The 62884-nt window shown below is 42.8% G+C and overlaps 4 protein-coding genes across 4 annotated transcripts in view; 2 read left to right on the top strand and 2 right to left on the bottom strand.

Annotated features, from left to right (window-relative positions):
• Nucleotides 1–2149: 2149 nt before the first annotated feature.
• neurod2 (neuronal differentiation 2) lies at nt 2150–3277 on the bottom strand (the record flags this gene model as incomplete). The annotated part of the gene is made up of 1 exon (XM_083787141.1): nt 2150–3277. The coding sequence occupies one exon, from the start codon at nt 3275–3277 to the stop codon at nt 2150–2152; it is 1128 nt and encodes a 375-aa protein (XP_083643267.1).
• Nucleotides 3278–14687: 11410 nt separating this feature from the next.
• On the top strand, nt 14688–45635 carry LOC310874393 (protein phosphatase 1 regulatory subunit 1B-like). The gene is made up of 5 exons (XM_083787173.1): nt 14688–15135; nt 37884–37958; nt 41642–41717; nt 44204–44341; nt 44510–45635. Exons 1-5 carry the CDS (start codon nt 14995–14997, stop codon nt 44650–44652), a joined length of 573 nt encoding a protein of 190 aa, XP_083643299.1. The 5' UTR covers nt 14688–14994; the 3' UTR covers nt 44653–45635.
• Nucleotides 45636–46803: 1168 nt separating this feature from the next.
• LOC310874688 (RNA polymerase-associated protein RTF1 homolog) lies at nt 46804–48660 on the top strand (the record flags this gene model as incomplete). Its single annotated transcript, XM_083787549.1, has 1 exon — nt 46804–48660. The coding sequence occupies one exon, from the start codon at nt 46804–46806 to the stop codon at nt 48658–48660; it is 1857 nt and encodes a 618-aa protein (XP_083643675.1).
• A 7667-nt stretch (nt 48661–56327) lies between these two features.
• The window catches only part of zdhhc6 (zDHHC palmitoyltransferase 6), an 8747-nt gene continuing 2190 nt past the window's right edge, over nt 56328–62884 (bottom strand). The window contains 9 exon segments of the mRNA XM_083788326.1: nt 56328–57341; nt 57703–57749; nt 58100–58248; nt 58860–58901; nt 59600–59632; nt 59634–59759; nt 60676–60729; nt 61037–61195; nt 62488–62647. Of these exon segments, the coding sequence (XP_083644452.1) occupies nt 57235–57341; nt 57703–57749; nt 58100–58248; nt 58860–58901; nt 59600–59632; nt 59634–59759; nt 60676–60729; nt 61037–61195; nt 62488–62647 (877 nt within the window). The 3' untranslated portion in view covers nt 56328–57234.

The following is a 62884-nucleotide window of genomic DNA, read 5'->3' as shown; positions in this document are numbered from 1 at the left end:
AATTCAAACGGTAAAAGGTCTCCCATTTGTTTGGGGAATTATATATTCTGAAAGATTTGTGAAAACTTGAACCACAGCACTGCTGCAGGTGTTATGATTTAATTATTCCGTTTTCTAGAATTAAATAATTTAATTGAACAATGAATCCTAAATTAATATCAAATTGCTCAATCAACGAGTGTGCAGGCTAAACGCAGGTTGATATAACACATTTTGACTAATAAAAGCCGTCAGTGAAAGGTTCGTTAGGCAACACCTATTGCAAACCCTTGCATGCATGGTCATCTCCAGTCTCCACTAAATACACGGAATAATTCCTCCGTTCGCTAATTTTGTTTTTATATAATGTTTTGATGTGCATCATTGTAGTTTTGTAGATCTATTGGTATTCATTTCAACCAAATCGCTGTAAGCTATAAGTTGAAAGGATTCGACTAGCACATAACAGGACAGGTTATAGACTGCACTGCAGGCCTAGAACACGGGAGGCCACAGTGAAGGTCAAATAAAGACCTTGCTCACTCGGACAGTGTGACAATGCAACGCTTTCTCATCCTTTCATGGACTTTGGTCATTTTGTCATCGCTGTATTTTACGTGTGTGGATTTAATAGACATATAACTTTTACCTTCACTGATAGCATTTCGAATAGGCCTTATTTGTTCTTTTAATAACGTATAGGCCTATATCGTGTGCATAGGCTATCGGGACGAATTATTTATTTCTAACTATTTTTCATATGTATAGCCTATATATATTTTTTTTTAATTCAATGTAAACAGTCTTCCCCCTATTTGAGATCTCTTCTGGTCATATAATCATTGTTCATTTATGTAGAGTAAGGCACATCAACAGACCAGCTGCAACCTGTAGTTTGACTCAGTCAGTGTATTCCATTTAATGTTTCAGTGAGCAATGTCTTTTGTATGTCATTCATAAATAATGCGGGTCTGTTCTCCTGGGGCAAGATGTGTTTTTTCTTATAGCCACACAGCAGGCCTATATGCATGGAATATATTGCCTAATATACGGCCTACTATACACTTTCCTCATGCAGCTAATGTTAACAAAGGAGTTATACTCGTAATGGTTTGTTGTTCATCCAGTCCCTTTTCATTTCAATATTTTTTAGGGCGAAAATAAGTGTAATAAAATAAATGTAGCATATAAGCTATAGCCCATATGTTCGTGTTTGAGAGCTGTAGGCCTACAAAATATTAATTTAAATTGCTACAGGCGGCCTTAATCGAGGATTAAACTGAGCCCATGCATGTGCATGCATGTTGTTGCGGCCCTCATAGATGGATTGCTAATGTTTTCATTAAAGCTCATAATGACGTGAATTAGTCTATTTGCGCGCCGAATGTTTTTAAGCGACAATCCTATTATAGCAACTACAGTGAATGAACGCCTTATATAGTAATAGAATATAATGCCTTAAATTCAACAGATGATGTCCTCTATACAGCATGTCACCCTGACCCAATATCAGACAATTGTTTTTATTTTTGTCGTTTGTTTCATAACATGTTAACTTCCATGTATGCCTATATATACACCGTCAATTGCACACATTCTGCATACAGGGGGACATGAATGATGGTTGTAAATAAGTAGATCAGGACACGTCTTGAGAAAACGTATGGGCTATTAGGATGACATCAATAATTAATACAGAGGGATCAGCTCTTCAGCTCAGCCTAAAAAACCCTTCCATATCCTGATCAACAGGTGAATATTAACAGTATTCAGTATTGTCATATAGGGTCCGTTATTTCATTGGTTCTCAAAGTGCATGGGGTTCTGAAGTTGAGACCCCCAGGGGTCCTTGGGGAAGAAGGGGTGCAAAATTAATGTAGCGTCAAATCAGTTTGAAAACTTTAACCATATTGGCTATTTGAAAATAGTTGGTCTGCAAGCTCACAATATGTCACATGCGCGTTGTGAGCTTGTAGATCTATTTAAAGAAAGTATACATAAATGTGAAAAGATTTTAATATAAAAAAATAATCAAAACACAAATCTTGTATGGGGGTCCGCGATCAAATAGGTCTACATATGGGGGGGGGGGGGGTCCTTGATATGGAAAGAAGTTTGAGAACCACTGCGTTATATTTGACCCGCGTTTGATGATGGGTGGTGAGTGGGTTCAATTGTGGAAAAAGGCGTTCAGTTCGTCATACGCGGGCGCCCGTTCGTGGTGCAAGTGCACGTCGTGAAACGGCGGAATGTTTTCAGAGTGCGCGCCGCCGCCGCGGGCCCCCGAGGGGCCAAAGGGCAGGCCGTGGGCCGCCGGGGGCCGCGAGGTGCTTAGTCCGGAGTAGTGCATAGAGTAATGGTAGTTCCTGTCCGTCTCCGGGGACTCCTGCTGCCTCAGGCCGCCGTTCATGCAGCCGGGCGGCGGGCTGTGCTGGCCCTCGTAGTCGGGGCTGTTGTATTCGGGCGACGCTCCGCCCGCTGGGCCGTACACCGCCTCGTAGCCGGCGCCGTAGGACGAGTGGCTCCGCAGGCTGAGCGCCGCCGCGGCGCCGGAGCCCGCCTGGTAGTGCGGCGAGGCGAGGCGCGAGCACTGGTAGCCGTACGGGTGCACGGAGAACGGGGAGCTGGGCATGTGGAAGCGCGCGCCTTCCGCGCACTGCTCCGTCAGGAAGTTCCTGGTGTTGAGCTGCAGGCAGCCGGCCACCAGGTTGGTGGTGGGCTGAGACAGGCCTTTGCACAGCGTCTGCACGTACGACACCACGTCCGGACGCTTCCCGTTGCGCAAAATCTCCCCGAGCGCCCAGATGTAGTTCTTGGCGAGCCGCAGGGTCTCGATCTTGGACAGCTTCTGGGTCTTGGAGTAGCACGGCACGACCTTGCGCAGGTTGTCCAGCGCGGAGTTCAGGTCGTGCATGCGCGTGCGCTCCCGGGCGTTGGCCTTCTGCCGGCGCACCTTGGAGCGCTCCATGCGCGCCGCTGTCATCTGCCGCTTCTTCGGCCCGCGCTTCTTGGGCTTATCTTGGCCGCCGTCGCCCCCGCAGCCCTCCTCCTCCTCCTCTTCCTCCTCCTCGAGGTCCTCCTCGTCGTCGTCGTCCTCCCCCATGCCCATCTCGGACTCGGCGCGGCTGCTCGTCCCGCGCGTCTCCGTGTCGTCCAGCTCGTCGTCTCCGAGGTGACAGCCGCCGCCTGGCTCGTCCTCCTTGGCGGCCTTGCAGTCCTCGCCCTCGCTGTCTTCCACCCAGCCCGCCGCGAGCCGCTGGACGTCCGGCAGCACCTCGCTGAACAACCGGCTCAACATGGCGGCTGGCTGGAATACTGCATGCGAGAAGAAACAAACATATACAACTGTTCAGCTGCTTGTTTTTAGACAGTGCCACCATGGTGATGATGGGCTGTCAAAACCTGGCGATATGCTCTGGTCTCGATGATTTTTACTGTAGGCCCCCGCCACACAAGACTGTCTCATTGCTTCTCTTTGTCTTTGATAAAGTCAAACTAAAGGCCTGCAAGGCCATGCATAATAAAAAACAAATTGCAGTATAGGCCTATAGGCCTAATTCACCTTTCCCCCTTTCCTTTATAGTCCATTTATTATTATTTTTAAACCAGAACATAAGCTTTATACTGAATGTATGGGTTACATTGAGCTGGATATCTTTTGTCCTTGTGTTGACTGATGAGTATAGAATATTGTCCAGTTCCTATATCTTATTCTTGCGATCAAGGGACATTGCTTTGCCTTATGTCTAAAATGAAAATGAGTTGACTTGTCTCCTGAGCCATCGCAGCAGGTCGCTCCACAGACCGCGTCATGCGGGCCCCATGGGGCGCATTAGGTTGCGGGTAGCCTCTCCGCCCCTCCTCTCTCTGGCCCCCGAACTAATAATCTGGCTGCATTCCAACACAGCCAGTACACGTCCTGAATGCAATATACACCTACACGATCTCCATCGAAACCATGTGCCATGCATGCATTATTATGCATTATTATGCAGGACAAAAATGAAGATGATATAGGTCTACACTGACTTGTATTCTTTTTGGACTTTATATTTTCTTCTTCTAAAACAAACAAACCTTGGAGATAGTGGGTTCCTTATAAAGGTGACGCATGGCTGCTCCTCTCCATTTTGGAAAAAATAGGCCGATTGTATATGCTAATTAATAGGCTACACACCATATATGTATATATATTTAAAAAATGCTCATGGCCAAATGTGGGTAATTTATTTGCTGTTTAGATTAATTGTACAAAATATGAAATTGGCCGACATATCATTATATGTTTATGATAGCCCAAATCAATTAATTATTAGGCTATATAAGCTACATTAGCCATATAATGACCCGATGTAAATTATAAAGCCTTTTTTTAAAACAACAAAAGCTTTGGTGGCACAGACCTCAGCTGTTCATGTGGAGTGCGAGGGTGTATTTTTTTCTAATCTTATAAGCAGAATGTAATTAACGCCAACCAATACCTTGTCAATTAGCCTCTATGGAGAATTCTACCCCCACGGTTCGCAAATAGGCGCGCTCCCCCTTCTCTCTCTCTCTCTCTCTCTCTCTCTCTCTCACACACACACACGCACGCACGCACGCAACGCGCGTTACATGTACATGATTAACATGTATTAACATGCATATTCCACATGACAATTTTATGGGAATTCTTATATTTCGACATTCATCATAATATGATGAATGAACGAATAATTGCATACGTCGCCGTTCATGACTTCAGGTATATTATACCTGAAGTCATGAACGGCGACGTATGCAATTATTCGTTAAAACCTGAGATGTGGACAGACAGGATGCTCATAATCACATCAATCTCAGATCAATCTCAATTTTAAGATTTCTTTAAATCTGTCAAATCGAATATGTTGATAATGCTGATTGATATGGGTGACGTGCAGGGTCGATCTCGTCCGAGACGTCGGATTCGGAGTTCCGTGCAGGCTGGATTAAAAATCCATCATATTGATCACAGCCTGATCGGAGAAAAAGCAGCCTTATTCCAAAGAGGAGATCGGAGACCAAATTTTCGTCTGTAGTAGTCATGCTGGCTCTTTCCGTCACAATCAAATAGACTTCCAAATCAATGCACGTTTCATAAATAAACTACAATGAATGATAAATCCCATAACGCCGTCGGTAAATGAAAATGATCGGCTCTATAATCCAACCTACCTCCGTGGCGGTGTTCGGTGATGTTGTTTACACCATCGCGTCTCTCCGGGTGGCCATCTCAACCACCAGCTCTTCACAAGGACACACTATACTATTCTGTTCTGCGTGTGTGTGGTTCGCTGCTATCCCGAACCCAAACGCGTGGAGCCAGTGTGGCATCTCAGAGGCAGGATTGGGTGGGTTACATACCAGCTCTGATGCCAGGCCATATGGCTGGCACGTCATTGGCAAGAGCCATCACATGAGAGCGGCTGATTGACAGAGAGATTGGCTCCCCGGGGGAGAGAGACCCGCCATCTGTCACCGCGCAGCCACAAAGACAACATGGAATAGGAAGGAGAGAAGAACAGCAAAAAACGGAGAGGAGATAAGCGTTCTTGTTAAACGCCTCTATAAAAAGGTTAATCTCATATAGTAGGCAATTGATCATGCACCAATAGCCCATTCCCTGAGTTACATGCGAATAAGGTTCCACTCCACATGGAACACGTGGAGTCGGAATAGCCTACACATCCTGCATCATGCTGCACGAGATAAACATGATCTAATAGCTGTTCAGACCAGACACAAAGGGGAATAAATAAAGGGACCTGCCATGGGAACAGGGTGCAATTGCCTAAACGAGTCAATTGAACTGGGCCGAGCAGAGCACCGTGCTCTGAGACTTGGCGATGACCGCGCCTGCATGCAGGCTGCTGGCATTGGGGCGCGCGTGCCCGCCAGGGCCCGGTCACTGCCGTGCCAAAGGTGGCACGCAGACAGGACGCAGATAAAAGACAGATAAAAGATACGGAGAAGCGGGCAAGGCGGCGGTTGCAGGGAGGGGGGCACCTTTCTCCAGCAGCAGCAGTGGTGGTGGAAAATGCGGTCTGCGTGCTATACCAGCCAGGCCTACCACAGAATTTAACACTGCAGATTTGACTGTATCAAGTCCAATGGCAATCCTATTATTACATTGAACACAATCTCGAGGGATCACACCAGCATGGTGCCTCAGCAGAGGCACTGCCTCTCCTCTGTGTCACCAATTTAGAAAGCAACGGACTTATAGAATGACCTGCACTATGTGACATGTCATGACATATGTTACATTATCTCTATACTATTCATGTAACACAAAATGTAGGTGATATTAACTTAATTAAACACTTTTAATTTGTTTACCGCATGACGCAAGAGGACATATGAAACTGCATGCTGGGCTTAATTGGTTAAATATGTTAATGATGATCTTTGTTGGTCGCAACTTGTCATTCAGTGCCAGTATAGACCTATAGTTAAAATGACATCTCGACTCCTGTCCTGTCTGCTAGTACTGTTCCACTGGGGAGTAAAGTTGTTTAAAACGTAGTCTAATATTTGGCTAGATATGGCCTAGTGGTGTAGTTGAAGAATATTGAACATTACCACATGTGTATATAGGCTATAAGGCCGCCGCGCCGCCTAGAAAACAAATAGATGCATTTCGAACGATCATTCATGATAGATGCAGGGTGACATTTGAATATAGGGCTGGGCTAGCCTACAATAAGAAAAACATGTGAATACTGAAACATTGATTTTATATCTTAGTCTATTTTGGGGGGGAAATTAGTGCAGGTCGGTAGGCCTACTGTATGTGGTGAATCGTATATCATCCACATAACACAATTATTCCAATTTAGGAGTCTGTTATTTTGGGTCTGGGCCCGATAGTTGGTGCAGGGAATTGGAGAGTGATCAATGAAATCAATTCAAATCATGCATTATCAATTCGATATGTGAACAAGTTGAATACTAAGGCTACATTATTAACGTGACTATAGCTCCATAACCTCACATGTAGCCTATACACCCGTAGCATGTAGGCTCACAATCACATGCACATTCTTTTAAAGTGCATGTTAATTAAAATGTTACATGCATGCAGACTCAGAGTAAAAAGTTTTCTTGTGATATTGGCTATATGAACCTCCCTTTCTCGATTATTTCATGAAACCTTCCTCTCTCTAAACTTTATATAGGCCTGTATATTTACAAAAGTGATAGGCTAATTTTTACTGGTGTATTGTAGGGTAACTGGCATTTGATTTATGGCTGCTATCAAATTCACTGCAGGTTAAAAAGTCAAATGTTATGCAAGTCCAATTTATTAGCCTTTTTTGGGTATCATGAATTCATGATGAATTCATCATGATTCATCATTAGTTAACCACGATTTGTTGTTGTTCTTGTTGTAGTAACGACCCAGCACACTCAAACTCTCACTATAACTAGACACTTTACCTTCTCCCCCCCTCTCTCTCTCTCTCTGTTTAAAAGTACCGGAATAATCTCAAAGTAGGCCTACAGGTGAAAATATTACAGGTAGGAGAGAGACGGCTTTGGAAGCCGTGGATATACATGGCAATTCATCATGAATTCATGATGAATTCATCATTGATTCATGATGATGATGATTCATCATTCGTCATTAGTTAACCACGATTTGTAGATGATTTATATATTTATTTCATGAACCTTATCTGCAAGGGTTACCCTTTTTTGTGACCATATGGCGATGGATAGTATTTTATTTAGGCCAATATTTGAATTATAGGACTATAGGCTGTAGGGCGGCTATTGTGGGATTCGTGGAAGTGGACATTAGAATTTGCCTAGTTTCTTTGACTGTGGTTGTGGGGTCATTTGGTTCGGTAACAGGTCATCTCACCCCTTTGCCAACTCACCCCTGCGAAAAGTGAAGACTGCTCGCCCCAGAATTTCGAAAAGTGAAGTCGGCTCGCCCCAAGCCGCGGATAGCTCGCCCCCAAAGCGTGGATATCTCGCCCCACAGTGTGTGATATCTCGCCCCAAAGCACGGATATCTCACCCCATGTTTATTTCATGTTTATCTTACCTTATTTATCATATTAGAACATTTAGAATCAATGTTGTTTGTCAAAGGAGAACATTTAGAACCAGTTTGTTGTTGTTGTTGGTCAAATGAAAATGATGCATGGATAATGAATGGCTCACCCCCCTCCATTGTTCTGGAAATTCCATTCTGGAAAGGTGTTCCATTCCTCCATTACTGAAATTAGTTGTTGTTGTACTATTGTTGTACTATTCTATGTCTGCCTAAAAGTACAGTAGCTTGTTAGAGTTAAAGATTTAGCTGGGACCCTGGAGTCTGTGAAATCTTTCACAGACTTACAGCGCCACCAACAGGTGGATTTTTTAAAATTACTCAAATCATGAAGGCAGGTGCAATTTACGTGGAATCTTTCACAGACTTTCATACTAGGCTGAGGAATATATCCCACCCTTTTCACATTGGCCAGTTACAGTGCCACCAACAGGTGGATTTTTGAAAATGACTCAAATCATGAAGAATTTGGCTGAGGCATATATATATATATAAATATATAACATTTACGGGGCGACTTGTCCGGACTTTTGGGGGCGACATCTCCGGACTTTTGGGGGCGATTTCTCCGGGCTTTGGGGCGACCGATCTCCCCATTGGGGCGACCGATTTTCGCCGCTTGGGGCGAGGTGGAAAAGGGGCGAGCCGTCTCGTATTCTTCGGTTCTAAATAACTAAATGCCACTTCAGGAATTCTTAATGTCAGTCAATGAAATGTTTAGCGTTACTGAGGTAACCTATTCCCTTTTCAGTTCGATGATCAGATAGGATTCAGGAAGTCATTGAACTCCAGGCAAGTTAAATAAATACTTTAGCACCTGGTTTGGGGTTGGTCATATATGTTTTCAATTTCATGCATGTGCTCTATATCATTCAATTTCAGGCTGTAAATGTGTTTGAGTCAACATAAAGATGGTGTTTCTGAAAAACCATGTTTATCAAGCAGGACGAGGGGGACATCTGCTGGTGATTAAAAGGTAGTGCATGCATTCTTTATTCTATTTACGTAAACATATATGTTTAAAATGCCAATTTTGATTGATTGATTGATTGAAATCTTTATTAACAGTTTGTAGAATTTACAGTACATTTTAAGCACAAACTCAATACAAAGACTGTCAACTGTGAGTGGACGACCCAATTAAGCATTACACTTGTTTACAACAGGGTCCACATTGTTCAATTCATCAAAACATTTAAAGACATACAAACATTTAGAGACATACAAATAGACATTTCTCTGTAGGTAAAGAACAGAACAGGAATTCATCATATGGGAAGCAAAAAAGGGAAAAGATACTATATACAGTGAGGGAAAATGGGGTGGGGGGGTGGGGGGGATTCAGATTTTACAGAGGCCAGTTTCGAATTGCAGCCATCCGTAGGTGCCCTTTGAGAGCGGTTTTGAAGGAGTCAAGGGATTCACATGTCTTAATGACTGTTGGTAGGGCGTTCCACATTTTGGTGGCATAGGAGCGAAAAGAATTTAGTCCCTTGTTTGTGCCGAATCTGGGTTGTACATGGTTTGTTGCACTCCCTCTGGTGTTGTGGGTGTGGACTTCGTTTACATTAAGGAAGTATTTAGACAGGTACATGGGTATCTTGGTGGTGTATCGAATCTTGTGGACCAGACCCATTGCAAGATGCTGTACTCTGTCGTCGACCCTAAGCCATCCCAGCCTGTCAAAGTGGGCAGGGGTGAGGTGGGTTCGGGGGGTGAGGCCAAGTAGGAGCCTGACCAGTTTGTTTTGAGAGGTCTGGAGCCTTGTTTTAAGGGCCTTTGAGGTGCTGTGGTACCAAGAGGTGGATGCATAGTCAAAGAAACCTTGTACGAGGGCTCCTGTTAAGGTCTTCAAGGTGTTTTTGCTGACCAGTGAGGAGATCCTGTAAAGGAATCTTGTTCTTTGATTGACTTTTTTGATTACGTTGGTGGCCATTTTATCACCGGAAAGATTGGCCTCCAGGATGGAACCTAGGTAGGTAATTTCATCTTTTCGTGTGATAATATTGTCACCCACTCTAACCAAGAAGCCATCTGCCTTGCTGAGTTTACTATTTGATCCGAAGAGGATGGATTCAGTTTTTCCCAGGTGTAAGGATAGTTTGTTATCAGCGAGCCAGGTGCAGATTCTACCGAGTTCAGAGCTGAGGGTCTTTTCAACCTGCAGTTTGTTCCTGTCCGAGACCAGCAGTGCTGAGTCATCTGCGAACAGGAACAAGTTGCAGTCACAAGCTGAAGTCATGTCGTTAACATAAATTAGGAACAGTAAAGGCCCTAGTATGCTTCCTTGTGGGACGCCACAGCTCACTGGGAGGGGAGGGGACAGTGTTCCGTTCACCTCCACCATCTGTTCTCTCCCCTCCAGGTAGGATTGCATCCAGCTCACTGATGTGCTATCAAAACCAATAGCTTTAAGCTTGTTAACCAGTATGGTTAATAAATAAAATAAAACCCGTGTGAACTGAACTGAACTACGGAATATTGAATTGCATGCTCATACAGCTAGAAAGAAATGCATATAGTTCTAGGCTAGCTCTATCCAAAGCCACAGAAATGTTTTTTTTAAATTTAGGTATATATATTAGAAAAAATGTGAGACTGATTTGATTCATTTTTGCAAAGATTGAAACAGCGTTAAAGGTCCTCACTAATGTTCCTGATAATTCATTTCTACTCAATCTGTGTCTGCATATGAGGGCTGTGGGAAGTTCAGAAACCGTCCACCAGTGAGATCATCATTAGGCAGATTTTATTTAAACAAGATTTTAAAAATATATATATTTAGATTGTTATTATCATGAGAACGATGGCTTCTATTATCGTATTGCAACTTTTCAGAAATAGTAAGTCTGCAGTTTTTATTAGCTTGGATTCCCCTTCGACGATGTCACTGGTGGCTGGGTTTCTGAACTGCCCACAGACCTCCCATGAGAAAGAACAGAGTAGAATAAAATTGGGGCATTTTATCATGAACATTCGTGAGGACCAATTATATGAAGGTAAGTTGAAAACAATGAAAAGTGGTGAAGTGATACTTTAATGAAGCATTGCCCCACAAGATGAAACACATCTTTTTAACGCTAGATGGCGCTAAGTGCCAGACGATGCGTGCCAGACTGACTACTGTCTGCCTAGTGTGCCACTTGAGTTGATCTTAGATTCTAGATTAGAACCTGATAGGAATTTATTTTGCTTGTATATTCATTTCCTCCGAAGGGTGTTGAATTTGAGATTTGAGATTTTCTTTGATTGTTTTATTTAAAGGACCACTTCACCACTTTTCAACCTACCTTCATATAATTTGTCCTCACTAATGTTCATGATAAAATACCACAATTTTTTAAAATACTCAGCCTTGAGTAATGTGACATCATCATTAGGCAGATATTTTTTAAGCAAGATTGTTTTTGAAAGAATATTTAGATTTTTATTATCATGAGAACGATGGCTTCCATTATCGCATTGCAACTCTGGTCAGTTGAGGTTGGGAAAGGAGACAGAAGGGGTTACTCAGTGTGTGTGTGTGTGTGTGTGTGTGTGTGTGTGTGTGTGTGTGTGTGTGTGTGTGTGTGTGTGTGTGTGTGTGTGTGAGGGTGTGTGTGTGTGTGTGTGTGTGTGTGTGTGTGTGTGTGCGTGCGTGCATGCACATCTGTCTGTCTGTCTGTCTGTCTGTATGTCTGTGTAGCTAATTAGGCCGATAGGTGTTATATTTCTTGTGCAGGGTCAACAAACACGTTCTGCATATTGTTCAATGACAATTACCATTATGTCCTTACAGGGTAATAAATCCCTCCAGGCTATGGGATACGCATCCCATACGCATCCCCCCCGGAACAAGCCTACACAAATCATCACGCATAAGGACAATAACTAAAATGTGTCTACAGGAACAGCTATAGTTGGCACCCAGATCTATGGACACACATCACACACACATTTATTCTGGACTTTATTCAGCATACACTTTTTGGGACCTCTTCGTTTTGATGGAAGTGTGTGAGGAAAGAAGGCAGACAAGATGGTTTCTCAGGGGATTCAGACAATTGGCCTGTCGATCAGCTGCTTAATGGTCATCATGTGCTATGTGGAAGGTCACAACCTGTGGTGCCAACATTGTGACCATCCGGGATGGATGAATTGTGTTGTGCAAAACCTGTCAGTCATGCTAAAACCTGTCAGTCAGTCCGTCCATCACGCCTCGTGGCATGCTCCCTATATGGTCGTCAGTCCATCATGCCTCATGACACACTCCATATATGGCCGTCTCAATATATGAAGATCACGACACTGACCTCATCAAACCCTGAATAGCCATATATACATGGACCCCTGCAGCTACTGAAATCAATGGGACATTACGCTCATTCAACAGCACATGGTATCACAAATACCCATGGCTTGAATATAGCAAAACACGAGACTCTGCGTTTTGTAAAGCATGCCGACATTTCCCTGAGGACTCTAAATTTACAACAGAAGGGTTCAACAATTGGAAAAATCTGGGAAATGCCTGCCAAAAACACATTAAGAGCTACCCGCATGGAATCGCATTGCTGAAACTGGACGCCTACAAGGCCAGCCATAGGCCAAATGGCCGTGGAACTATACTGAACCAACTGCATGGAGACGCCACATATTTTGATCGACACAGAGAGCAAGTTAAATTTGTGTTGGACCATGTTATGCTTTGTGCAAAGTTGGAGATTCCACTTCGAGGACACAGAGAAACGAGTTACAGAGTTCAACACTGTGTGTGACAAAATGCATATCTTTGATTGAACAACTGAAAGCGACGTTTGAGAGTTTCCGTGATGATTCAAAGGGGGACTTTACCAGCGTGCTTAAACAGACAGATGAACTGATGGAAAAGCATGATGTGACGGATGTAACTCGCCGTCGTAAACGCAAGCTCCCTGCAAAGTTTGATGACTGCTATCACAACAACATTGGGGAAAACGACACGTATCCAGTCCAATGCTGATTTAATTAAGGGCACTGTGGAACTGTGTTCTAGACAGGCAGATAAACGAGTTAAACTAACGTTTTAAAGAGGACACATATGGCCTTATAGCGTCAGAATCTCTCCTGCCTGGATCTACCACTTTTGGCATGAAAGAACTTTTAAAGGGACCCTGTGATTTGTATGGGATCGCTGTCTCTGACATGGAACATGCTTGGTTCACCGAGAACATGAAGAGGAAAATGGAGGCGGAGAAGTTGAAACTCCCCACATTACTGGAGGTGCTTGATAACTGTTCTGCAAATTATTTTCCAAATGTTCACCGTCTGTTGCGGGCCATCATAACCCTCCCGCTAACATCCTGCAGTGTTGAGAGATTTTTCTCTGTGACAAATAGAATCCAGTCACGCCTAAGAGCGTCCATGTCAACCCAACTCCTGAACAATTTGACACTGTTGTCATTTGAAAGAGAAATAATCGGCATCCCAGATTATGATGCTATTATCGTTGTTTTCAACTCAAAGCCCAGACGACTCCGCCTTGTGTAGCATTTCTTTTGCATATTGCCAATGCTATAGCCGTGTTTGTACAAATGTGTTTGTACAAATCGTTTTCTCCTTCTCTGATGTATATCTGACTGGCGCAGACTGGCGCACATGCCTGTCGTTCAAGAAAGTACAAAATAAAAGTCTTAAAGTCGTTGTCATGGTTATCATTTACAATTGAATGCAATTGTTATTTGTTGCGTATCTAAGGATATTTATGGTTGTCAATCTGAGGGGGAGCGGGCGGGGCGGGGGGGGGGGGGGGGGGGGGTTTCTCGTCGGCTGCCTTACACGTAAATGCTATGCCTTACTCATAAAGAGATCCTGGCTCCGCGCCTGATACACACCATGGGAGGCGGGAGCCACCGGAGGCTAACGATGGATGCTAAAAACGGTAAATAAAATACTATAAATTCTGGATTAAATGACATTAAACAAACCCGAGATTTCTCGTGTTGCCAAAATGACAAAGGAGGTTGAATTACGAATGCCGAGAAATTGCGAGTCTGGCATGGATTCGGATAAGGCCCTACCTGGGCCCTATACCCGGTCCGAAAATATAAATAAATAAATAATAATAATAATTATTATTATATACTAGTCCTTACCCTTTGTGAGATATTTGCCCCCCCCCCCCCTTGTGGCCGTGAAGGGTACTGCGCCCGGGTGCGTTTGTAATTGACTAATAAATAAATGAATAATCATTAATGTGTCAAATCGAAAAAAGGGCTTCGTTACGCCCTCCATATTCATATGGTCAATGCCTGTGTGAAAAGGCGTGATTGGTGCAGGCAGTAAGGAGTTACGGCACTGTTTCTGACACACAGACACACAGACACACACTCAGACATTCGGTTAATTATAGTATGATATATATATTATATATATATATATATATATATATATATTATATATATATATATATATATATATATATATATATATATATATATATATATATATATATATATATATATATATATATACTGTATATATATGTAGCCTATATATGTAGCCTATGTCTTGCACACACTAGGATGAGAGAGAGAGAGAGAGAGAGAGAGGGAGAGAGAGAGGGAGGGAGAGAGGGAGGGAGAGAGAGAGGTAGAGATTTGAAGCGTGCAGAGTGGACCTGAAACTGTCAGGCAGCCACACAGAGTATAGGCTTAGGCAAGGGACGGTGCAGACCACGACACCAGGTGAACCAGAACCGAACCATCAACGGCTCCCAGCGGGACTTGCTGCTAAGCAAGGTATCCTGTTGCTCGCAACAAGGTTAACATTTACTGTACAGCGATATTACCTTTATTATTTGACTTCGATATTTTGGACTGAAAGAGAATAGTGTTCGTCCGCGGCATCTGAGGGGAACGTCCGGTAGCCATCTGTGCGTTTTGGCCGAAGAGAGGGAGAACCGGGCTGGAGCCATGGAGCCGCTGCTCCCTGCTGAGACGGAGGTGATGGAGAGAGAGGCGGTCAAGGAGGAAAGAGAGAGTACCAGGAGGATCCAGTTCACCGTTCCTTCCGCCATACCACCGACCCAGCTGGACCCGCGACAGGTGGCGATGGTGAGCGCAAAGTCGTTTGAGAAGAGTGTGTGTGTGTGTGTGTGTGTGTGTGTGTGTGTGTGTGTGTGTGTGTGTGTGTGTGTGTGTGTGTGTGTGTGTGTGTGTGTGTTGGAGAGAGAGAGAGAGAGAGAGAGAGAGAGCGTATTGTCATGCTATAGTAGTAGGCCTATAGTAAGACCAAATAATAATGCAAAGCGTGAGACGTGTAGGCTTTAGTGTATACTCTAAGGCTAAGCCTGTAGGCTGTAGTGTGTTGGCAAAGCAGGGATTCAGGTGTTGAACATAGCCAACAATGTTTTATGAAGCTACATTTAGGCCTATTGCAAAATCTTTATATAGCCTAAAAACATGTTTGCCACCAACACCAATTAGTAGGCTACAGGCTACATATGTTTCTACAGTTTAATTAAAATCACACCTGTGTGAACTGAGCGGTGCAACTACCGACTTTTCGCCAATCAGGATGGAATAAGAAAAACGAACGAAAAATCTGTCTTACTTGACTTGATAATGTGTGATATTTGTACAAAATCTGTAGGAGAAATATAATGGTGTGTTTTGCAAAAATATTTTGCCTCGGCTAGTGGTGCTATATAACAGGGCTAATTCGGAAAGCATTTGTGCCACAAACCATGTAGGCCTACAACCCAGATTCGACACAAACAAGGGACTAAATTATCTTCGCTCCTATGCCACCAAAATGTGGAACCTACCAACAGTCATTAAGACATGTGAATCTTTGTGAATCTTTTCCCTTTTTGCTTCCTATATGATGAATTCCTGTTCTGTTCTTTAACTACATAGAAGTGTCTATTTGTATGTCTCTAAATGTTTTGATGAATTGAACAATGTGGACCCTGTTGTAAACAAGTGTAATGCTTAATTGGGTCTTCCACTCACAGTTAACAGTCTTTGTATTGAGTTTGTGCTTGAAATGTACTGTAATTATACAAACTGTTAATAAATATTTCAATCAATCAATCAAAAACCACTCCTGCAACGTCAGATGCCAATCTTAGCCAATCAGGATGGAATATGAAAAATCCGACAGTCTTGATCATATGACTATAAAGATCATGTGTACCAATCTGCGTGATGTTTGGACAAAACATGTATAGGATATCAAAAAATGTGTTTTGCAAAAATCGGCCTCCTGGTAGCGCTATTGACATAGGCTATATATGTAGACCGCGGCCATCTTTCCATCAGAGTTTGGAAGCACTCGTTTTCAGTAAAGCAACACCCTGCTGCCTCCTGCATTATTTGCAAATTCAAAACAGGTGGTACGCAGGGCCGTTGACTTTGAGTGATATCCAACGAGCACTTCCAAACTCAAACACTCAATTTCTTGAGAGAAAGTAGCTCATAACATGGCTTCAGAGTGGATTATGAAACAAACACTTGCAGATAGAAAGAGGATAATTCAAGCTTTTCGTACTTCTGCAATTTTGGTGAGTTTGATGTTGTTTAATACAATCAGATAGGACTTTTCTGTTTAGATGTATGGGCTGTCAATGGCAAATTGCGGCTAGTTACCACCCTGCCATTAACTTAACTAGACCTGTGCCCGTCGGCTACCGACATACTTGGGAACGATCTGTCATCCATCATATTAGATCTCTATCTGTCTGTCTGAAGAGTGCAACCTGACTGTGAAAAGTGGACTGTTTAAGTAATCAAATGACAGGTGTGGGGTTGCCATGTCAATCAATTGGCTGAAGCAGAGGCTGGGAATTCTACAGGTGTTGGGACTTAGGCTCATTAGTTCCGCTAGCTGGCAGAGCCTGACCAGAGCCTTTTGTGGTGTTTCTGGACAACAGTGTATACCACCGACTCAAGGTCAGGCACTGCACTCCCTGTGATGGTGTGGAACGCGTGTGTCAAATTTGAAGTTGGTGGGGCGAACGGTTTTCGAGTTACTAATCTCTATAATCCCTGTAATCCCTATACATGGAATACAGACGTACCTACTGTACATACACAGTTACACACGTAGAGACTTGGTGCATTTATAGATTGATGGCAAGATGGCCGTGACTTGCATATGGTCAATAACGGGCCCATATGAAACATTTGGAGCAGAGACTTTGCTCTGGCATCCAGGGAGTGTGTGTGCACAGTTCCATCTTGATATGGTGCCAATTTAGAGCACATCTATCAGCCCAATCGGGGCCAAATTTGTCGTATGCCTATCATTTATCATCTCACAGGAATATGCAAAACCACAGCAGAACTGCAGAAGCACAAAAAGCAGGTCTGACTGAATCAATAGGGTTTCAGCCTTTGGGGTTTGTGGTATGTTTGTACGTGTCTGTGTGTGCTCGACTGCAACAGTTCCACAGTGCTTTTACTCCAATCTCTTTTCACCTGTGAGGCAAAGTGACCCAATGACTCAGTCTGCCCTGTTTATTTTGAAGCTATTCTTTGGCAGTGAGAAGAGTGTTCTTTTTTATGTGCTGCCCTCATTTCAGGATACCTAAAATGTGTCCAGCTAGGGAATTAAATTAATTCATTCGATGCGCTCTCCAAATAGACGTTTCAAAAGGAGCCGTAAGTGGCCTCTAAATGTCCTCATTCACAGGAAAATCCCCAGAAGAATGTGCACACGCAGTAACACTGAATATTGTACTGTGTTGGTTTGTTTTGTTGTTATTAGTTTGTGTATAAATTGTTGTTGTGTACCGTGAGATATACAGTATGACTGTGGCTACAGCATGGCATTTCATAGCCTTGCAGGGGTAGATGATGTCAGCAGGTCGGCAGGACTTTAGGACTAAGTATGGTCATGGTGAGTGTGTGTGACTCTCTGGACTGTCTGCCTAGCTCTGTCCAGAGACTGGGATTAAGCTGAGCTCGGCTTTAGTGGTGGTTTCTGTCAGACAAGGCATCTTCACTGTGTGTGTGTGTGTGCGTGTGTGCGTGTGTGCGTGCGTGCGTGCGTGCGTATGGAGGTTGGCCTCATTACTTTCATTAATAGCACCATTGTTTCATCAGATGGCTCACCTGGTAAGAGCGCATACCGGTAGTACTGTACAAAATCCTTCCTGCAGCTCTCTCCCGCCTCTCCTGTCTCTTGATTTGACTTGATTTAATTGACGTTAAAGGGGAATACCACTCATTTTCAACATTGAACTATGTCATTAATATACCTTAGAGTTGTTGTGTGGAAATAATAAAAAGTCCCCCCTTCTATGTAGCCTAGACACCATTCGTTGCCATGGTTACCATCATGCCATTGTGTTACCTGTTATTTTTGTACAGTTATATTGCATTGCATTGTGTATTATGTTTGTGTGACATGTGGATTTCATTAATATGGACATTTAAAAGGAATTACAGCGTGACTGTCAAAATAAATCTCATATATACATACAGTACATCAGATCCATGGTGTAAATCATTGTGTTAAAAGGTGTTTTGTTTGTGTGGTTTCATTTATAGTTTTTCACGGTGGGGTAAATAAAGAGCCCTTGTAAACATCAGTTGGAGCGTCTATTCTGCATCAGATAAAGATTGTTTAGGAGCAGTTTATTTATCATTTATTTGTGGTGGTACATTTGTAGGTCGCGGTTTCCATGCGGACAGAGAGCAGGGCTGCACAAGGCAATCGAGTTTAGATCGGCACAGACTCACCCTTGAGGGCTTTATAAGCCACTTCCACTCAAGGCTGCTTGGTTTCGGACGCCACTTAATATGAACGAGCATACCGAGTGCAAGTGTGTAGGGCGAGTGGCGAGGAGGTGGTTTAAAAAAGGGAGGGGGGGGGGGGTTATTATTTCAACTCTAAGGTAATGACATAGTTCAATGTTGAAAATGAGTGGTTTTCCCCTTTAAGTTTAAAGGAAACCACATGGCACAGACACATGCTCATTTCCATTGTGGTCCTTGGTCTCTGCTGCTCTCTCTGCTGCTGCTCTCTCAATGAAAAACACAAACAAATGGCATCATATCGGCTGTTGTTGTGTCTGTAGCTATAGGGAACTTTGCTTTGGCTCCAAGCCAAAGCAAGCTGTGCTATTGACCTTCACCAGAGTTTTGGGAACTTCATTGAATTATTATGCAGACCAGGTCCGCATACAGCATGGCATAGTTCAGCTGTTCTTCTATGAATAGAAGGCAGCTTTTGGACAAAATACCCCTTGAAATGACAGTCAGAGGATACACCTGGCATTCATGTCATTATGTCATTTTTGACAAAAGAATCCTAAAAGAATAGTGTAAAGGATCTACAAGCTTACTATGTATCGCACTGAGATCTGTGAGCTTGTCGTGTTGCTGCCTTATGAGCTCTGTAATATTTGATTGATTTCCTGTCATTGAACTCTCCAGTATGTAGGCAAAACATTCAGACCAGTCCGTGTGTGCAAGCATTATAGTCGTAGATATGATACTGATATAAGTGCCATTGGACGCAAGGACATTAAATCTCCTATTGTCAGATACATTATGGAAGTCACTCCAAAGCAGATCTATAATTTATAGTCGTATAGAACACTCCAGAAGAGGTATTACTCATAAACATATTTTCTCAGTCTCTGTCTAAGGATCATTCTTGGAGTGCGAGTCTGCCAGTTTCTCGTTATGTTTTGCAGACCACCACACCTGCAGTCAACTCTGAATAAAGGACAGAGAAGGGAGCAAGGACTTTAGTATTTAAAAAAGGAAAAACTGTTTTTTGTTACCATTTTAAGTCAACTACTACCTAACAGTGTCAACTAGTGGTTGTGGTAGTCAACTGGTTAACAAGCTGAGTAGTTGGTGAAAACCCCCTAGCAAGAACCAACACTCAGCAGTGAAAGTGCTCAGTGTGTCAGTGTGTTTTCAGGTGAAAAGAAGCAGCTGGTGACTCTATGTGCATCAGAGGAGTCATGTGGTTGTCTATCTACTCTAGGATGTGCCTGCAGTGACTAGTCAATAAATATCCTCACTCTCTGCATGGGAACCTTGTATGTCCAAAACTGTTACTTCATTCATCAATGAATATTTTCACAAATTTATAGCAGACCTACAAGCTCGTAGCGCGCCACTCGGTGGCGTGCTATGAGCTTGTAAAATGGGCTTGTAAAATGGGTTATAAAACTCAAAGACACACATTTAACGATTTCACAACAAAAAGCTAAAATATGCAACGCATTGTGAGCTATTTTTGCGTGACACTGTAGTATGATGAAGTCAGGCATTCAATTACAAAAAACAAACATGCGATATGAGGTTTGTGACCGACAGCAACAATATATTTTGCCTCTCCATACTGATGTGATGCCTGCATGTTTGCGTGATAGGATTTGCCGGTCCATATTAGTAGCACATTCTTTGCATACAGAGTACATACTATGTCCATTGTAGCTGTTTCATTTGAGCATATTCGTTCTCAACTCCATAAACAGTGCCCAGATACCTGTCAAACTACTTCTCTAGACTAGATAGTGGGTGATGCACATTGGCATAACAGCAGAAGGAGATCAACTGAACCCCCCAAATTTGGCAAAAAATGAGTAATGGGCATTCTACTATGCTGCCTCCTATGCATTACCTGCCTTGCCTTGTACCCTCCCCATGCAGCTTTATAGTGTCCTATACACATTGGAATGAGCAAAAGCAGAATGGGAGAGAAGATACATTATAATAAACAGTGCAATTAGGCCTACCCATAGACAAAAACAGGAGCCTGATTTCTTGAGCAAATGCCATCTTTTCAAAGGATGTTAATATTTGTTCTGAAATTCAACAGCTCAGCCATCTGCATTTTTATTAATAGGAAAGCTAGAAAATACATTTATTTTGTCCCTGTCAGAGATACATATTGATAGTCTAAATGGAAACTGCAGGGTAAAGAATTGGGACAAATGAGAAATTAGATGCATGATAATTCCAAGTGCAATGGGAACTGAAGATACCCCTCCCTGCCCCTAGGCACCCCAGATGTGTTCTTGGAAAATGACCTCCACATCATCTCCGGTACGGGCCAGCTGCTCTGAAGGGAGAATGTCTCCAGAGGAGCCAAAGTCCGAACAAGGTGCCCTGTCAGGCATTCTTATTTCTCCCCGTCTGCTTCGCCAGAATGCCTGGAATGTAAAAAAAAAAAAAAAAAATCTAGATGGGAAAATACTTTTTCACACATCTGTTGTTTACAGACGGACTTGCGCCAGCAGGGCTTTGGACCCCATTTGGCACCATGCTAGCCTGGAGCCAACGGCTCGTTTGCTTTTTTTAGGGATCCGAGGGTGAAATTCCAAACATTAGGAATCACCCATATGCCCTGAAAGTGGAACTCACCAAAAATAACAGATTAATAACGCAAAATGTTTTGGTTGTATAACTTGTATTTCATCATGGCTGAGAATCTGTTGTTTTAGGTGAGTGACATGGTTATACTCAGGGGAGGATTATCCAACAGGCCCCAGGGGCCCCTGAGCTAGGTGGGGCCCTGAGCTAGGGGGGGCCCCTGTGCTTGAGCGTCTGCGTGACCGCGAAGAGGCTCAAGCTCAGGGGGCCCCCAAAAAAGGGGTAACAGTGAATATCAGTGACGCACACGGTCCTTGTCACTGTTATTATCAATTGGTTTATTCATTTGTGTCAATAAAATAACCCCAAAAGTCCTAAACCATCATGATAAGGTACATTACTGCAAGTGTTTAAACCCTCAGTTTGCATTTATTTGGCTTAGTTTTTGTTTATTATTTTTAAGCAATCCCTTTCAGTAAATTCTGAATATCACAGGCCTATATGTCATAATTGTTATGCGTACACGTGTGCAGAGTGCAGACAGTATGCACCACGTCGGAAGAAATAAAAAAGCTCCAGGGGGGTGGGGGGGCCCTTTTGCATGACGGTGGCCCAGGGGCCCATCATTTCTAGATCAGCCTATATGGTCATACTGCAAAAAGTATTGGACTCCAAGGTCACTTTGAGCGCTGAAAGGGTGATTAGCACATGACTGGTCAAGGATGTCACATCAGAATCATCTTTATTGTCACATCATAGGTTTACAGATGTAAAACAGTGGATTAAATTAGCGTTTTGTGCAAGTTGACTCTAAATGAATTGCATTTTATAGTGCTTTTCCAAGTGCTCAAAGTGCTCACAATGGTTCATTCATTCATACATTGGGAGGTGAAGCAGCGAACAGTCGGACGCCAGCATCCTTACTTCCCACATTCACACACCAATGGTGGCAAGCTTACACCGACCTACTCATTGGAGGCAATGTAGGGTTTAGTGTCTTGCCCAAGGACACTTCGACATGTGGACAGGAGGAGCCGGGATTCGAATCGCCGACCCAGGGATCATTGGATGACCTGATCTACCTCCTGAGCCACAGCCGCCCTAAAGCCAGTATAGATGGCTGTCAGACAAGTTCTGGTTATGTATGTGCTGCACTTGTAGTATGCTATAATGCTATAATCCTGGTTACTTCTTTAGCCTATACGTTTGAAGAAGAGCTGTTGTTTTCTTATGGGGGCAGTGTTGGTCTTTTTCAACCCATTTAGGTAAAGGTAAAGGTAAAGGTAAACTTTATTGTCCACAAGGGAAATTTGTCTTGGGCTTTCACCCCAGCTACAGCCACACATAAAACATCAATGACAACAAAAATACATTACAGAGGAAGACACAACATTACACAATTGCACACATGATGTGGATAATCAGGCCTCACGTAGTTACCGCTGTTTCAGAGCCTCGTTCAGCATCTTAGTTGATGCAAACGATTTTTTAAATCTAATGTACTTCCACTTTGGTTCTTTGTATCTTCTCCCAGAGGGCAGAAGTACAAACTCGCCATGTAAAACATGGGTAACAAAACTGACAATCTTTTGAGCCTGTTTTAATGTAGCCTGCTCATAAATAGACTGAAGAGAGGGGAGTTGTCTTACCCCTATGATCTTCCCTGCAGTCTGCACCAATCTGAACAATTTGGACCTCAGTTGCACTGAGAGATTACCAAACCAAACTGTGATGCCAAACCTGACCAGGCTTTCCAAGACTGCTCGATAGAACACTAACATAAATCTTTGGTCAACACCATGAACCCTGAGACGCCGAAGGAAGTGCAGTCTTTGCTGTAGTTTACTACAGAGACTTTCAACATGTGTATTCCAAGTCATTGAGTTGTCAATACAGATCCCCAAGTATTTATATGAGGAGACCTGTGAGATGGTCGAGTCATGGATGACCACAGGCCTGTGGTCACCAATACTCTTGGGGTCAAACACCATCTCCTGTGTCTTCTTAACATTAAGAGTTAGGTGGTTGTCATCACACCACTTAACAAAGTTCTGTACCTCTGAAAAAAAGGACTGAGGCCAATTCTAAAAACACCTAGATTATGAAATATACTGTCAATGTCCTTCTTTCTCTGCTTCCACACAAGATAAATCTATTACCTCAAAATTATTGAGGGCCCTTTCACCTGCTATTTATAAGTGATGGAAATCATTTGTAGTTACTGACTGTCTTGACTATCTTGAGAGTAATGAAATTGACAAGGGCATGGATGTGGCAGTTTCCTGAAAAACACGGCCCTGGGTTGATTATTCCATGTATTAGTAATACCATAGATACTTACCAACAATTAATTAAGTAGTGTTTATTAATGTCACGGTACGCTCCTCTGCCCTTGGACTTTGTCGGTGTTTTGGGTCTTATTACTTATATTTGTGTTCTGTACCTTATTTTGTAATAGTGTTCTGTGATTTCCTGTCTGCCTTGTTTTCTGTCTCCTGCCTTGCCTCACCCCCCTGTATTAGTGTAACCCTAACCACCTGTGTTCTGTTGCCTGTTAGCCTATCCCATTGTTGATTGTGTGTTTCAGTTCACCTGTGTAGTTAGTCTTGTCTATTTATATGCCCCAGTGTTTTCAGCTCCTTGTCAGTTCGTCGTCGTGTTTGATGTGGTCAGTTCCTTGTGTTTCAGTCTGTTATTCCAAGTCCTAGTTATGTACTAGTTGTTTCACAGTGTGCTTTATTGAGTATTAAAACCACTTAAATTCACTCCTCTGCCTGTGCCTGGTTCGTTCTGCACCTGAGTCCTACACCTCCAGAACCACATCGTGACAGTACGAACTGACCAGGATGGACTCAGCAGAACGAAAGCTCTTTCAGCAGAAGGTACAGGAGTTTGATTATGCCGTGAACTACCTCATTGCTTCACCTCTCAGCCAGCATGCTGAGCTGCTGGGGAGGATTTCAGCTCAGCAGAAATGGTTTGGTGAGAGGCCGTGGGTGAGCCACTTTGTTCCTCACCTTGATGTGGTCAAGAAAAGGCTGAATAGTTTCCAGCTGTCCAGTTCTGGCCCCCCTGCTTCCCAGCCTGCGTGTAACCAGCCCATGCCCCAGTCAATCAGACTCGGGTTTGTGGGCCTCCAGCCTGCATCTGCTTCTGCCAGCCCCACTCCTGCACCACTGGAGGAACAGCCTATGAGCCTGCTTGCTTACTTTTGTATGAAGGTAAAAATACCTGTCTATCCTGAGCCGACTACCATCCAGGACCCATATGAGGGGTCACGCTTGGCCCTTTGTGTGGGGAACCGTGGGCCTGCCAGGAGAAGGCGTGGTCGCCATGGCTCTCAACATCCTCCCAGTGGCCTCCAAAGCACCCCGTCTGCAGCCCCAGCTCCTCGACCTGCAGCCCCGTCTGCAGCCCTGGCTCCTAGACCTGCAGCCCCACCTGCAGCCCCAGCTCCTAGACCTGCAGCCCCGGCTCCTCGACCTGCAGCCCCGTCTGCAGCCCCGGCTCCTAGACCTGCAGCCCCGTCTGCAGCCCCAGCTCCTAGACCTGCAGCCCCGTCTGCAGCCCCGGCTCCTCGACCTGCAGCCCCGTCTGCAGCCCCGGCTCCTCGACCTGCAGCCCCGTCTGCAGCCCCGGCTCCTCGACCTGCAGCCCCGTCTGCAGCCCCAGCTCCTAGACCTGCAGCCCCAGCTCCTAGACCTGCAGCCCCACCTGCAGCCCCAGCTCCTAGACCTGCAGCCCCAGCTCCTAGACCTGCAGCCCCGTCTGCAGCCCCGGCTCCTCGACCTGCAGCCCCGTCTGCAGCCCCAGCTCCTAGACCTGCAGCCCCACCTGCAGCCCCAGCTCCTAGACCTGCAGCCCCAGCTCCTAGACCTGCAGCCCCGTCTGCAGCCCCAGCTCCTAGACCTGCAGCCCCACCTGCAGCCCCAGCTCCTAGACCTGCAGCCCCAGCTCCTAGACCTGCAGCCCCGCCTGCAGCCCCAGCTCCTAGACCTGCAGCCCCACCTGCAGCCCCAGCTCCTAGACCTGCAGCCCCAGCTCCTAGACCTGCAGCCCCGCCTGCAGCCCCAGCCCCTCGACCTGCAGATCCGTCTGCAGCCCCAGCTCTCCCGTCTGCGGCTCTGTCTCCTCTACCTGAGGCCCTGCCGCTGCAGCTCGCCTCCGAGGCCCCGCCGCTGCAGCTCGCCTCCGAGGCCCCGCCGCTGCAGCTCGCCTCCGAGGCCCTGCCGCTGCAGCTCGCCTCCGAGGTCCCGCCGCTGCAGTCTGCTGCCACTGAGGCTCTGCTGCCACAACTCTGCGCCCCAGGGCCTGTGTGGCCCAGAACTCCTAAGTGGGACCACCTGTCTGGTCGTCCTCCAGACTCTCCTCCCAAGCAGCTGGGCCGACGTTTTCCTGTGTGGCTCCGCCCATCTGGTCGACCTCCGGACCCTCCTAAGCGGCCATGCCGACTTTACAGTTTGCCTGGGTGGCTCCGCCCCTCTGGTCGTCCTCCTGACCCTTTTCCCAAGTGGCCAGGCCAACTTCTTCGTCCTCCTGGGTGGTTCCAACTGCCTGGCCGTCCTCCAGACCAACTCCACTTCAACCTGGCCATCCATCTCGGGTCCTTGTCCCCAGACCCCTTTTCCTCTGTCCCCTCCTCCAGACCCCCTCCACCCACCCGGCTCAGTGTTCCTTGTCTGAGTTTTGGGACATCTGGAAGCTGTCCGTTGAGGGGGAGGTACTGTCACGGTACGCTCCTCTGCCCTTGGACTTTGTCGGTGTTTTGGGTCTTATTACTTATATTTGTGTTCTGTACCTTATTTTGTAATAGTGTTCTGTGATTTCCTGTCTGCCTTGTTTTCTGTCTCCTGCCTTGCCTCACCCCCCTGTATTAGTGTAACCCTAACCACCTGTGTTCTGTTGCCTGTTAGCCTATCCCATTGTTGATTGTGTGTTTCAGTTCACCTGTGTAGTTAGTCTTGTCTATTTATATGCCCCAGTGTTTTCAGCTCCTTGTCAGTTCGTCGTCGTGTTTGATGTGGTCAGTTCCTTGTGTTTCAGTCTGTTATTCCAAGTCCTAGTTATGTACTAGTTGTTTCACAGTGTGCTTTATTGAGTATTAAAACCACTTAAATTCACTCCTCTGCCTGTGCCTGGTTCGTTCTGCACCTGAGTCCTACACCTCCAGAACCACATCGTGACAATTAAAAGTTAAACGGATAGTTCACCCACAACATGACCTTTTGTCTTTCGATTACTCCCCCCATGGAGACTTTTTTTTTTTTTTTTAAGATATTTTTTTGCGGCTTACGCCTTTATTGATTTTTTAAGGGATAGAAAGTAGGCTGACAGGAAACGGGAGAGAGATGGGGGGATGACATGCGGTAAAGGCTGTGTCGGGTCCGGGAGTCGAACCCGCGGCACACCGCGACTGGATCACCAGTCCGGTGCCCAGACCGTTACGCTACGGCCTGGGCCCCCCCATGGAGACTTGAATTCATGGATATTGTTTAATTTTTTGCCGCATTCCTAAGCCAATAATTTGATGACCAGCTCCCTATGCTCCGTATACTCCCTATGGAGACAAAGGATACTCTTTGTGTCTCCATGGGGAACCACTGCTGGTCATCACATTATTATTATTTTTGTTCTACTTTATTTTTGTTTGTTTTTAGTTCAATGTTTGTTTTAAAACGACAATGAAGGGAAAATTTACGTCATATTGTCCCTCATTACATCATATTGTCTCTTTATTGTTAATGGCATTTAATGTTTGTGTTGGCACCGTTTGTTTTATATCACCATTACGTCACCTAATCCAGGGGTTCAACGTTTTTGGCCGGGGACCCTCGGAAATGCTGGCCTGTTCTTTTTAAATAATTCTTTATCCCACGATTTTTCACCCCTGTGTCAATTATCTAATGTGATGCTGGGCTCTACACACCCTCCGCCAACCTGGGGAGAGCAACGGACTTGAACTCATGCTCCCTTCATGCATGTCCAAGTTGCTACTTTACACCTGACAGGGGGGAGTTTCCCTGGTTGGACGTAGCGTGTGGAAGAAGGAACACGTTATTCCAACCAGTTCCTTTCCCCTCCATCAGGCGCCCCTGCTGGCCAGGGGGAGGCAGTTTAGAGACCAGGATTATTATTAGGATGTTTTTTGTGAGGGTACCTACCCTAGGGAACACAGGGAGAACATGCAAACGCCACACAGAAAGGCCCTTTTGCCAACCCCGCCTCGGGTATGGGCACTGATGACGCTTTGAGTACCAGCAGAGTCATCCAGCTGACACTAGTTCTGTGTTTTCAATCAATCTGCCCATTAGATGTTGAGGTATTGTGTGTGCAATGGGCCATTCTGGGCCATTCAGGGTTACCGTCAGTGGGGGATCCACTCGTAATTGCAATGGCGCATTAGTCGGACAGCGTGGCTTCGCATATGGTTAGCGTTAGGGTGAGTAATGGGGTGAGTCAGACCAACACAGAATAATGCGCCGTTGCAATAATGTCGCTGACCCCATCAGTGGAGCATGGAGGTACATACTACACAGCAGTTCCATCCAGCCAGTAGCTTTCGAGGGGTTTGGTACCAAATGTAGTTCATGGACAGACCAACTGAACACAACACTGCCATCCTTAGAGTCCTGCCACTATAGTGGGAATAAAACATGTCATAAACACTAATCTGTAAGTAGAGAGATAAGATAATCACTTTAGTAGATAAAGTGCTTATCTCACTTTATGAGATGCTTCTCTCACTTTATCAGATCATTTGATATGTGTTTAACAGTTTATGTTATGTTTTTCATCCCACTATCCCTGAGATGAATCTAATTACCTCATCAAATTCAATTCAGTTCAGTATCTTTATTGCCACCTAAGAGTAATGTAGGGAGAGTCCAAGGCACTGCAAATGGACATGACACAAGCAAATTGAGAAAACACATGCACCATTGTGACAACACAGCATGTTAGAAACGTACTGGCAAAATGACAAAACACAAGTGAACTGAGGAAACGCATGCAACAATTTGACAACACACACAGATATAACTACATACAAACATGGAGCAGACATTGTCGATAAATCCTGTATATAAATGAATCAACAGAAAAATATATAAAACCACTAAATCCTCACCTCATGAGCCAGTTCAGCCGTGTAATGGAATCAGGCACAGTGGAGTTTTTGTCCTGTTTAATTTTGTGTTAGGTGGTTTGTACCGCCTGCTTGAGGGGATGAGAACCAACTCAGCCAGGAGAGGAAGGTCACATGATTCTCTATGCCTTTGGCTTAAGGCCAGGATTGTCGGTCCCTGTTTATTTGAGAAAACACCGATATGACCAAGCAGAAGGCATGTGAAAAAGAGGAAAACTGAGGAAAATAAGGACATAAGTTAGATATAGTAAAGAGAGAGGATTCATTGTGACTGGATTGAGAGACAAATGAATAATGAATGAATAATAAAGTCACTATTGGGCAGAAGTCCTTGTCCAAAACCATAAATGTTCTGGAAATGAAAAATTGTTCTAATGGAACCAGTTATTATTTAGTCACAACTCACAAGTTCTTGTTAATACTTTATATTGGTAAAATATTTATAAACATTCACAGGCAGACTTATACAATTCCAACCTGAAATTGTTTAAAAGGAATAGAGTTCAGGAATAGTGAAAATATCAGATCTGCAAGCTCTGCGTTGCATCGCGACACTTTGTGAGCATGCATATCTACTATTTTCCCTACATTTGTGTGACAATGCCAGATATACAAGCTCATATAACGGCACACTATGAGCTTGTAGATCTGCTATTTTTGAAAGATCTTGAAAGTTTGTGCAAAACTATAATATATTTTTAAATATTTTAACTGAGTCGCACACACCAAGACTGCATTTTTGTTTTTATTCTTTATAACATCGAATGACATTTCGGCAGCCTGGATGCACACGCAGATCCGACAAACCAAAGGTCTGACATGCGGAAACAACGGTCGAACATGCGCTGCTCCCGTGCTTGCGGTTATGGTTGTGGAAATATGGAGATACTAGGTTTCTGGTCAACAGTAATGATATACTGAGTTGTCAGGGTTGTGAAGTGAAATATACATTTGTCTTGGCCAGTGCCAAGAACACTCTGTGACCACCACACAGCCACAAGTCACTTCCAAAGGATGTTGCACTGGTGGAAAAAGTACTCACATATTTTACTTACTCACTAAAAGTATCAATACTGCAATGTAGAAACACTGTTACTATACTGTTACACTGTTCAAAATAAAAAGTATTCAGAATGTCCTGGTTCACAACTTATCATATGTCTGAAATGGATTTAATTTTTTTTTGTTGAAAATAACAGATCTACAAGCAAACACGTCATAATTGGTAACTAAAGTTTTCAAATAATTGCAGTGGAGTAAAAAGTACGACATTTAAAAGTAAAAGTATAGGAATTTTGAAATACTCAACTAAGTAAAAGTGCCTCAAAATACTACTTAATAGTTCTTAAGTACTGTAGCCTACTACTTGTCTAAATGTACTTAGTTACTTTCTGCCACTGGGCAGCTGGATCCAATGTTGTCCTGTCCCCATATGACTAATGGTTAGAGAATAGAGCTTTTGAGGGGAAAATGGAAATCTCATGGAAATTCGGAGAAAAACTCTCTCCATCATAATTTACCGCTCAAGTGCTGATGAGTGTGGTGTGGTACGATGCCAGTGTCCACTACAACGCTGACATTGTGTTTATTAACACAAACTCAGCTCATAGGTGATGTGGGGTCACATACAGATGGCACATTATAGCATACAACGTGACTCGCAGCAAGTTATCACTTGTACCTGCTACAGTATACAGTAATGAGTTTCCGCCTTATAATATAAATTCCTCTATCTACCCAATTTCCTATGCAAATAAAGAAAGAAACAACTCTCAACAACTTCTCGGAGAGATCATGTCTAGTTTAAGGTTCCACAATATGATATATGCACGACTAATTGCTTCATAATTTACAGTGTATTGGAATCTAAATTATAGCCACATAATGCATGTATTATTATAGCCATTATGCAAGTGTTATGAGTGTTATTTTAAAAATAGATCATGGCAGATCTATGTGTACACTTTCAGAGTTAAATGAAGACTCCATATTTTTATTATTTTTACTATGCATGAGGAAGCCAAGCAGAGTGTTGCTGAAACAAATGAAGTGTCTCCATCATGGAGATTAGCTGCCCACACACATTTCACACCTACACTGTTAGCCACGGACGGCTTATAGCAGTTCACTATAAGGCCATATTACCATAACGCATGACAAAAATAGAAAGAGAATTGAATGCATTTCTGAATTCTCACCACATATACTTCACCTCACAGTTAAACGCATGCTGAAAGAAATAACAACATTTGTGGGTGTGTTTAGTTTATGTTACTGTGTGCCAGCTTGGACAGCTCTTCTCTGCAGTTAGCTTCATGCTGGCACACATAAACGCCTAAATAGAACATGCCCACAATTGATCGTATTACTATGGTACTATGGTACTATGGTACTTATCTATGGTACTTAACCTATTATCTATGGTACTTAAAAGGCCTGTCATTTCATCGTTCTAGGGAGATGGTCACTTGGCCTTTTGTGTAGTCAGTTTATACACAGTACAACTATCAGTGAAATAAATACAGCTTTTTATTTCAGAATTCAGAATCTCAACAAGACAGAAAAGAAGCATAAAGCAGCGACAGCGGCCATGGCCTTCATGGCCTCCAGCACTGCTGTAAAATGGTCGAGAAATTACAGAGTTACCTTGTTGCAGCTTTCCGTGCTCACGTACACATATACAGGTACACATACACACGTACACATACGGACACATACGGACACACATAGCTGCGTAATGGAGCGGAGGCACCGCTCAAAAACATGATGCAAAGCAGATCTTTCCATTGACGTCCCATACTGTTTTATATTGGACATAATAGCATATACTGATCACAAAGCCCTTTTGGTTCTATAATGAACATGAAATAAATGGTACAGTAAATGGTCCACATTTCTATAGCGCCTTTATCCAAAGCGCTTTACAGTGTGTATTATCATTACACATGTTCACACACACTGACTATGGTGGCAACCATTCAAGGCACTGACCTGCTCATTGGGAGCTTCAGTGGGGTTCAGTGTCTTGCTCAACGTGACTTTGACATGAACCCAGGAACCTTCCAGTTCATCCAATCAGTGCCAGATTTGTGCCACCTGATTGAGAAGTTTGCCTTCAGACTCAGACACAAGGCCGTATTTAGATGATCTATGATGGTTTAAAGCTCATATATTTGCGAACGCAGTGAGCCACTTACTATGACAGCAAGGGCTGAATGTCTGTGTGTGTGTGTGTGTGTGTGTCCCGCTGTTACACCACCCGCCCGCCACCAGAGGGCGCAGCTGTAGCACACACACACACACACACACACACACACACACACACACACACACACACACACACACACACACACACACACAGGGCGCAGCTGTAGCACACACACACACACACACACACACACACAGGGCGCAGCTGTAGCACACACACACACACACACACACACACAACCAACCACACACACACGAGCTGCGTTCGCTTCCCGCGTTTGCGCGTCTTACTTGTCCTATAAGGTCAGTACTGGTCTATGGCGCAGTCACTTCATGACTGAGAAAAGGTGTGTTGTTGCTGCATCTCAATCAATGCACTCCGTACTCCTGTGTTTTGCCAATGTACAGTTTTCACATTAACAGTTGCTCTTTTCATACACAGAGACTTCCAAAGTAAAAGAAAGTAATTTAATGGAAAACCATAGTCAACAAACATGGTAAGGGTCAAGTAAATACAGTGTCATGAAAACAAGTACGGCTGGTACGAAATGTCCTGGTGCTAGGATAACAGGACACCACGTCTAAATCTAATGAAAAACAAAGGCAAAATTGGATCTCACAGGTTTTTGCGCAAACCCCACAGGCAATCTATTTTGATGGAGGTTATTACTTTCATCTCTCACATTGCGGTGTTGTTGACAGCGATGATGATAATGGTTTGCTTGTGGGACTTAATCCATCTGCAGTCTGTTAAAAAGGATCACAGGGTGCTGTCATGACGCTGGGGAATAACCTCCATCTAGATCAGTGGTTCCCAACCGATGGGCCATGGCCCATTGGTGTGCCGCAAGGTTATTGCAAGTGAGCCCCAAAATTATTGGCAAAACACTAAGGGCTCTATTTTCGTTCCTGCATTTACCTGCGATGCTGTCTGACAATTGCAAGTATAGGAGCTTGCCGCCTTGCCCTGTCCCTAAATGGTATTTTGGTCTAGTGTCACCCGCTTGGCACGCTTTCCCCAAAATGGCTATTTTGGTCACACACATTTGGGAAGGAGCATAGTGGAGTTTAAAAGCACTGTAAGCCGTAATGCCAAATTAGTTTGGTATAGAGCGGCGCGCAGCGCGCGCCTGCAATGGAGATGTCCGCAGTCAGGGTGCTTTATCTCTCCTTAATCTCCTACGCATCTCTTTGTAATTTTCCTATAATCAGCAGAAGTGACTTCCTTGTGTCCATTGTGTTTATATTATATAATTGTCTAGTCAAAGAAGTTATATGACCATTTGAGTTGCATCACCTCATGCTCAGCAAACAGGGTTTAATCCGATTTCCCAAACTTTCCTTTTCGCTTGATACCGTTTGGTAGAGACGCAATACACGCACGATCTATATACCAAATGAAAGCTTGAATTTCGTCGATTACACAGCACTTTGACATTTTTTTAATTAGTGAGATCTGAGTTGTGACTCAATGAAATGAAGGGGGAATGCAGTTCAACGGTAAGCAGGGCTTGGACTGGTCTTCGCGTAGGTTTTATTTCAGCGTAAATCTTCAAAGGTAGGTGATATTTATACTGAAAATTATCCACAGGTAAGTAAGGTATAACTTAGGCTTTCTTCTAGGTATTCAGATAAGGCAGTTCAACTCAGGTAAGTACGACTAGCAGTCAATATAAATGAAGAGGATAGGATTTGTCCTCTAAGTATTTCTACTCAGCCTGATACTCGAGTAGAGCAATTCCAACTCTTTGTACTCAGGTAGGTTGTCCCTCCGTTTCCATATCCTTGTTACTCTATATGAGGTTTGCTAGCGCTATTTAGCCATTTTAGCGCGTGCCCCGTCTGTGCCTAGGATTAGTGAGACACACACGGGTAAGTCATAATTCTAATATCACATAGAATAGGATTTGAATTCAAGTGGTTATCACGCTTACCGCCCAAATTCGCTCGCCCTTGTTCCTCCTCCGGAGAGTAGTCTCACAATGAGACAGAGAGAGCTGGCTTTTATAGTGTTTGTCCCAGCTGGGCGGTTCCACACAGGTGCGACGTGATCAAGTTGATGCAGCAGGTAAACAGGTATGTATCTTCATTCTATGACACTGCCCAGGCTGTGACGCGGTCTTCTTTCTCACTGTCTCATCTGCTCTCCAGGGGGGAAGTCTTACCTGTCGGGCGCTGGCGCGCTGCTGTCCGAGCGAGATACCACAATTTATATTTAAAAACTATGTAAAAAAATTACATGGTATTATTTTCTTTGAAACCTTGAAATATGTGTTTTCGAATTCATACCAATAAATAAGAACTTTACGTATACTGCGTTAGTTCCATTGTTTCAAGCAGAATCCATTGATTGAATATTAAAATAACTTCACACATGGCCAACCCGTCTGACCACTTCACACGGCTGCCATTGGGCTGCTGTGTGAAGTGGTCACAACGCTGGGCCGCTCTCAGAGGGACTCGGAATGACTAATAGCAGAGAGTTGCATGCAACCTTGTTTAGGCTAAACGGCACCTGCAATGAGAAGACAACAATTCTAACACTATCTTTAGAACTGGTGGGAGGTAAATCTAAAATGGACAGTTGATGTAATGTTTTGTTATGTGAATTGCTTTTATTCATTATAGCTTACTGGTTCTCATTTGGATTGTGTTTTCCGTGAGACACAATGGAATTAAGTCCTGGACTTTGTTGTATTCTACCCTAAAATTCATTTTCTTTTAAAATAAAATAAAATAAATTATTCTGTAGCTACAATATTGTATTTACAAATATATACTGCAACTTACTGGATCTACTACATTCTGACTGTATCTACATGCAATATTGTGATGCAATATAGTGTATTGTATCTATTGTATACTGTAGTTACAATAGACTGTATCTACAGTATATTCTGTGATCTACTGTATCTTTGCAAATGTACATTTTGATCTCAAACACAGCAAGCATCAAATTAACTCCCATAAGGGTAAACCTTTTCACTTGTATAAGAGCTGTGGACGTTTCTTTTGAACACAGCACTGCTGTAGGTAGGCAGTGAATGTGGTTGCTGTGGAGATGTGGTTGTCTCTTCCCTTGATGTAGGAACCCCTCAGTGTTTTAGATATATAGATAGATTGAAAAGATTAGTTGATTCATGAGAACAGCTTTTTGCTTCGAGAATTAGCTTCTCGATTAAATATTGGGTGAATTGTTCTGTAGCCCTCTATATTGAGAATGGGCAGCAGGCTGCAGCAGTAACAGTGCTGCCACCCTCTGCTTTGCATTCTGGCTGTTGGCACAAACACCAGAGGAACCAGTGGAAACTGTAATGCAACTTCTCCAGTCCCCAGGCTACCAGAGCACCATATATTGGTCTGAACCACAGTGAAATGGCCAGGGGGTGTTTGAGTTATGCATTGGAGCTGCTAATGATAATGGGATATGTGGTTTATCTTGCAATAGTGGGCATAATTGATATTTACTTAGCGGTGTAGTGATATAGATTTATAGGCTCATGTGATGTGGGTTATGTGGGGTTCAGAAGTGTTGCATGTTTGACCGGTAATATGGTAGAGTCTGCACTGATTGTTTCAGCTGCCTATAAAAGGCTGCCAGGAAGCACACACACACACACACACACACACACACACACACACACACACACACACTCTCACTCTCACTCTCACTCTCACTCTCACTCTCTCACTCACTCACTCACTGTTAGATCAGTGAGAGGACATGGTGGAGCTGCACACCAACATGTCCTATCTGTTTGCTGCGTGTGTCATTTCCCATGCCGTAACCTTCTTTTGGGTATAAACCATGGTGTGGCTGCATACCTCCTGACTCTGTGCTCATTTCCAGCCGCTTATCGGGCCAACACCACAAGCTCTACATCTGTCTTCTACCATGTATCTCTTGTCTTGGATATAAATCAGTATTACCAGTAAGACGCCTTAATATAGGCGAGAGCGACCGCAGGGCTGAGCCACTCTCCTGGAATAATGTCACTTCATTATGTCAGCACTGTCATAGAAGTTTCATTTTAAATTGTATAAGCAGGGGGGAACATTATTTTTGGCTACTACTCAAAGGAGCACCTGTACGTATCCTGCCACAACGTTATGCTGCTTTCACAGGGGCAGATGCAAAAGATACAAAGATGCAAAGCTGCACAGTGTCATTAAGCAGCAGGAGGATCCCACTAGCAGCAGGTGTCCGTTTATCATTAGCACAACACATATACAATTAATTACTCATAATGCTGAAGGTTCCATGTTTAATTCCAACGTGTGTAACCTATACATTGTTTAAGTAACAGATCATGCATGGTTTTCATATTGTAAATAGCCTATCATTATTTAGTGCAGTTTGGCCAAAATTTGTGGAACTAAAATATTCCAAAACCTTCATAACATATATTATGAGTGATCCAAAGGTAACAACTGCCATATGTCTAAATATAATAGATGGTAATGCAGGAAAGTTGAGTTGATCGACTTGAGCTCTTTATACAAGGACTTGACAATATAGGGTAAATATGCATTTTTTGCATTTGTATTTGCTGTGTTGTTGTAAAAGGGTTGTTTATGTTGCTAATGTTTGAAAACACTGGAGTAGAAAAACTGTATTGTATTACCTTTAATCCTCCTAACACTAAAACATATCGTCATTACGTCACCATCGAAAACCAATTACACTCTGGCATTGGGTCCTTTAATCCACATATTTCTTACGTCATCATTGAGAGCTAGTTATACATATACTATATATATATGTAATGTGTAAGTTGATTAGCGGTATACTGTGGTTACTTTGCGCCAAAAACCGTCCCAGCCAACCCGCCACTTTTTATGCGTATGCAAATAAAACAGCAAATTGTGCCTGATTTGCTGGGACCAGATTACATACATGTATTACACAGGAGCATTACCTTTAATCATCCCAACACTAAAACATATCGTCATTACGTCACCATCGAAGACCAATTACACTCTGGCATTGGGTCCTTTAATACACATATTTCTTACGTCATCATTGAGAGCTAGTTACTTGCGCACACCATGTAATCTGGTCCCAGCAAATCAGGCACAATTTGATGGACATATACACACCATGTAATCTGGTCCCAGCAAATCAGGCACAATATGCTGTTTTATTTGCATACGCATCAAAAGTGGCGGGTTGGCTGGAACGGTGCATACGAGCCGGGCGAAACTATTACTTGCGCGCTCTGCTTGCGCAAGTAATAATAACTTGAATTCATATAGCGCCTTTCAAGAAACCCAAGGATGCTTTACAATACAGAAAAAATAAACAACAAACTAATTGCCAAAAGCCTGAGTGAACAAATGTCTCTTCAGTGCCGACTTGAAAGAGTCCAATGTAGGCATCTGGCGAATCTCCAATGGGAGAGAGTTCCAAAGGGCAGGGGCTGCCACAAAGAAGGCTCTATCGCCGAGGGCCCGCTTTTTAGCAGATGGTTCTGAGGATCTCAGGTTCCGCTCAGGAGTGTATAGTCCTAACCTGACTCCGCCAGATGGGGCAGCAGAGAGTACACTGGGTTCCCCCCCTCCTGCTCCCATCTGGGAACTCTCAGGCAGACTCGATGCTCCGGCCACCAAACGGCCTGGCCAATCAGCGGCAGCTAGAGGCGGTATCAAGGCATACACAGTGCTGCCTTGATCCCGCCTCTAGCTGCCACAGGTCAAACAGATACAGTGGGGAAAGGCCATGGAGGGATTTGTAGGTGAGGATATGGCTTTCCTCAGATGCAGAGCTGTCGTCGGGCTTAGAGGTGCCCAGTAATTCACAAGGCATAGATACTAGGAACAAGATAGAGGACGACACAGACACATGCAGGGACATGCTGTCAGTCTAGATTGTTCATGTGGCTGCCATGGATTCCAATACCTGTACATGTACATGTACTGTGTTATGTACATGTACATGTACTGTGTTATTATTCTACATTCATAGTGTAAATGTTCTGTGCATCCACACTTTCACTGGTTCACTTTCAAAAAGTCAAGTCGAGGTGGGGAGGAGGTCAAACTATTGTCTTGAAATTACATTCAAACTCTCAAGATGATTTATCTATCTCAGAGAGACACAAACACACATTGTAGTGTAATAGTGAAGAGCGTAGGTGATGCTGACTATTACCTTCTCTCTCACTTCTCATAGATTCGGCGGAGGAGACCGACACCAGCCACATTGTTCAGGCTGACAGACACAGACCCTGAAGAAGAACCTCAGCAGGTACGACACAACTCCCACAGCAGGGACTATATCAGAAGGAGTTTAAAGCAGTGGTTCTCAAACATTGTATTTGGCTGTGGACCCCCATTTGTGCCATGCAGGGACTACCATGACAGATGATTTTGTCAAGAAGATGGTTTTGAAAACACATGTTTAAACTGTTCCTCATCTTGCTGGGGGATCCGCTAGAAGCCCGTCAAGGACCCCTTTGGGTCCCCGGACCGCAGAATAAGTGGGATAACCATGTTTATCTCTCTGTTCAGTTTGAACCAGTAGGTCCAGATCAGATTAGCTGTTTTTCGCCCCAGGACAACATCACATTTGTTAAACAAGAAAACCATGGCTCCTTTGAGGGCCTCTATCCAGCCCAGGGCCGTTGTTTCAGCTCTATTCATGGTACGAGTTCTGCCTAAGGCAAGGAAGGAATAAAGGCAAGTTGTTGTAGCCTCCCTATGTCATAACCTACTATTTGGTGAAAACAGGTGAGCTTAGCAGAGCTTTAGATTAGTTTATTTTAGTTGAAGAGATTTGGTTTAGAAGGGAAAAAATCACACCCGTGTGAAGTGAGGGGCGCTCTATTCATCCTCTATTCATTGTCAAAGGGAATTTTGTGTAGGATATAATTAGCCGATTTGCTCGTCTACATATGATGTAAATTCTCCATTCATTGTCAATGGAATTTCATTGTTTGCACTATACCTGAATATAGTAGGGGCTAGCGACCCTCAAAAAAGTGAGGGGCACCTGGTAATTAGTTTTACCAAACATTAAAAGTCCATAGACTTGGCTGCCACTCTACTGCTCTAAACAAACATGAAAAAAGTCCATGGACTTGGCAAGTTGGCATAACGCAATGAGAGGGGACAAAATCCAACCATTCTGCAAATAACCTCCATCAGAGAGAAAATTGCCTGCCCTTAATAATCCTATCATGACATGAGGACTAATGATGCATCTTTTTAAAATATTGCTGCAAGGTTAATATTAACGGGACCATACAAAGCATCATATTTTAAAACAAAGTGGTAAGTAAGGAAGAACTGTGTACTTGAGTCTGTGGTGTACAGAGGTAGGGTGGTTTTATTTGGTTAAATAGCTCTATATTACTCATTGCTATAGAGTGTTTATTCAGGGGTCTCCCTGTCTCGCCAGTTCTTTGGTAAAAGATTTATTGGATAAAAAAATGTATCCAATCAGGATACAGTGTAAACAAGTGAAGTAATTGGAAATGATGACACAAACGAGCAGTATTTTCTGATTATTGAGGTACTGCTGTATATACAGCTTTAATGTTTGTGTTGTCTGAACAAACATTAAAAATGCCATTGACATGAATGAACAGAGAACTAATGTTTGTGTTGCCTGAACCTTGGCCAATAAGCGACCACCATTCTTGATGATGTACAATGATTAGAGCGCCCTCACTTCACACAGGTGTGATACTAAAGAGCTAGAGAAGAGACCCAGCTGTTACTGAACAAACATCATTACTATCTGAATATAGTGCTTTAGAGGAGTAGTAGTAGTATGCAATTACCTTACATACCTTGAAGCCAATCATTTGATGACCGAGTCACCTACTGAGTCCCCTATATTGACCTGGTCATCAAAATATTGGCTTAGGTTAGGTATGTGACAAAAAAAGAAATACAAATAAAATAACACTTGTGTGAAGTGGGTGCCAACTGTGGCTGATCGTTCCCGATTATTTCCTCTGTCATACTGTCCAAGAAGGTCAATTTCTTTCTCGTGCTTTAGTGGTGTTGCTGACAGTCCGCCACCATTGTCATCCTCATCGTCCTCCACGAGACGTGGGTGCATTGTGTTATTGTATGAAACGAAATTACTTACGAGTTGCATTTATATCGACCATATGACGTCTCATGTCAGCATGTATTCCACTAAACAAACATTAAAGTCCAAATGTTTTTTTATTAAAAGTGCTCTAAAGTAAACAAATATTAAAAGTCAATAGACTGCCACATGATGCCCCTCAATAGCACCCCTCAAAAATCTCCATGAATTCAAGGCTTCATAGAAAATAAGTTATTGTTTTGGTTGAACTACTCCTTTCTTTAACCTTTTAACCAAAAAATATCACTTACAGTAGGCCTACCGTTAACCCCAGCCATCTGGCCAAAAACATACTAACTCAGGAGGGTCAGTCACTACAATCATTGTCGTGTTGTCCAAGCTCCTCCTCAGTCACTACAATCATTGTCGTGTTGTCCAAGCTCCTCCTCAGTCACTACAATCATTGTCGTGTTGTCCAAGCTCCTCCTCAGTCACTACAATCATTGTCGTGTTGTCCAATAAGCTCCTCCTCAATTCTGAGAATCTGGCTGTACTCCTCCTCTTTCCTCGCAAGCTCCTCCTCCATCATCGCTAGCTCCTTCTCTATCCTCTTTAGGTCCACCTCCATCCTTGCTAGCTCCTCCTTTCTCCTCGCTAGCTCCTCCTTTCTCTCGGCTAGCTCCTCCCTCATCCCCTCTAGCTCCTCCCGCCTCCCTTGTCCGCATCCTCCTCCATGTTCCTGTGTGCCATTCCCTCCGGTCGCTCCGCCGGCCACTGGCATGGAGGACATGGGGTCGTTACCCGCGCGGGAACAGCTGCGATGGTAGCGTGTGTGACACACTGGAGTGGGATTGGAACGAACGCAGATATGACCGTCAATGCAAAATAGACAGTGTTTATAATTTGTTGCTGTGGGTCGGAAACCTTGTATGACCCAAACCATTCCTTTTATTATTAATATATTGACCGCAATTGACGTAACATTACGTCATCTCAAATCCAAGGCTTGTGACTAAAATGTATGTCATTCAGTTCATTCTGGGTGTCCTTTCTTCCGACATCACAATTATATCTTATATCTTTTTTTATCAGGGTCCGACTCCTAACACACTGGAAGCGTTTATTTTGTGTGATTAATTTGCATTCAATACTGTTGTTTGTATCATGAGTACCTCCACATTTCTTTTGGCTAATTCCAATCGGGTGGATGCTTTATAGCCAAACCTTGTAACCTCGGCTGATCCTCTAAATGTAGTCATTTATGATCTTGTCCTGCCATTTTACTCCAAATGAGCGTTGCATGCCACCTCTCCTGTCTTTTCGTCAGTGCCTCCGTTTCCAAGCCGTACAGCATGGCATGGTTTTGGTCTCACTACCATCTTATACGTCTTCCCCCTCACTCTTGCTGGTACCCTTCTGTCACATATCACTCCTGATGCTTTCCTCCATCCAAACAAAACATCCACATCCATATATGTGGATGTTTTGCGCATATATTCGCATTCTGTATAGAATGCGAATATATATGCAGCTATATTCTTTCAGAGCGAATAAAAGCATATCAACCTGTATGAATGAGGCATCACCAAATTAATAATTTGAAGGGAAATATTTGCATTTTCGGATTGTTTGTTCATCACACTCCCAGTGTGCAAGGAACTTTATTGTCGATACCGGTATAGTCAGAGAGATTGTTTGTGAAGGTAAATTACATTTCTTACATCCGCTCAGAACTGTGCGCAAGTATCACAAATTGAATGCAAGCTTTCGGTCATTTGAACTTCTTCAGTCATAGGACTGCAACCTGTAACACAGACAGTATATACACCTCCTTTTGTTTTTAGCTCAGTTCCATCACACCATTGTCTTCCTCTTGTTGTCTTTCACAGTGGGTTTTGGAAGAAGGCGAATCTTTGGCGGCCAAGCTAGTCAACATGTCAGTGTATCAGCCACCTTCACTTCAAGGTACAAACACCACCTCGAATGAGCGTGTGTGTGTGTGTGTGTGTGTGTGTGTGTGTGTGTGTGTGTGTGTGTGTGTGTGTGTGTGTGTGCGTGCGTGCGTGCGTGTTTTCTTTTACTTTTTATTATGTAACAGGTGACAGGAAATGACAGCATTTGTGAGATCATATTCTGTTGTGGCTGTAAGGTTGTGTGTGTACATGCGTGCGTGTGTGCGTGTGTGCGTGCGTGCATGCGTGCGTAGGCCTCCAGTATACATGCACACGTGTGTGTCTAACAGGCAACCGGAAATGACAGTGTTTGTGAGATCATGTTCTGTTGTGACCAGATTCCGTTTGGACTTTGTCTATCCCAAAAAATCTGCAGTGTGTGTGTGTGTGTGTGTGTGTGTGTGTGTGTGTGTGTGTGTGGTCATGCGCTGAGATTAGGGCCGGGGATCGACAGCTGTGAGTCTATGCTGGATCATCCTGGATTATAGAATGAGCACACAGCTGCAGAGTACTGTAGTTACACACGTATACATATACCTAGAAAATAAAAACATACGGTCACTGAGTATATCCAGTAATCATTTTATGGAAACACATGTCCACCTGAACATGTACGTACGCACACACGCACGCACGCACGCACACACACACACACACACACACACACACACACACACACACAGATGCAGCCAGGCAGTTGCGTCGGGCCCATTGACATTTTCAACATGGATGTGGATGCCATCGTGTTCTTAATGTACAGTATTATACCGCCGGTATAGTAACATAGGTGATCTTGGAATATAAGCTCAGGGAAACTCATAACAGAAAGAGATACTTGTGGTATAGTCTGCTACCACTAGACTTATTCTAGACATGAGACAGCTAAATGCAGCTAAAATTGAAATGCATGCTTATGCAATGTGCACTTTACTGCTCCCTCCTAGCAGAGGATAGAGTGACCTTGTAGCAGTAGGGTGTGTGTGCGTGTGTGCGTGCGTGCGTGCGTGTGCACGCGCGAACGTGGGCATGCGGGCCTGAGCGTGTGGGTGTGTATGGCACTTATAAGAAAATGTTCCAGAATGAGTCAGCACAGCAACAGAGGGAGGTGGTGATGATGACGGGGTTGCTATGTGGAAGGAAATGACTTAACTTTTCAAACCAATTAGATTAGCTGCCTGTTGACTGGACCACTTGTGTTTGTGAAGAGTACCCTTCCAAAACTCCACAGTGTAGGCCTACAGTGGTTCCCAAACGGTGTGCACCGTTTGTGAAGCACACACATCCAAAATCTGCACACTGTTTATCAGCTTAATAATCTTCTCCTGGGAGCTGATAAATGCAGCTTGTGGACTTTTTCCTCACTAGTCCAGGTGTGCCTTGGTATTTTGTGACAACCACGTATTATTATTGCAATGAGTAATTTTACTATGTCAGTGGGTGTGCACTCATTAGTGACTAATGAGTGCACACCCACTGACATAGTAAAATTACTCATTTGTGGAATAATGACCTTGATGACCTAATGACTAATGATTAGTCATTAGGTCATCAAGGTCATTAGTGTTCCACGACAGGATATTGCTCTTTTGATGATCAGGAAAGAATGTCAAACAAATCCTTGAATATTCCCCAAAAGTAAGTGATATTTTTTGATTAAAACAAAAGTTTATAGAAAAATAAGTTAAATCTCTATATTCCGATTATTATTTTGTAATCATTGCTATATAGTGTTTGTTCAGTAACAGGGGTCTCCTCATCTTGGATGAAATTGTTTACGAGATTTTAGAGAGCTGTAAAGACAAGAGAGTCCCCTGTTATTGAACAAACACAACCATGATTGCTATGGGAATATAAAGAATATATATAGATATTTAACACTATAGTTTTCACTTATCACTTACGGCAGCTTAGTTATTCATTCATTCATTACTTAACTCTTATCTCTTATCTCTTAACTCTTATCTCTTAACTTGCGGATTCTGTAGGGGTCTCTTTTTCTCGTGGGAAATGAGACCCCTTGGTTGGAAATAAGATAAGAGAGACCCTACGTCTGTGCCATTTGTGAAATTAGCTAAGAGAGACCTTACCAGTGTGCTGTTTTTTTAAAAGATACTTTTCATGTTTTTCTGCATTTATTGGATAGTGTACAGTATGGTGACAGGAAATGGGGAGAGAGATGGGGGGGTTGACATGCGGCAAAGGTCGTCGGGATCGAGAGTCGAACCCACGACACGCTGTCAGGATTAGCAGCCTAGGTGCCCGGACCGCTACACTTGCCGCCCAGGCCACGAGTGTGCTGTTTGTGTGTGGAACGAGCTTCTGAATGTTCTTTCTTGCCTTGATCTCCTAATCCCTCCCCTCTCTTTTCCTCCCTTTCTTTGTTTTCTTGGAAAAAATAACACGATGGGAATTATGCACAAAAAAACGAATTGCACCCACTTTCTTACTTAAACTGTGATGTGACAATAAAGACGATTCTGATTGTGATTTTGTGGACAGCCGTCCAGATGATGGCGCAGAAACACCTGAAGGCGCTGGGCATGAGTTCCTGTGGCTCTGTGGACAAAGACGAGCTCTCGTCTGAAGAGGAGGAGGAGGAGGAGAGCGAGGAGAGCCATCGTATGCCTACAGCTGTTGGTGGGTGCCGCGCATGGACCCAAATGGACCCTTATGAGTCCATATGGGTCCATTTGGTTATACATTTGTACACTCTTGGGAGTTTTAATGAACAATCTGGATGTTACGTTCTATGCACCTGGACATGGTCAGCTGAACCTCTGACATTGACATTCCTTTTCTCTTCAGACATGGCCAACGATAGCAGACCGGCGAGGGCTCGGTCGGAGTCAAAGTTCAAACCAAGCTGCCACCACACCCTCCTCGAACGCCACCACCACGGTGACGAGGACGAGGCGAAGGAGAGAGAGGGAGGGAAGGAAGAAGAATGACCAAATGAGCGATACTCATGGGCAACAAGTTTTTTTAATCTTAAACAATCTTGTATTGACGATGGCGTGGGACTACCATTACATGTATGCATGTTTGTGTGTGCGAGTGTGTGTGTGTGCGACGTGTGCGTGCGTGCGTGCGTGCGTGCGTGTGTGAAGGAAAGACGTGAGCAGATTTCCCAGCAGGCTACAGTGCGTAATACGTATATCTTCTTTTTTTAATGTTCTGTTTATTGATTTTTGGTTTTTTACAAATATAGAAGTAAATTGAGAAATACAAACAGAGTATACGTATATCTTCTATGTCGTATTTTTGTAGAGGTGGTTGCAGAGATTATTCTGTGACAGACAGAAATTCCAGAGTTTGATGTCATGCAACACACCCATCAAGGCATCAACCAGCCGTGTATGTCGTTATTGTTGTTGTTGGTGGTGGTGTCGGGTGCTCTTGAGCAAGCTAGAGCTAGGCTGAACCCCTAACCTGTTTGTCATTGTGAATCAGCATCACCTCAGCATCACCTGGTGGGGCAGACAACGCTGCTGTCAAAGCTGAATCACAGCACAGTGACATCAATCAATCAATCAATCAATCAATCAATCAATCACTCACATCTTTGTGGTTTTATGGCAGGGTTAAGCAAATATACGCACAGGATGTTACATGCTCTGAATTCTTGGTTTTGTTGAACGTTTCAACTAAAGTTGAAAGGTTTTAAATTATGTAATGCCAATCAACACTCGACATAGTTTTATTTTTATTTTTTTATTATGAGACACTTTGAATTCAAGCCACGACCCACCAGACTAATTTGAACCAGTCACACAACAGCCACCGGGAAGCACAATTTATTGCTTTGACGTGATATAAAGTGTTTTTGTAATGCATTGATCATAGAGGAAATTAGCATTTTGCATGTGGAATAGTATGCATGACAAGGGGTGGGGGTTCTCTAGTTAATCATGTACACATTATTCATTTAATTACTATATAAGCTATGTTTTGTTAATTGCTAATAAAATGACTACATTATCAGGGTTATTCTGTTTGCCTGTATTTGTGTCTATGGGTTTCTTCAACCCACCATCTGTGGAGGCCTTCTACTGACACCTAGTGGTCAATATTGGTAATGTTTTATGATACAATGGCAGTTCCATATCATCTGATCCAAGCATGTCTCAATATTAACGGTACAGGCACTATATGGGGTTAAAACCGTCAAATATTTTTGTATTGCTTTGATTAAAAATACATTCAAGGGGTAGCCTAATGATTTAAACATTCCTACATTCTTTTCTTAGTTGTCAAACTCAACCACCAGGTTCAAAGTTGGATTTTTACAATGTACAATTTAGGCAACACAAGGTAATACATGAAATACATAAATAGTCATCTAGGATCATGAGTAAACTAAGAACCTAACATCCGTTAGACGGAACCTAAAATCCGTCTAACAGTTAAACAACCAACAAAGCTGAATGTATCTACAGACAAATACAGCCCACTTTGTACATTTTAAATTTATTTATTTTTTGTTCAAAATCGTTCATTCTCATCAGAGTCTCTCTGTGTTCATGTCTGTGGCGGGCACAAACAGGTGTGGTGCCACACCATGGGAACGCATTGTCAATGTGTTAGTCATCATTCTTCTACAGCAAGGAAACTAAAGCAGTTCATTTAAAATAACCGGATTTTTGTCAGACCTTGCCCCTTTTAACCAGATATTTGACAGACCTTGCCCCTTTTATGCCCGTATATGGAGATCCCCGATGTCATCAGCATATACCCATGTAGGCAACACACTCCATATAAGGAGAATTTTAATATAGGATATAGGTATAATAAAAGTTGGATTGTGGATGTTTTACATCTATTTAACCTACAGAAAGCCACAATAACAATTAACTCTTGGAAATGAGGCGAACGGTTTCTTTTGTTTCCCCCACTATTGAGCAAAAAACCCCACATGTGACGTATTGGGCACTTCTGTACATGCTGTACTGTATCCAGGTAACAATTTGTGTTGCGTGTGACATCACACCAGATCAGCATATAAGGTGTTGTAGATGAAGTATGCATGCTACCATGTACATTTCATCTCAGGACGACAGATCAAGAACCACAAAGACAAAACAACAACTTTCTAGCTAATCATGGCTTGTTGTGACCCGATTGACTCTGACTCTGACAGAGACAGTGCTGGCGTCAGTAACTTAGATCAGGCGCTTTTGTCATTGGCAAAGAGAAAGAGAATTCACCCAAGTGAACAGGAAGAGTCAGTAACTAAGCCTGCTGCTGCTATATACTCCAAGACAGCAGATGGTGAAGAGTGGACCACCACTGGCACCAACGGGAAGAGGAAGAGTAAGGTTAAGCAATGGAAAAGGTTGAACGCAGAAAACAATACGGTGAATAAAGCAGCAGAGTCTGGTAGCTCCGATGGAGACGGTTCAGCTAAGAGTTCTGTGCTGGAGGAGAGAGAGGTGTCAGACTCTGAGAGCAGCAACAGGTCCAAGTCAGACTCAGAGGAAGTGTTCCAGGACGGTTACGGTGATGACATGATGGGAGACGAGGAGGACAGGGCTCGGCTGGAGAAGATGACACAGAAGGAAAGGGAAATGGAGCTGTTCAACCGATTTGAGAAGAGGAAGACGCTGACGACGCGGTTTGAAATGGCGAAAAAGGTTGACAAGAAAAGGAAAAAGGAGAAGACAAAGCGGCAGGAAGAAGAAAAGAAAGAAAGGGGGAAGAAATCTCAGCTCCAAGACACACACGTGGTCGTCGTGGCACAGCACAAGGAGAGACGATCCAAACGTGACGAAAAACCTGACAAAAAGTCCCTGGCCATGGAGGACCTCAAAGCTGAACGTGACAAGAAGAAAGACAGAACTACTGAACGTCTGGCTAAGGGTGGGATTCTGAAAACCAGCGAGGTGTATTCTGAAGATGAAGAGGAGGATGACAAATTATCTATAAAGAGTGACCAGAGTTCAAGCTCGTCTTCATCCAATGACAAAAAAGAGCAGACTCCAAAGTCTCAACCAGTATCACTCACAGATGAACTCAACAGAATCCGCCTGTCCAGACACAAGCTGCAACTTTGGTGCCACATGCCCTTCTTTGCCAAGACTGTAACTGGTTGCTTTGTTCGGATAGGCATTGGGAGCAGCAGTAGTAAACCAGCTTACAGGATCTCTGAAATAATAGATGTGGTAGAGACAGCTAAAGTTTACGAGCTTGGATCAACAAAAACGAACAAAGGCTTGAGACTACGGCATGGAGGCGACATGCGCATCTTCAGACTTGAGTTTGTGTCAAATCAAGAGTTCACAGAAAGTGAGTTTAGAAAGTGGAAAGAGGCAATGACGGTCGCAGGGATGCAACTCCCAACTCTTTACCATATCACAAAACAGCAGCAGTCCATCATGGAGGCTATGCACTATAAATTGAATGACAAAGACATTGAAAATATTGTGAAAGAGAAGGACAGATTCCGTAAGGCTCCACAAAATTATGCCAAGAAGAAAACTCAGCTCCTCACAGATAAGGCCAAAGCAGAAGACAGAGGAGACAGTGATACAGCGAAGGTGATCCAGGATGAACTGAATGAGCTGGAGAAAATAGCTGATGCACTGGAAAGGCAGAGGACCACGAAAAGCATTCATGCCATCAGCAATATCAATAAGCGGAACAGAAATTGGAACAATGCGTTGTCAGAAAAGGTTCTAGTTATTGAAGCACACGTCAAAAACCAACAATTAGACCCTTTCACTCGAAGACCATGCAAGCCCACCATGTTGTCTAATGTCAAAAACCCCTCAGTAGGTGCAGCAATCCTTGTTCACCTAAACCAGAAATATGGTTTAGGGTCAGAAGGACAAGATCCCAACTCTGGAAACAAGAACTTAAAGGGACAACAGAAAGATGCACCAAAAACAACCAGTGATCTCTCAGAAGACCTATTCAAAGCACATGATTTTGATATTAATATTGACCTACAGGTTCCATAATGCATTGGCAACGTGTCTCAGCAAGCTCAAATGCTCTGTCATATGACAGATGGGAAGATTGGAAGTATGCAATGACAAATATACGTCAGAGCAGGATATGTATGACTATGAGGCCAGTGTGGAAAGCTGTGTGATCAGATCAGGTCTCCCTGGGCAGGTTGACAGATGAGACCAGGCAGGAGTCACCGTGGAGTTGGACTGTATTGTATACGCGGTAATACATTGTGATATGTTGTGAGAGGAGAGGGGCCAGGTCGAGGAGAGTTCAGAAAGGTATAGGTGTACTGGAGAGAAGAGGAAAGTCAGCAGGAGTAAGACAGAAGTGGAATGGTGAGGAAGTAAGGAGTAGTCTATTTAAAAAGCAATATACCATATTTGGGGTCAGTTGCCGATTTGACAGAAAGTGAAAGGAAATGTGTAAAGGACTCGAGGTGGCAGGACTGAAGATGTTACGATGAGTGACAACATCAGGAATGACCACATTAGAGGGACAGCCCAGGTTGGAAGGTTTGGGTGCAGTAAGGCCGAGATGGTGTGGACATGTGCAGAGGAGCTTTGGGTATATTGAGAGGTGGATGGTGAAGATGGGACTGCCTAGCAATAGGAGAAAAGGAAGGGAGGAAGGAAGGTGACAGAGGAATTGATTGATTGAATACTTTATTAACAGTTTGCAGAAAAAAGCACATAGGAAAGCACTGATCAATACAAGGTCAAGACTCAGGATTAAAACCCAAGGTGGCATATCGCTTGTTTCCATCGGGGTACTTCATATTCAATTTATCATATTTAATTTAATCATGACATACAAATATACAGTACTATGCAAAAACAAGATGCAGAGGACAGGAACAGATGGAAATGGATGATCCACTGTCGAGAACCCTGACAGGAACTAGTCAAAGTCAAAAGATTTTTTTTATCAACATAATCTCTAGGAAGAAAACTGTCAAGTTGATGTTTTCTTTGCTGTTATCAAGCTATTTTATTTTGTGTTATTGTTTGTACAGATATCTACAGTATGTACAGTATCTGTAAAAATAGCCAAACAGCCTGATTTAAGAAATAAACGAATAAAATCATTGCCTTGTTTCTCTTGACCGTTCATTGGATAAATCCTCACCCTATGGCGTATACTGACAGAGCAAATTCTGTGTGTTACTAATGATGCCCACAATTATTGTATTGATATTGATGTGGCTTGCCATGGAAGTGTGCATGTGACTGTGAGTATGAAAATAAAACAGTCTCCCTCCCTCTCTCTTGTCCTCTCCCTCTCTTCTGGTGCTTAATGCTTCAAACAAATACAGAAACACCCATTTCGGTATATCAATGACCAGCTAAAAGCAAAGATATGCTTACACATTATTTACAGCATAGCCGTGGTCATAATATGTACATGTAGTTGACAGTAGATGCAAAAAGATAAAATAAATACATCGTGTATACCTGTATATTTAAAAATATCAAAAGTCCCTCAAATCTAAGATCTTAATTACTTCCTGTGAAATAAAAACAATGCATGATTACATGAGCAGGTACCAACCAATTTCAAATAATAATATGATTGGCACCTGTTAATCACAGTTCCACACAGAGGTTGCTATAGTGTGCGGAGCTACTCTTGAAAGAAACAAAAATGGCGGATGCAGGGTTACCAACTCCTGTTTAAAGTTAAAGACTATAAACCTATGCAGTAATACAACAAATTCAGCACTGCCTGATTGAATAGATTTTTTATCTTTTTTACTTTGTAAATAAATGGTGCACTTATAGCGCTTTTATCCAAAGCACTTTACCTAGATTGTGCATTACATACACCTATATTCACACACATTCATACACAGATGGTGGAGTAAACCGCATGCAAGGCACCAACCTGCACATCGGGGGTTCAGAGTCTTGCTGAAGTTCGACACTAACTCTGGGGAGCCCGGGATCGGAACCTTGTGGAACCACGTGGTTCCCATCCGGCTCTACCCAGGGGGCACTGCCACCCCTGTGCAGCGGTGTGACATCCAGGTTGCTCCTGACTTTCAACTACAGGCTGCGTGCGGAGGTTGGAAAACTGTCATTCTTCAAAACCATCCCCACCATTGCTGTGATTAGCTCTTAGATTTCTTTTGAAAACCCACAGATTGTGAATTTGTGAAAACATCCCCTGACCTGACCTCATCGGCCTACTACCCACAGATTGTGAATTTGTGAAAACATCCCCTGACCTGACCTCATCGGCCTACTGGCACACCGCTCTTGAGAAAGTTCAAATCTCTAGACGGAGGAGGCAAATTAAAAGAAGGTCTATTGAAACTTGAGGCATTTATGATTACTAAATTAGAGACTCAAGTACCATTCAAAACTTGAGGGGTTTCCTGTAAAGTGCCAAGTGAAACAAATAAATAATAATATTTAAATTTAGCAGAAAAGGACATCTAACAGTCTTTATATAGGCTGAATATTATAGTAGTATAGTATAGTATAGTATAGTATAACTTTTGCCCTTGAACTACCAACCTTCAGTATGTCATACAAATGCTTAAAATACTACTGAATTTCTGAATTAACAATCTTCTGTACCTTGGACGAGGAATGTTTTCTCTTAGTACAGATGTGGTTGATATATTATTGTCAAAGGTTGGTCTATATTCTGCCCTGGTTCATTGTATTTTAACAATGTCAGACTTCTTTTTCCAAGCACACACCGCACATGTACACACATACTGTATCTGTACACATACACTAACCAACATCAGACATAACTGTATAGTGAAGTCTTTCGAGCCAGTACATGTATGTATGTATGTATTTGGTTAAAATGGGTAGGGTTTAAAAAAAGGCAAGAGCTTGCTCTGGTGCACTGGCCTAAAAGTGGGTCCTTAAAAACTGCTAAAACTTCTGAAATGTATGTATGTATGTATGTATGTACGGTATGCATGTATGTATTTGGTTAAAATGGGTAGGGTTTAAAAAAAGGCAAGAGTTTGCTCTGGTGCACTGGCCTAAAAGTGGGTCCTTCAAAACTGCTAAAACTTCTGAAATGTATGTATGTAGGTATGTATGTGTGTATGTATTTTAAAAGGGGAGGCTTTTTTGTAAAAATCCCTGCCCGCAATACCTTCATATATTTAAAATTAGTCCAAACGGGTTACCAGTGAAGGGCAAACTACCTATTCACTGGGGACTATGCAAGGCAGAGGCGTCCACCCCCCTGAGTCCAAGTTTAAGCTAGACCGCATACCTAAACCAGACTCTAAAACCCAATGGTAAAATGGATATAAAAAAGGACATTAATAAAACAACCTAAAACCATACAGGAGTAAAAGTTCACAGCAAGGCCTGGATACCATTTATTTATTTTACCGAAAAATGAACAGAAAGGGGATAAAAATCAACTTCTTTCATTAAGACCAGTGGGTGTTACAGTTTGTAATTTGTTTATCCATCTGTATGTATGTATTTGGTTAAAATGGGTAGGGTTTAAAAAAAGGCAAGAGTTTGCTCTGGTGCACTGGCCTAAAAGTGGGTCCTTAAAAACTGCTAAAACTTCTGAAATGTATGTATGTATGTGTGTATGTATTTTAAAATACCTTCATATATTTAAAATGAGTCCAAAATAGGGTTACCAGTTAAGGGCGAACTGCCTATTCACTGGGGACTATGCAAGGCAGAGGCGTCCACCCCCCTGAGTCCAAGTTTAAGCTAGACCGCATACCTAAACCATACTCTAAAACCCAATGATAAAATGGATGTAAAAATGGACATTAATAAAACAACCTAAAACCATACAGGAGTAAAAGTTCACAGCAAGGCCTGGATACCATTTATTTATTGTACAGAAAAATGAACAGTGTATGTATGTATGTATGTATGTATGTATGAGTTATTAGCAGTACTTGCACACTCTGCTTGCGCAAAGTGTGCAAGGTGCAACCTCGACAGAGTGCATTTCTAGTTCCACTTGCCGTTAGCACTGGATCAACTAAAAGCATGCATGCGCAAATCGGTGCTGTTAAGCATGCAAGGTAACAGTTTGTATTATGTGTGACCATTAGACTAAATCAGCCTATTTATGGTGTTGAAGATGGATAGAATGAGATGTAGTGTAATTAAACAGATAAGTAGATAGACAATTCTTATAAAGAGGCAACAGAGACAAGACAACAGTGCAAACCAGTTAACATGAATTATTTAGAGGAAAAGGATGTCTTTGAAGAACTCAGGACTTATTTTCCTACCACAGAGTGGAACCAGCTGGCCTCCACTGTGAAAATACGATATCTGAACATCATGAAGAACTATTTATTTAAGCTCTCCATGGGCCTGACATCTGTGGCTCCAGATTTTATGACGATGGACAGGTCAAAAGAGACAAGTCAGGGGAAAGTGTCATTACCGAGTCCAAGTGAGGAGGAAGTTCCGGAGGGGAAGGACGATGAGGAGTGGACTATTCATCTGTCTCGTGGTCATATAGAAAGTGTAGCGGTGTATCCCAGTGACAGAATGCTGCGAAAACTCCCCCGACTTGATTACACAGAAACGGAAGTACTGGAGCACAGAGTCAATAAGACTCTGCCTCAGAGATTTGATATTAGACAGCCACACATCCCAGATACAGGTTTAGGAGTGTTTTACTATGGATACTCTGAGCTCCCTGTTGGGACCCACTTTGGTCCATATGAAGGACTGAAGACAGATGATCTCTACTGCCAAATGCTGAGTGGACAGATCCAACCCTGTCAGCAGCTCACATTCTCCGTAGCCAGCCACAAACAAGGAGACACGGACGAACCGAGATCCTACAGTCTACCTTTTAACAAGACTTTAACTCAGCTGACTTACACAGGAAAGAAAGCCCAAATCTGCAAACAGTGCGACAAGAGTTTCAGCCACCTGGAGAAACACCAGTGTGTCCTCACCGGGGAAAAACCTTTCTCCTGTAACCAATGCGACAAGAGTTTCAGTAAGTTGAGTAACCTGAACAGGCACCAGCGTGTCCACACAGGAAATAGACCTTTCCACTGCAAACAATGTGACAAGAACTTCAGTCAGTTTGTTCACCTGAAGAAACACGAGCGCCTTCACACCGGAGAAAAGCCCTTCAACTGCAAACAGTGTGACAAGTGTTTCAGCCGGCTTGACAGTCTGAAGAGACATCAGCAGCTCCACACGGGAGAAAAACCATTCCAATGTAAACAATGTGACAGGAGATTCAGTCAGCTTGGTGTCCTCAAGACACACCAGCGTCTCCACACTGGAGAAAAGCCCTTCCATTGCAAACAGTGTGACAAGAGGTTCAGCCAATTAGGTACTCTGAAATCACACCAGCGTCTGCACACTGGAGAGAAACCGTTCAAATGCAAACAGTGTGAGAAGAATTTCAGTCAGTTAGGTGTTTTGAATAGACACCAGCGGATCCACACAGAGGGGAAAAATGCTTTAAATAGTCTGAGAATAAGCCCATTGTGACGATGATCAAATTAGACTGCTGTATGTTGATAGGGAAAGACTGTGAATGTGTCATAGTCATGCACCTATGTTAGTTTTGATATAAATGTTATGCAGTTTAGTTTTGAACACAGATCATATTTAACACACTTAATTGGTATTGCTGACAAATAAAATTGATCCATGATGACATTATACTTGCACAAGAGCAGTTTGCATGCATGCTTCCAGTATAGGCCAAGGGATTAAACCCCAGAATATATTTAGCATTTGCTAATATTTTTTTTTATTGTGATAAAGGCCCTACAGCCTTTGCCAGTGTGTGGGTATGTCTGCTTTGTCTTGCAGTGTTTGATGATTCCTGGCTGGAGGTGGATGGGACATCAGGGATATTGCAGGCTCCTGGCCAATGTCCCAAACGGTATCCTATGTCCAGCTTTGATAAAAACATTGAATGCCATTGACATTGAATGGCCATTTTTGAGTGTTTGTGTAAACACAAACATTGAAGACAAAAGTGATTGGCCAGAATGAGATGATGTATGATGATTTAAGAACGCCCCTCGCTTCACACGGATGTGATTTCTTTCTTTGCCTTGCATTAAGTTCGGCAGTATATGTTTCCCTGCTTTATTGTTTGTTTATCTGTCACTTCTCTTAAAACTCTCACATTTCCCTTAATTTGCTCCCCAAACCGGCCATAACGTCCTAACATCCTAATGCCAGGTCCACCATCCTTAGGTCCCTCTATGTTCGGCCCAGACTGATGTCATTGGCAGTGGTTCAGGAGGTAGAGCGGCCTCTTGGGAACCCCAGTCCGAACCTCGCGCTCCCACAGAGTTACTATCCAAGTGTCCTTGAGCAAGACTGAATCCCTACTTGCTGCTGAAGAGCAGGTTGGTGCATTACATGGTTTCCTCTGCCATTGGTGTGTGCATGTGTGTAAATGGATGAATGTAATGCACAATCACTGTAACGCGCCTTGGATAAAGGCGCTATATAAATGCACCATTTACTATTTAACATGACATCTAATGTCTCTTAAGTTAACTATATATTTGACAAGACTTGTCGTCACACGACCCTGGGTAGTTGGTAGGTCACCCATCCTGTTTGACCTTTCGAGTGTGTGTGTGTCCTTGGGGCTATATCAGCACCAAATATCATGTGCACAGCACTTTAGACTGCAAGCAGGCCAACGAAGTAAATCCCTGAATATTTCTTAGTATATTATCAATATTTTACTTTTCATAACTTTTATTTTATACTGGAATTCAATGGAGTGGTCTTTGAAACTTTGCATGAGTGAGTGAGGGTTCTTGTCAGTAGACTTTCAAACATGTAGACATCATTTATGAACCAAATGCATCTAATTTAATATTCTTTAATATTCTTAGTATGGCCACCAAGTGAGACTGAACACAAAAATGGGACTAATAGTTAATATAAAAAGTATGGCCTAAATAACATTTTGTATGAACAGTTGTGATTTGATATGATGCAGATTCTGGTGCAATGATTTTCATAATCTCTAAAAGGTTAATCCCAAACTTCAGGTTACTAGTTTTCAGGTTTTATTCATGTGTATGCCAACAATGGTCAAAAGAGGGCGGTAGTGTAGATTGTAGATCATAGCGCTAGTCATTCATTTAGCCACTCACTGTAATCCCTTTTTCCATAATTTATTTTTCAGAAATAGTGAAAATAGCCAATCTACAAGTTTGTAAAGCTTGTATATTGTCTATTTTTTTTATTTAGATTTATTTTCTTCCACCTATGACCCACAATAGGGAATTAGGGATGCCAGTGTTCATTCAAGTCGTTACTCAAGTGTAAAAATGGACGTTACTTAAGAGTGTAATAATATCACTTTCACCTTCCCCAGTCCGAACCCATTGCTGCTACCAGCTACAACACTATGTATGACTGCACATTGTGGGATCACTTTGCAATCAAGGGTATGACCTCTCATTGACGAGTCAAAGTTATCTAAATACATGACTTTGATATGATATAGTCCATATATATTATAAGCCTTGAAAAAAGATTTCCTTTTATGAATGAAATGTTTTCAAGGGGGTGTAGGCCGGTTTACCAGGCTATACAATACAGTCTATTATGGTAATAACAGGACTATGTGTCGTGAATGGAAGGCACAAGGCACTAAAGTAATCGACACTAAAATAGAACAATCCATTAAGATTGTTAAATAAATCAAACGGTGCTTAATATGATAGGATTGGTTTTTAATCTTCATATCATTTGAGGGAGACATTCTGTTTTTACAAAAATAACAAAAAGAAAACCCAAGTGTTGTTGTCTTTGTACTGTACAAAGAGTTGCATGACGAAGCCCTCAATAGGCAGAGGCATTGCATAATAATCAGCGAAATGGACATCAACACAAGTAAAAACGACGCATTCAAGTAAAAAGTCATCCAATAAAAATTAAGTCACATAAAAAGCCTTATGGCAGCTCCTAGGAATTAAGACTCTTTGCTGGGGTTTCACTTGTCATCAGGGGAGTGATACCAAACCCACGGTTCCCTGCCACGCAGACATCAGTAGGGTTATAGGCATTAGTAGTGCTAAGATCACAGGTTCTGCCATACGGTACACTTTATTCTGTCTTAGGAAGCAGGGAGCTGGTTAATGGGCTTGGGTAGATCGCTCACCTTTGAATCGTAAGGTTCTGGGTTTGATCCTGGGCACCGCCAACTCAGCGGCTGACAGGCACGGCTTGGGTTAACTAATGTTAGTACTGGGAGCTGAAGGATAGGTATGGCTGCTCCACCTCAGCTATCCATCTTCCAGGTGACATTGTAAAGGGGATAGACGTCCTCGTTGCTAGGCTGATACGGACAATAAGCCACTTAAGCCTACTATTTACTGTCTGGTTAATGTTGTGATAACCAGTGTCAATGACATGCGAGTCCACACGTGAAGTTGGGTCGCATGAGGAATTCTCCAATAAATAGTCATACATTGAAGGTAAAACGTGAAGGAGTGAGGTTGAATGAATGACAGCTTCTGGAGAGGTCAACCTCTGGTGCAGTCGTCACTCTAAGCTCTAAGGTAATGGTTTTGGTTTGGTTTAACTCCCCTGGTCCATGTGAAGCCCGTCTGAAATCTATTAATCTATTTTCTTGTCGCTGGTAATGGCTGATTCATTAGCAGCTGTGTCGTAATGGCACTTCTCCACACATCTCCTTGGGAACCATCCTCTTATCCGCTCCCCAGCTGATGACCAGAGAAACAGAGAAAAGACAAGTCAAGTCTTTTCATTCATGGAAGTTTTTTATCAGTACCATGCAGTTTCAGGTGAAATTCAATATAATACCCACATACACTCCACTAAATGTTATGATATAGAGTTCAGGATAAGTCACACATCAAATAGTACTGTAGAGTATGTAATACATCCAAGCAGTTTCCTGCATGCAACTCCAATCCAAACATTCCTGATCTTTCATGAAAACGTTTATGAACCGAAAAATCGCTATGAATCGATTGTCAATTGTTTAAAATGTGCATAATAAATTAGGAATAAAAAATAAAAAATAAATCTTCTTATTTGATAGTCTCATTATTCAGTTTATACCTGTAGTTTGATCATCAGTCAAAACTTTATCTCCATACATCCACCATCTGCAGGGGAGAAAGGCAGCAATTAGCTGGCTGTCATACGGACACAAAATCATTCCAGGTCCTTTCAGACCAATCAACACATTTCTTATAATCATCCCGTACTTCTTTAACCCATTTTGGGCGGGAACCCCTTTTGGCGTTTTAAATATTATGTTATAATTTAGCTATTGAAAAATAGCAGATCTACAAGCTCACGGTGCGCCACCAAGTGGCACGCTACGAGCTTGACGGTCTGCTATTTTTGAAAAATCGTAAAAATGTGGCGCAAATCTTTGGGCAGTTTGGGGGTGTAAATAACAACACACACTACCTCCATGACCACTGAAAGGTCTCCTCTATAGTGGACTTACTTGGTTCCTCGCGTGGCCAGGATGGTGTCCCCCTTGCAGAGTGGGATCCTGGGCTCCTCTGTGCAGGGGGTCCTGAAGAACGTGTGGAGACCCTTACTGACGGGACAACAGGCTCCATTGTAGGCCTCCACCGCACGGTACTGGACCTGCTGGTGAAGTCCCGAAAATACAAACACCTGCTTATTCTACTGCTCTAGGGTTGCAACGGTTAATCCAACTAATGTAAATGATAATGAAATAAAATACAGTATAAAATGGGCGAAATGGACATCAACACATGATTATAGATATGTTCCTTAAAGAATAAGGTTACATATCAGTGGCCATAACAGGTTTTATTTTTTTAAGTAGCTATTTTAGGATTATTTATAGAAGATATTTAGTTAGAAATAGTACAATGAACATAATAATATCTAATCAAAGTATTTGCCAATAATACTGCGTAATGCACAAGAATAACATAATATGAAATGATATGACAGTGCCATACAAATATGTAGGACACAAATAATATTAAAATGCAGCTATAAGGAACTATAATACCTAATAGCTGCATTTTAATATTTTTTCACTGCTAAATTACACAGGGTCTATATAAAAGTATTTTCACAATATACACATGATAAGCTTCCCACACGTCCACTGAACTCTACTCCAACATGCACCATAATTATTATAGCCTGTAAACTAAATGATGTGCTTGGCTGATGCACTCAGCACTGCCCTCGTGTGGTACAGTACAAACACAGCAGCTACTTACACTTCTAACTCGCTTGTCAGCTTTCTGCTTCAGTTGTTCAATCTGCTCGGAGGGAAACAACATGAACAGTAAATTGCATTTTAAAGACAGATCAGCATTAACTTGGAACACAAGCAATAGAGGGTCTGCACATGCATAAAGTGAATGGCAAATCGTGTGGCAAAGTGAGATTCACTATCTGATCGTGAACTATGGCCTGGTTCGAGACACGCCAATGGAAAGAAACAGCACAGTGTTAATTTATTCAACGGGACGGGTGCTATTAATAATGCATCGCACTTACAGAATAGGTGAACCCCACTGGTGGAAACACAAATACTCATGCTGCACTGAAACCAAACATATTGATGGTATTGATCTAAAATCTCAACATTGTGCATCCATTGGTTTCTAATAATATAATAATAATAATTTGATAAGTTACATTTTATATTCAAGTTGTCTTGTGGACGGTGGGTCCACAAGGGTGGGCATCACAAACGTAACATGCCCACATTGTATTATGAGACCACATTAAACCAAAGTTGAATTCAAGTTTATCATCAGTGTAGACATTTATGGCTAAATCTTGCGCCACCCCTTATCACGAAACTTATTTGCCATTTTTTAACTATTTTGAAAAACAGTTTCAAATAGCCAATCTACAAGCAGATCAGCTAGTTTCAAAATAGTAAAATGGCAAATAAGTTTAAGGATCTTTGCTCCAGATCCAAACCCAGGCCACATAAAAGCCAACCTACGGTTAAGGTGTGCTGGTGACACTTGGGGTCACGACATGCCGACCCCTCTGGGCGTCCCCGACCAGGTGAAGACTTGCTTGATGTTCTCCCAGCGGCTGCCCAGGTCGTACGGGAAGATAAACTCCTCCCCTGTTTGGTAGTACTGGATTCTATCTTTGGCCTGCGGGACGAGACACATGGATTAAAGCTAAATTAAATCTCAAGGCCTGTAAACGTTTGTATGACCCAATATAAGCCCCCCCCCCCCCCCCCCCCCCCCCACACACACACACACACACACACACACACACACACACACACACACACACAGTTGGGGGAGGCAAATATGAGATATTGCTCCTGCTGTTCTAAATACTGACAACCAGGTGAAGAAATCGCAGTTTGTGTTTAACTTTTGCTTTTATATGAAAAGAAAAAATATATTACGATTTTATGGAAGATGCTTCTGAACATTGAGCTAGTTTGACCACATCAAATGCTCTAACCTTAAATCAATAACCAAAAATAGCCCGTCTACAAGCAAAAATAGCCGATCTACAAGCTTTCAATGCGTCTCAGTCTGCGATGCATTGAGAGGTTGTAGATCGGCTATTTCCGCTGCTTAACATACTTCCATTCTGTGGAATCCAAATGACTGAAATCAGTCGTCGCGACTCAGAACTTGTAGACAGAAGGGAAAGACGGAGGGGGCATGAAAGGAGAAGGGAAAGACGGAGGGGGCATGAAAGGAGAAGGGAAAGACGGAGGGGGCATGACAGGAGGGAGGAACAAAGAGTGAGAGGGTACAGGGAAGACACAGGTTAAAGTTAATAAGAAGGAAAGCAAATGGTGGAAGGGAAGTTGCCATCCAGTATGGAATTTCTTGCGTGCCGTTTTGTATTTATTTTAATAATAATTGTGTCGTGCACAAATAGTTTAAAAAGACAATCTATTTTACATTTCTACAGAGATTTTGTGTAGAGGGAAAAAGTAAGGATACCTAATATAGAGCCCTGTGGGACTCCAGTCAACTATGAATACAGGGATTAAGCGGTTATGTGTCTGCATGGTTCAGCAGGTTCTCATAGGGAACTCACCTTTTCCTCAATCCAGGCTTCGATCGAGGTCTTGTTACGAATAATGACTTTCATCTGTGGAGGAGAGTCTGATTAAGTTTTTATATCATAGGCTCCACAGTGCACACAGCTTAACCCATTAAAACCGGGACAGCATCCGTGTATCTGCCATCTTTGAAAAAATCTTTTAAACTAAACTCTTTACTTTTGGGTGTCCCTTGAACAACATATTTTCAGATGGGGTCTGCGTCCAAATACATATAATTTTGAGGGTATAAGGTATTATAAGGTTTGAGAAACACTGACAAACAAACATACCTTTTACAGAAAACTGGATTTAGACGATCTTTTAGAATCGGCCTGAGGTCTTACAGAGGCTTACCTGTATGAAGAACAGCATGCCAACGGCGATGGTGGTACCCAGTGCCAAGCCTAAGGCAAAGAGCGTGGCAGCAAAGGCGGGTACACTGAATGGCATGAGAGGCTGGAAACGCCGCACGGCGCTCATGTCTATCTTCACAGTGCTCCAGCCAAAGGAGATCTGGTGGAAGCAAATCAAGCAGGTTGTACAGTCTGTTTGCAAACAAGCCTATAAGCCATGATTAGATTTAATACAATAAAAACACTATTGATTCAAGACGGAGCATTTTGTAGCAAAATATTAGTACATACACAATTCTGCAAAGTTATACACATTACACACATCTCAAAATAGAAAAGAGAACACTTCAAAACATCCAATCTCTGGAAAGTGAAAACCACAATACATGTAATGTTAAGACTACAGTATGATCAGGGCTGACACAGGCAATTACTCTTATTTCAGACTTTGTTCATACTTAACATATGCACAAAGTTGTTATAATTGGTGTCTGGTCAAGTATCCATGCAGTATTTCATACATCAGACAAATATAAATAGAATAGACAATTGGCTTTCAAACAACCATCACAACAACTCCAGCGGGGCTAGAAACTGTACCTCAAGAGAAGCCTGCAAGCCACCTAGAAAAGCATTATCCACAATGACCAAACATAAAATCACAAGTTATTACTTCAATTGGTAATTTCAGATAATGCCCCCCCCCCTCCCCCCCAAACAAACCCCCCTTCAAAACCTTCAAAAATCTGAAAACGATTAAGGTAAGGTAAGGTAAATTAATTTATAAAGCGCCTTTCAAAACAAATGTTACAAGGTGCTGTAGTTAGAGTACCATTTTTTGTATTTCTTAGTAAACACTACAATGGTGACTGGATGGCCTAGTTTATGGCTAGCAAACCACTAGGCATAAATTAAATTAGGCAATCCACATCCGTTACATCATCACAAGTACCGATTCAGATCTAATGAGGAATGCCAAGCAAGTGACAGCCAGGACACGTAACTTTTCATTTTAGGCTTATCCTGAATGTGTGAAGTGCAAAATCATGTAGCAAGTAGAAACCGTCTATAGTCTGTCTTTTGTAAGCGGTCCCCATAGACTCTGAACTCTCCAAAGTGGGGTTCAAACGTAACAAATCAAGTTAAGACACACCGTCCTGAAAGGAGCCACGTGAACACAGGTTCTTTCTGTCATTCTAATTCTAGCCTGATATAGTGTGTGTTTATGTGAGAGAGATCAATTGATTGAATACTGTATAGACTTAAGTTGCAGTACAGTTAAAAACACGCCAAATGGATGAAAAGGCCAGAGGCTTGCTTCCATTGTGGTCCATTAAACATTCAACAACTGGACAAAATATTAAATATATAAATAATGTCAAAGTCAACTACACAACAATATAGAATATGAATACGTATAGATTATGTGGGTATGTGTCTTTTTCTACTGACCCTCTCATACAGCTGTGTGTACATGGTCATGATGAAGATGAAGGCGGCGTGGGAGCAGCCCAGCGGAGCCAGCAGCAGAAAGCTGGTGAAGTAGGCGTGATTCTGGTGACCGCAGCAGTTGTTGATCCAGGGACAGTGATGGTCCATCTTCATCACACATCTGTAAGACAGGAAAAAGGCGAGGAATACGCTGTTTATATGAAGCATTAACTACAAACTGAAATAACTACAGTATATAATTACTTGTAGAGAAATTTGTATTTTTCTTAAATGTATCCAAAATAGGGACACCAGGGTTAATAATCTGCTCTTGGATTTCTTTCCCCACCTGACCATGATTTTATGCTTATATTTTCTCTGTACGGCAGTTACATTAAAAGAGAACACGTTGTGTACA

Source organism: Protomyctophum parallelum (genome assembly GCF_964188405.1).
Source record: "Protomyctophum parallelum genome assembly, chromosome: 17".
Classification (NCBI taxonomy): Eukaryota; Metazoa; Chordata; class Actinopteri; order Myctophiformes; family Myctophidae; genus Protomyctophum; species Protomyctophum parallelum.
The sequence above is the reverse complement of the archived record's forward strand: the minus strand, read 5'-3'. Positions and strand labels throughout refer to the sequence as shown.

Bases quoted from the DNA above. Each gene is read 5' to 3' on its own strand.
- LOC310874393 (XM_083787173.1), top strand. From the start codon at position 14,995: ATGGAGCCGCTGCTCCCTGCTGAGACGGAGGTGATGGAGAGAGAGGCG. The intron at 37,959-41,641 runs GTACGACACAAC...TGTCTTTCACAG, and splicing joins CTGAAGAAGAACCTCAGCAG to TGGGTTTTGGAAGAAGGCGA. The intron at 41,718-44,203 runs GTACAAACACCA...TTTTGTGGACAG, and splicing joins TCAGCCACCTTCACTTCAAG to CCGTCCAGATGATGGCGCAG.